Here is a 72,089-nt window from a genome sequence, read left to right as displayed (position 1 = left end):
GAGCAAAGGTCAGTCGAGTCTGAACCACAAAATTCTATGTATAAATCCTTTTAGAACTGATTCTTCTTCTGTCTCTAGTCCCTGTATTACAGTGCTATAAGATTTTGTGTGCAATCCTCTTTAAATCAGTTTTTTCCCTATTAACTTGTTTTATCTATCAATGTAGTTTATATAGCTTGTTTCCCTGAGCTTCCCATGACCTCAATCAGAGAACTTCTCTTTTTGAGCAGAATTATTTTTATCTCAATTGTCATGGTTGATTTTACACACTCTTCACCTCTCCCACATTCATATTTGTCAGGGAATCAGGAGCAGGAGCACTGGGGAGAGAGGATTGGGAGAGCGAAGGGGAAGAATCCGAGGGCAGCGTAGGGGAGTATGACAGTGGCCCGAGAGATTCCATGAGCTTCTCCAGCGAATCAGAAGATTCCCAGAAGGGGGCGCCGATGGTCAGGGCAAGGGGGGTCCCAGGGGGGACGCACCAGAAACAAGGAGCCAGAGGGGAACCCCAAAGCAGCAGTGGAGGATCAGGACCAGTTTCCCCACCAGAGCGTAGTGGGGGGGAGGAGTCACATGTGTCAGGAGCAGTGTCTCCTCCAGAGAGGGAGTCAGGGCTGACCACGCCTCCAACGGAGGGGAGGTCAGTTGCAGCTAGCCCCCCCGATGGGGGAAGCAGTGACAGCAGCAGTGGAACGGTCAGGAGGAAAGCTGCTGGCTGGGCGCGCGCGCCAAGTTCAAATGTGCAGGCGCGCGGAACAGCAGGAGACCCGGATGGGGAACCAGCTCCTAAAGCCCGCCGGAGGGAGGGAGAAGGCTCAGGGGAATCAGCGGGAGAAGAGGCTAGAAAGGGCGGAACCCCGGCGGGCAGGCGGACCCAGAGGAGGAAGGAGCAGCGGAGAAGGTGGAGCAAGGCTAGACTCTTAAATTGGTGTCAAGGGGGAGGAGACTCAGACGGAGCATCAGTGGTCTGAGACTTTGGACGTGGGGCTGCGCGCTGCGGTTCTGGAAGTGAAACTGAACTTCAATAAAGACTTTTATACTTAACAACGAAGCAGCGTTGGTCCTTTGTGAGCTGGGACCTAGGGTAGCTCTGACAATATTATAATGATTTTTCTTTTGAACTAATGATCTTTGGAGCCTAGCATTTTTCAGATGCAGGTACATCTCCATTTCCTTCTTCCATGTGGTTTGCTGTTTTTATGATCACACGCAGTAGATATTCTGTTATTTTAATGCGGTGCTATTAAGCTGCCTCCTGGCTCATCTGGAGATTCAAAATTATTTACTTCTGCCCTTCCCACCTTTTAAAGTACTCCTAGGCAGTTCACTTTTATGATGCCTGCTCTATAAAGACAAACAAGCTTTACAGTACTGTTTCCCTCAACAGCTTCCTAATGGTGAAACTGACCATTTCCCTCTTTTTTATCATTATTTTTTAAAAAAATAATTTATTGATTTTTGCAGATAACAGACAAACCAACAGAAACCCCCAAAAAGAAAAGGAAGGAAATAGAGGCAAGAAGTCCCAAGGTATTTTAAAGAATAGTCCCAATCCAAGGTGTAGACTGTGTAATAGATTCAGATCTTCCTAACCCTTCCCTGCCCATGTTGATTGCCAACCAGCCAAATTATCCCAAATCAGAAGAAGATGCTCTGCATCACAAAGTAGGGGGGGATAGGGAGTCTCAAGACCCAATCAGAGTCCCCTCCTCAATTCCTACTTGGACCCACCAAAAGACAGCTAGCTGAAGCCTACACTATACAGGGAGGGAGGGCAGGCAGATCCTGCAAAGGAAAATGGGGAGAGGAGAACAGCTTGAAGAGAATGCTGATACACCCCCTCTGCTTGGCTCCAGGAACCACATGTCCTCCGGGCCACCTGCAGAATGGGAGAAAACCCCATGTCTCCTTTCCTCTGTGGGGAGGTGTGTCAGGCAAACCAACCCCCGCCTAAGGCAGGAATGGCATCACCTGGCTAACAGCAACCAATTGCAGTCATTAACAGTCAACAGGTTTACCACACCTATTGGCCAATCACCCATTCGCACCACCCTTCTGAGTAATATCCCTCCCCACTCTCTCACTATATATAAGGGTCTGTTGACTTCTGTTTCAGTGTATCTGAAGAAGTGTGCATGCACACGATAGCGCATACCAATAACTAACTTAGTTGGTCTTTAAGGTGCTACTGGAAGGAAATTTTTTTATTCTTTTATTTTATTTTGTTTTGTTTTAACATCCCCATGCTGACCTTGGAGCTCTGAACTTTTTATCATTTGCCATGCAACTCTTGACACACACTGAGCATTTATCTTTCAGAAGATCCTGAACATCTCCTGCAGACATGGGACTCAGATATAACTGAATCAAGAGTACTTTGTTGCTTCTGAAAGTTTGTCCATAGGTTTTTAATGTGCATTTGGCTTTACCATAACAATGTTACAAGCCAAATGTTGATAAGCCTTGGGAGCTACAAGGCATTGACTGATAAAACCATAAGAAGAGCCTGCTTGATATGGCCAGTAGCCATCTAGTCCAATGTTCGGTTCTCACAGTGACCAACCAGATGCCTATAAGAAGGCCATAAGCAGTGCCTGAGCACAACAGCACCCTTCTGTCCCATGATTTTCAGCAACTGGTATTCAGTAGCATCCTGAAGTAGAACATTGCCATCAGGGTTAAAGTCAAAGAATGCTTTGCTGTGAGTGTTCTATCCAGGTCTCCACGACTGTACTGTATATAGCAACTCATTTTCAATGGGGTATACTTCCTGCTATGAGATTGATTTTCTCATGCACACTCTTTCTCTTGGCAGTTTTAAAACCCTGCCACTTTTAAAAAAGTAGTAACTTTTAAATCTTACTCATTCCCCATCTTTGAACTTTGTACACGAGAAATATTTTGCACTCTGGGTCTATTTTTGCAAGCCAGCAAGCTGGTGATCATTCTGTTGAAATTGGCCACTTTTATACTATCCAAAAAGTTGACAGTGCAATTAACTCCACAAGAAGAAATGTGCTTTCCCAGTAAGATTTTATTTTTCTTTGCTCCCAGAAATGGTTTCTGTTTTTATGCTACTTAGCCACTGCTTGTTCCTAAATTAGAAAAGGGGCAGAACAAATTAACGTCACCAAAGAATTTTCTGTGTAACTCACCCATTGTTCCTTTAATAGCCATCATTACTGGTTCAGTGTTTCCAAGGAAAGGACACACTGCTTGTGCCGAGGGAAAATGCATATGATTCTCCCTTTAGAAATTCATCTTTTTGACCTACAGCCGCTCAGAACTGCAATATAGATTGTTTCTATGGCATCACCCAGTCTAGCTTGAAACAAAATGTAAAGATTTGATAGCAGGGAGAGCAAAGAAGCCAATAATGGAAACCTATTGATTTGCAACATTGCTTGTTCCCTACACAGCAAAGTATTTAACTTGTTATGTGGCCTATGCTTCCCCTTCTACGTTATACACAAGAGAAAACACTGCAGAATGCATTTTTTTGTGTCTTGCCACCACACCTAGAATGAAGACTTGGGACTGGAATATGGACTTAACTTGTTATACTAGAAAACTGGTCAACCTAGAAAGTTGCATAGTAGAAGATTCAGAACAGCACAATGCAGAATACAGCACCCTAAGACGTAGTGATGATTGTCAGCTTGGATGGCTGTGAGAATAAAGCTATCAATGGCTACCAGAAGTAAATCTGGTCAATACCAAAAATAATCCAAAAACATGATGCCATTGAATGACCAGTTATTGCAGGTCATTGGCAGGGGAATGTTATTAGGCTTATGTCCTAATTATGAGATTCTGATAGATATCCAGTTGGAGACTGTAGGGAAACAGGAATTGGACTAAATGACCATTTGCCTTGATCCAGCAGGGCTCTTCTTATGTTAAGTATCAGAGTAATGTACAGCAAGTAAAAAGCAACACCTGTCCATTGGCCAATCAGGGATTGGAAACCTGCTCTTGCATAAATAATATATCCCCTGTGTGGATGAAAGTATCAGAATGGAAGTTGAGGCAGAAGTAGCTTTCAGTCACAGAACTGGAAGGGATCCCCAGACTCATCTAGTCCAACCCCATGAACCTCAGCATGCGGTCCCCTATCCAGTTTTATTGCTGCACCACTAGCTCAGCTTATGAATGGCGTCATCAGATTTCCATATCTATGTTCTAATAGAATAATCAATGTACATAGCTTTTTACTTTGTAACAGGTGGATCATCTGTGCTAGGCTTCATTTGGGAGCATGCCTGTTACACATTTTAGTGGGATTTTATTGCTGCCCTCATTCTGGGCATGATAGTATGGGGAAATGCTTACTGCTTCTAAACCTATCATTTTGCTATCTTGAGTATCTAAGCAGGCTCTTTTCAGTCTGATGTATGTGATATTCTGCCAGCATAGCAAGAGTGTTGCTGAATCCCATAGCCCATCAGTAGCCAAAAGTTTCCCTCCAGCTAATGATGGACTGCAGTATCTCCCCCATGCAGGTGAGCTCTCTGTTGGCAAAGCCAGCTGGTCGAACCCTTGCCACTGCTGACCAAAAGCTCACAATCGCTTGTGCCTTTGAGTTCAACAGACATGGAGATCCCATAACACTAAAGGGCAAACACTTTTTCACCAACCTAGATCTGAAATGTTAGTAGATCAGCTATGCATTTCAAGGACAGTTTCTATGCTCAAAATGTCTCCATTTGAACCTGCTGAAATCTTTTATCAACTGTAATCATATACAGTACATACATATTTTTGACACAAAACTGGATGATGATGATGATGATAATTTATTATTTATACCCCGCCATCTGGCTGAGTTTCCCCAGCAACTCTGGGGGGCTCCCAATCAAGTGTTAAAAACAATGCAATGATTGCCTTGTCATTTCCTGGAATTGGTGTGTCTTGCACAAAACAGCTGGCATTTGACATGATTTAAAAATAATTTCACATGCAATTTTAAACTAACTAGCAATGAAAGCTTCAAGGACTATTGGTAGCAATGTCCTTATTCTGTGTTTAATTTGATGTTTTACAAATAGACGTACAGTTTCCTTCTGCATTCACATCCTTATAATATTCACATGCCAAATGTTCTAAAGGAATACAATTCCTATCTGTGCTGTGGTTTTGTGAAGGATCCAGATGTTTAAAAAATAAAGAAGCACATATTGAATATAGGACTTTAATGGAGACACAAAACATTTTATATACATTTTATATTATATATTTTAAAAGAAGTTTGAGGTAAGAACTGGAGCTTCAGATAGCTGTTTAGGAATATATATGTTTCCATATATACAATATATATCAAAAAATCTATAATATATTTTAACACTGCTAGCTCTTGTCAGCAGTTTATCATATAATGATTTTACTGAATGACAAATTTTAAAGGAGGAGGAGGAAGCGGTTCATAGATGTAAATAGATATGGCATTATTGGATCTAACATAGCACATTGGTACAATTTATCAAATGACAACATATTGCTGGGGTTACAAATTTTAGGTAGTAAAACCACAGGTCTGGAAATCTAAACTGGTCCTCTGGGTATTTGCACTGCTTCTTTATAAACTCCAAGGTGTGTGTGTGTGTGGGTGGGTGGGTGGGGGTAATCTTTGCACTCATGAATATATTTCTATGTATCTCCCACAGCTCCTCATTGGTATTTTTCACAACTCCTGGAAATGCTCATGCATTAGAAATAGCCAGTTGAAGTTTCTGAATTTTCTGCATGCACCAACAGTGGAATACCTATATTTCATCAATAGACCTATGTGATTCTGAATTATTTATCTCCGAAACACACTGGTGTGTGAGAAAAACCTATTAGGAGCCATGAAACTCACTTAGATGTTGATGCACAGTAGTAACTAGGTCAACAAACTTCTTTTCCCTTGAGGGTCTCTCTTCTCTTCCCTTTCCACCTTTCTCTCAAGTATATTTTGCCTTATTTTGCTTTTCAAATAATATTTTTCATGCATGCACTTAACCCCCCCCCAAGAAATTCCAGTTAATTTTCTTTCTAAAGAATTTATTGATGAACAAGATAACCACAGCTTTAGACTTTTAATACTGAACATATGAAGATCCTCCTCCCTAGTAGCCTTAACCTTAATATTGCAGACAGAGCTAGCACCTGGATCACATAAAGTTACCAGAATCAATGTGGAGCTGGACTTTCTGGGTTGGATCCAGACCTAGCTGTGCTTAGACTAGAACCATTGAAATCAACAGGGCAAGTTGACCATGACTAACACACACACCATTTATTTCGATAGGTCTACTCTAAGCACAACTAAGTCTGGATCCAACCCAATGATTGATGATAACTTCTGATTTCCAGGCTGGTGGCTTAGCTTTGACCTATAAAGTCCGAAAGTGTTCCTAATGTCAACACACAAACTCTACCTTCCTATGGGATATTGGGGACTTGGCACCATTAGAGGGAGGATGATGGTTGGCATGATGTTGCACTTACAATCCATTTCCCTTTGTGAGGCTTGGTGAATTGGTTTTTCTTAGCCCAATTACAGGAGACAATGGTAAGGTCTGACAGTGATACTTTTTGTGCATTACTTTTGGGGGAGATAAAGATGGCCGCACCAGCCACCAAAAGTACCAAGGTAGAGCAGACTTAAGTATTGGTACCCTGACCCCTGGCAATGGTATGGATTCTGACATTTGCAGAACCACACACCCAGTTGGTGCTAGGCCTGGTTTTGAACTTTTTTAAAAAAAATATCAGACTATTTTCATTGAATTTTACTACACATTTTAATAAAATGCAGACATGCAAGAAATATTTCACTACTATAATTCACATCTCTTATCATGCATTTGGTTTCCTTTAGTCTCTGATAATTAGGAATGTTAATGAATCATGTGCAAGATATTACCAAACAAATATGAAGTCAGAGCTGCCTTTCTCTAGAATACCTTAAAACCAGCAAACGACAACACAACGCACAACATCCATCTGCAAATTATAAAGCCAGATGGTAATATAAATCCCCAAAGAAAATATACAGCTGTCAGTTCTTCATGTTTATATTGAAGAGGTGATTTAATCAACTGGCAGCACAGCTTACTGTATTGCTCTTGTTACCGTAGCATGTAAGCCTCTCATATCATGAGCACTCTTTATTTTGAGTATACACAGAAGATTATCATTATTTCCACTCAGCAGATGTGGCAGGTTTGTGGATTTTAATAGCAGCAGGCAGGAGTGTGATGAGGAAATGCTGATGAATCAATAAAGCAACCCAAGGCACCCATCTTTTTGGCTTTCATCCAGAGTGCAGAACTACTGACGTACCAAATTATCATGCGTTGCTACTGTGATTGCTTTGCATGCTCAGACTCATCACCACACTTGCTTCAGTGCACACACATAGTCCACGCAAAACCATTTGATACCTGACAATGCTGCATTAGAATGCTCCTCAGTGAACCATAACACGGCACTTCTGTATGATGATTATTTTAATGGCTCCCACATCTACTCTACTGGCTAGATAAATACACACACATGTATTTTAAGACAGTGAATATGCTATCACTGTGCCTGTCTCCTTCATCTTAACCTCATATCAGATTGCTTTGCTCCCTTTTCTGGTTGCACTCGAAAACCTCTTCAGAATAGGGAACAAGTGGGTAAAACCAATTTTAGTGCCAATTATTTACTTAAAAGCTTAAAGACCTGTTCTAGGGTTATTCACAATAGGAACTATCCAAAGAAATCAACTGGCTATAAGTACTTCTTAAAAAAAGAATGAAATATGGATGGGATATGAAGATGAAAGCTGTTGCACTTATCAGAGGAAAGACTCTCCTACCTAAAAAGGTCAAGATACCATAGGAACCAGTTTTTGTAAATGAACTTTAAGAAGAAAGCATCCTTTGAGTGCTTGCAGAGCATGTTGATTCAGTTGAAGAAATTGCAGAGTAATGAAGATTATAGAAATTGTATATTAGCCTTCATATATAGGTAAATTGATATTAAAATACTAGACTTCCAACTTCATCCATTGTTATTAATGATTCATTGATTTTTAAACATCTTGCATGCAAACAAACCATTCCCACTTCTTCATTCCCATCACACACACACACACACACACACACACACTGTACTATGCCATACATTCTGGATGTTTCCAGTGTTGTAGAGATGTTTGATAGCCAACAACAGCTCCACTGTCACCCTGTTCATCTGTCCTCCTCAAACCCACCACTCTTCATTGAGCCCCACCACCCTGCTGTCGGAATCAAGCCTTCAGTCAGAGGAATTGGCCACTCTCCAGGTGCCCGGCTTGAATTCCTTGTTGATCTCCCCCGTCAGTGACTCCCGGCAAGACAAGGCGAGATCCCGGCGATCCTCCACAAACGTGAGAAGGACACACCATTCCTCCCCCATGCCATCCCCAGGGAGGGGAGAGAGACAGACAGAAATGTATTTACATGCCTTTATTTCTGTCTTTCCAGCAGTACAGAGAAAACGTGTCTGCACTCTCTTAACACCAACAGCAGAGAGAGAATAACTCCTCCCATGTACTTCCAGTACAGGGTCATGTGCCACTCTGAGCTAACATCTGGTGCTCAGTGCACATAATAGACTGTCCCTTGTTCCCACGGTACAGTCCCAAAACATCAACATCCTGTTTGGCTTTCCAGCCATCTGGAGAACTCAGCAGCATTGCTCCTTTTTCGTAACATCCTCCCCCAAAAGAATCAATGCGTGTTGCGGCAAGCAAAGCGTGATCCAGAGAAGAAAACAAACAGTTGTTATACACATAACACTCCCCTGTTGTTTCAGTTCCACCCTTGGAACTACCCGCCACTGGTTTCCCCAGTGTACCTCTCTGGTTGTCTGGCTTCCAAGGAATGAGTGCATCTGCATTACCTTGGCTAGCAACTCTCTGTTGTGTCTTTGTCTCTGACTTAGACACAGCTCCAACCTGTCCTCGGTTGTGTACAACAGCAACACATGCAACAGCTAAGTTAGCAAACTCTTCTGAGTACCTTTTGGGTGGTTGACCCTTTGTAACTCTCTCAGACCTGCGTAAAAGGTGCTGATCCTCTCTGCTCACTGGTTCAGTCTCAGGACTCTTAGGAGAACCAGTTCCAATTGTAAACAGTGGTTCATCCTTCACCTGTGAAGGTCTATCCATTGTGTGAGATTTCCTCTCAATGACTGTGACAACCGAGCTCTCTGAGCTATCACTGTCGCTCTCAGTACCACTGTAATCTGTAAAATCATCATCATCATCTGAATTGTACTCTGTGGGAAATGTGTGTACTATCACTCTCTCCTGTTCAGGAGCACTCTCTAGAAATTTTGTGAGAATCACCTGACCAGATTCAGACAAAATTACTCTGTAGAGACCCTTTTCATATCCCACAAAAATGCCTCTGGCATTCTTTACTCCACCTGGAGCTTCTGTTCTCACATGAGACCCAAAAACCTTGAAATGGGCAACAGAAGGTTTTCTATGGAACAGTTTCTCAAAAGGAGAACTTCCCAACTCTTTTGAAACCTTTCTCAACCACGTATAACAATACGACATTAGCGACTCGGCCCAGAACTCATGTGGCAGATGTGAACTAAGCAATTGCGCATTCATCCCCTTTTGCAATTCTTTGTTCACCCGTACACAGACACCCCTGTTCCACGCTTCCGCTGAAACAGCAACCTTGTGTCTTATCCCTTTCTTCTGCAGGAACCTCTGAAAATCCTGTAAAAGAAAAATTTGCTTCTCATCTGTGAAAAGACAATCAATGTTAGCACCATGCATATTTTTAACCTTGTCACAAAACTCCTGAAACCTTTCCAAGGCTTCCTGTGGCCTCTGTAACACATAAATCCAGACAAAGTTAGAGAAATGATCCACACACACAAGATAAAATCTTGCTTTGCCTCTAGATGGTTCTAGAGGACCAATTACATCAGCATACACCCGCTGAAATGCTCTGTCGACCCTGGCCATCTTCTTGGCGCTCGTTTTGGTCACACCTGCAAGAGAAATCAAGTTAGACTCAGAATTACATTCCATGTAATCACTTTGCTCAAAGTTCAACAAATACAGTCCATCTTTCTCTCTGGCAGAAAGATACAACTCTCCATCTTTGAAGATCTTGCAGCTCTTATCATCATAGGACAGTTTCAGTCCTTTCTTTGCAATCTGCGAAACACTCAGCAGATTGAACTTCAATTCAGGAACCAAGTAAACATTGTGTATAGTCAGGTTCAGACTCTTAAGATACACAGTTCCAATCCCGGTCGCTTCCAGCTCCTGACCGTTGGCTAGCTTCACAGCGAAGCTTTGCTTCTTAAACGTTGAAAAGAGCGCTTTGTGTAGGGACATATGAACAGAACAGCCCGTATCGATTATAAAAGAGTGTCCAACATCTGGCGTGGTTCCTTTCGCCATCAGGGCCTTTGCAGGTTTCACCGAAGACTTGGTATGACCTTTGCCTGCTGCCTCAGGCTTTGCTGAGCGGCCCTCAGCTCCTTCTGGCTGGCGTGGCTTCTTGCAGTTCCGCTGAAGATGCCCAGCCTGTCCACAATTGTAACATCGGACAACGTTCAAAGCTACAGCATCCTCTCCAGTAGCAACAACAGTGGGGGAATTAGAACTCCGTTCCTCCCTCCCCCTGTCCTTCACTTCCAGTGCAGCAAGGCGGTCGTGTTCATTCAAAACAACGGCAGACACCCTCTCCGCGGACAAATCTTGCGCCGGAAGGGAACCAAGCTGACTGGCAACGGTTTTGTAAGCCCGATTTAGGCTGTTTATCATCATGAAGCAGAACACTTCCTCCTGCAGACGGAAATTGCGTTCCACCATCTGTTGGCGCAGATATTTCATTTCCGTCAGGTGCGCTTGAACATCTCCATCAGGCGCAAGCCTCAGATTGGTCAGCTTCTCAAAATACAGCAACGCTGAAGAACCAGCATCCCTCTGATGTGTTCTACGCAGCGTTTCCCAAATCTCACGCGCGTATTCCAAATCCTGAATATGCACAAGTTGATCATCCGAGACACACAGAATTATAGCCGTCCTGGCCTTCACATTCTGTGAATCCCAACCTCGCGTTGGGGCTTGAGGGATGGGGTTCTCAATCACCCCAAAAATCCTCTGATTCTGCAGCAGGGCCTTCATCTTTACAGACCAAGATGAATAATTGTCATTAGTCAGGGGAGGCGGGTAAGGCAAGGCTCCCCCCTTCTTGGCAACTGTGCATACCTTCCTTGAGACAGGATGTCTTATCTAGCCACAAGAATCCCTGGTATGCAAGCCTTTGCTCTCAGAGCTGTTTTTCCAAATGCAGCTCCTGTGAACCAGAGAAATAAATCAATCTGCGTTCACACTTTCAGCCCGAAATTCAGCATACCTTTTTGGGGCTCCGATGCTTGGAAAACACCCCCTCTCGGTGTCCAGCCGCCTTCTGGCTGCAATGTAGACGTTATCTTCTTTCCTTGGTGCAGAGGATGGCACACGATCCATCAACCTCTCACCTCTCATGCTGATTCCCCTGGATCAGATAACCACCGGCGTCTGCTACCATTTGTCGGAATCAAGCCTTCAGTCAGAGGAATTGGCCACTCTCCAGGTGCCCGGCTTGAATTCCTTGTTGATCTCCCCCGTCAGCGACTCCCGGCAAGACAAGGCGAGATCCCGGCGATCCTCCACAAACGTGAGAAGGACACACCATTCCTCCCCCATGCCATCCCCAGGGAGGGGAGAGAGACAGACAGAAATGTATTTACATGCCTTTATTTCTGTCTTTCCAGCAGTACAGAGAAAACGTGTCTGCACTCTCTCAACACCAACAGCAGAGAGAGAATAACTCCTCCCATGTACTTCCAGTACAGGGTCATGTGCCACTCTGAGCTAACATCTGGTGCTCAGTGCACATAATAGACTGTCCCTTGTTCCCACGGTACAGTCCCAAAACATCAACATCCTGTTTGGCTTTCCAGCCATCTGGAGAACTCAGCAGCATTGCTCCTTTTTCGTAACACCTGCTGCCTTGCCCTACCCCTTTCACACTTTGACAGTCTATCAGAATGGGAGGCAATGGGTAGGTAATGGTGTAATGAACATTACTGTGCCATGCAGTTTACCATTTATTGTAGCTTTCTATGTAGGCACTTGTAAGACAAATAGCGCGCGCGCACACGCACACACACACACACACACACAAAGAGATAAGAAAAGGGATTTGCAGACATGCTGATTAGTGCAATGCTGTCTGAGGGAGAGTGAAGCCAGACCCTGACCACAGCTCCTATGCTGCTGCTGCTGCACCACCACCTTTTCCTCTACTTCAACACTCTACAAAGAAAATTAGTCAGACACACATACGGAAAAACTGCTTTCTAGAATGCACACCTGCAACATCCGACTGTGAGCAGCATTATGCAGCCTGACGTCAGTAGAAAAACCAGAAATGGAACTAGAGAAGTTGCTGTGGTCAGAGAGTAAAAGGTCTGCACTATACGTTTGAAGCACTATGATCCCACTTTGAACAGGTGTGGCTTCTCCCATTGAATTCTGGGAGCTGTAGTTTGTTAAGGGTGTGGAGAGTTGTTGGGAGAACCCCATTCCCCCCACAGCGCTACAATTTCCAGAATGGTTTAGCAATTAATCCCCCTTCCAGGGGAACTCTGGGAACTGTAGTTCTGTGAAGGGGATAAGAGCCTGCTAACAACTCTCAGCACCCTTAACAAACTGCAGCTCCCACAATGCTTTGGGGGAAGCCACGCCTGTTTAAAGTGGCATCATAGTTCCATTCAGAGCAGAAGGGAAGGTGAGTGTCTAATTGTGGCATCCAGAAAACGCGGGTATCTTTAAGGGTGTGTGTTCAAGGGGGTGAGTCAGTGCAAACAGGAACAGAGCAGGAAGAGAAAACAGCCCCTCATACATTGTAGATTCTGAACGAGATATTTATGGAGACTTTCCTAGGCACTATAGAGGATACACTGGATTCTTTAGTCATTTGAACTTTGCCTTTGGAATACGTATACACATTGACTCTGGAGACTTGAAAACAATATAAGCAGGTTTTATGAACTAAGAATATCACCAAATGAAATAAATCTTTCTTGGTGTTTGCAGCAAGAAAATACATGCGACGAGCAGTTGCATTTAAAGTCATACATATCATCTAATATTGATGTGAAATAAAATATGTTACTAGTAATGCCTTCTGTTTCATCAGAAGGCTGTGACATCAGTCATTGATGTTTATGGGATTAAGGAAAAATGTTTTGCGTGTGTGTGTGTGTGTATTTCTGTTTTGATAAAATTAAGGATTTTTGAAATATGTTTGCCATTGCTTGATGTGCAGTTGTAGAATGGTAATGGATATTCATTTACTGTCCCACAATCCGCTACCTAAATAAGTGCATGTATCCCAACATCCTATGTAGCATTGATAGAACTTTAAGAAGGCTATTGTCAAAAAGCTGAAGAAAGTACTGGATGAGATCGCATGGTCAGAAATACTCAAAGACAAGGGATTCAAAGATGGATGGGAGAAATGCTATTGGGTGACAGAGAGGAGGTGGAACTGCTCAACATCTACTTTGCCTCTGTCAGCACCCAAAAGGGAAGCAGTACCCAACCTAGTGATAACAGAATAAACAACACAAGAAGGGAGCTGCAGCCCAAGATTAGGAAAAGAGGTGGTAAGGGAACACCTAGCAACTTTAAATGAATTCAAATCTCCAGGGCCTGATGAGATGCATCAAAGGATATTAAAGGAGCTTGTGGATGTAATTTCAGAGCCTTTGTCTATTATCTTTGAGAATTCTTGGTGAGGTTTCTGCAGATTGGAGGCAGGCAAATGTTGTCCCCATTTTCAAAATTTGGGGAAAATAAGACTAAGGTAACTATCATTGTCCTGGAGAAAAGGGACAAGTGGTGCGCCGCAGGGTTCCAAGGTTCTGTCCTGAGATCGTTGTTGTTGTTCAATGTCTTTATAAATGACTTGGGCAAAGGAATTTAGGGGATGCTCATCAAATTAGCAGATGATACTAAACTGGGAGGGATAGCTAATGCCACAAAAGGCAGAAATGAGATTCAAGATAGCCGCAACAGATTGGAGAACTGGGCCCAAAAGAACAAAACTACTTTCAATAGGGACAAATGTAAGGTACTACACTTAGGCAGGAATAACCAGATACACCAGTATAAAATGGGGCACACCTGGCTTGCCAGTAGTAATGTGAAAAGTATCTAAGGTCTTAATAGACCACAAGCTTAACGTGAGTCAACAGTGTGATGCGGCAGAAAAAAACTGATGCTTTCTAGGCTGCATTAACACAAGTCTAGTGTCCTAATCTAGGGAAGTAATAGGACCAGTCTACTCTGCCTTGGTCAGGCCACAGCTGGAACACTGTGTCCAGTTCTGGGCACCACAATTTAAGAAGGATGTTGACAAGCTGAAACCTGTGCAGAGGAGGGTGAAAGATGATCAAGGGTCTGGAAACCAAGCCTTATGAGAAATGGTTGGGAGTTAGGTATGTGTAACACGAGAAAGATGAGAGTGAGAGGAGATATAATAGCCATCTTCAATATCTAAAGCGCTATCACATGGAAGATGGAGCAAGCTTGTTTTCTCTTGATCTGGAGGGCAGGACCCATACCAATGAATACAAGTTAAAAGAAAGGAGATTCAGGTTAAACATCAGGCAGCACTTAGAGCTGTTAGACGGTAGAACAGACACCCTCGGAAGGTTATGGAGGTTTTTAAGCAGAGGTTGGATGCTTACGTTCAGATTTCTACACTGCAGGGGGTTGGACTAGATGTTTCTTGATGTCTGTTCCAACTCTACAATTCTATGAAATGTCCACCCCACTAAATCAATTTTAGTAAGATGTTGAGTGTTAAAGATTACTGATCCTTTTTTGTATAACCTGTTTTTAAACTTTGCTTTTTTATTGGTATTTTAATAGAATATTTTACACTATTCCAAATAGTGTAGAGGGCTTTTGTTCTAGTAGGTTGTAAACCCATTTTTTTATAGAAATAAATGAAATAAATACTAAGAGGGTCTCCTGAGGATCAAAATGATTGAACAAAGTAAGGTGTTTTCAGAGAAGTTTATATACTCAATGGCAGGTTTTGATCTGAAAAAAATGCAGGTCAAAAAGAAAACATTTGATGTGAAGATCTAGAGCTCTCCTTCCCTTAGTCTTTGCTATTTTTCTGTATTGCAGACAGGTTCAAATCTATATTCATTCCCTGGAAAGATGTTATTTGTTTGTACAGAAAAACAGTTAGATATTACATTAACTTCTGCAAAGGCAGATGACAAAATTAAATAGTATTTCAACATTAAAGCACACCGCTGCCAATTTTAATGAGATTTCAGGGCACAAAAACAGATGAGGAGGAATCGCAGCTTAAATTGACGGAGAGTATAAAGAGTTTCATTATCGGTGCTGTTGCTTTTCATTTGTTTTTTTTTAAATTCATGTGCTTGCTTTGCTGAAGATCCTTTTTCTTGTAAAAAAACCCAAAACCCTTCCCAACTGTCTCCCAATGGGGAAATGTTTGGGTAGTATTAATTGATGTTTTAAAAAATAAAATAAAATAAAGTTTTGAGTTGATAATAACAAAACTAAACCTTAACACATGTCGTTTTACAATGCTGACACAAATATTAGTGCTGTATGATTGGCTGCTTCACATCCACATTTTTGCACATTCTAGTCTCTATATCACATCCCTTGTTTTGTGCCAGGCCCTAAATAAACTCTTCAGGTGAGAATATTTCCAGGGAATGAAAAAAAAGGCCTGTTTTTACATGCATTCATGGTTTAAGATGCACCTATTCAGTGCTATTTTTCTAGAAAAAGAGGTGCCAGAATTCAGTATGAACACCTCCCTCGTTCTCTTATAATGGCAATGGCACCCACCTGAAAGGTGCCAGAACTGAGGTCTGGTGAGTTCCAGCTGAAAAAAGCCCTGTACCTATTTAAGATGTTTTGTGAGTCCCTTTCTCACACACAAAAGGAAAGCACAGTAATTACTACCTCCCTGTCCCCTGAAAGAAGAAAAATTGACCCTGGGCCAAAAAAAATATGAGCTATTCAAGAGACAAATTAAAAGGAAGATCATAACACAGTTGCATTTATTGATATTATTATTATAAAATGTGTTTCTACTCAATGTATGATTTAATATGTTTTCCTTTCTAAACATTTCCTTCTGAATTCTTCCTATCCTGTTTTACATTGGACATCAATTTCTTTACTAAATTGCCGGATTGTAGCATAGATGAAGAAGTGTGCTTCAGACTCATTGAAATATCACTGAATTCATTTAGCACCTTTTAAGTCATGAAATTAATTTATCTTATATAAAAATGGATTTTCGGCCATAGATTTTTAATTATTGTATGCTCTAGTATTGGAGAGCTGTACAGTTTTTATGTTTTTGGTAATTAAAGCTAACAGTAAAAGAGACATAAATCAATAGTTGCAGGAGGATTTTCATTCTTCTTGAAGAATTTTATTATCACAAATGGCAATCTATTTCACTTCTCTTAACATAAAATCTGTGAATCTCCAACACCTTCACAAGAACTGTTTTAAATATGTATGGACAATAAAATGATGGCCATTAGTTACAGAAAACTGATACTTAAAAAAAAAATCATAAACCACCCCACCCCCAAGTAGAGAAATTTAATTGTGCCTATGTCCTCCATGAAATCAATGGCATCGGTTAGCCGCACCTGATTAAATAGGTTACATGTCTTGGAGGCATTGTTTAATATATTAGAGATCAAAAATACATGAATGCCAAACTTCAAATATTTGATTTCTCCTTAAGTGTCTAAATCAGGGTTGGGCAGCCTATGACACTCTAGACATTGTTGGACTTGAACTCTGATCAGTTGCAACCAGCATGACTAAAGGTGTTGGAAGTTACAGTATAGTCTTCCAACAGCTGTGGAACTGTTAATTAAATCGAAGAAAGAGGAGAAAACACGTTCACTTCTCATGCCCCTTTTCAAAACTTACTTTGCAATCTCTGTTAACGGCATGGTACATATCTGTGAATACATCCTTCCAAAAGAGGCTAAGACTTCAATCCTTTCAAGTAAGCAATCCTAGGTTTGCACTGTACATTTCACTGTGGCCCCTAGAAACAATGTTTACTGGCCTTCAAATGCTACTTCAAAAGCTGTTTAGAGGAATGGCTCCCTCCTACTATGTACTTTTAGGTTGTGCATGAGATGTTCATCAAAAGAGAGTCTGCTGCTAATTTAGTACTTCTGTGGGTTTTATTATTATTATTAAAAACAGACTTAGGCGGATTTCAAAGCAAAAATTACTGGTGCTTAGAAAAGCTCGAGAAGCAGAGAAAAATTACTGGTGCTTAGAAAAGCTTGAGAAGGCCAAACAGCAACGGATTCCTCCATGTTTCTTTGCAGAAATTTTAAGATCACTAACATCACTTCCTTTATTTTTCTCTTATCCAGGTGAAACATACCCCAGCTGTTTCAGCTGTTCCTCATAGTTCCTTAGTTTCCAGAGCATGCACAGCACAAGGTAATCCTTCTCTGTTGAACCCAGTAAGGATTTGATTCTAGCCATCCTTCCTGCACCATCACAGACTTGCAGTTTTGAAGTGGATTGAGCGATGCACTTCCTTTGAGGAAGAGACAGGCTGGCTGGTACTCTATTCATACAGTTTGGTGGAGCTGTTCATATTGTAGAGCTAGTTCAGTTGCTCCATGTAGTCCAGTAGCACAAGGACAATTTGGATTAGTCCAGTCCTATTCATAAGTCTTTCAGTAGTCCTAGATCTAATTTACTTTATAATGAAAAACACAATGGGCCACAGGGCACACTGGGAAGAGATCAATACTCATACTAGACATATTGCTCACGAAATATGTTCTGAATCTTTTCAGGTTGTCTCTGATTTGAACTCAGAGGGCCATTCACAGCTTTCCTCTTCAACTTTTAAATGCACAGGGCTACAGTTTCCTCAAAGTCATGCACGTTGTGACAGATCAACAGGAGTCCCGAAGCATCAGTACTGGTGCCTGCACTAAGTCTGGAGTGCACTTTCTCTCCCTCTTTTTAACATTCACTCTTTAGTAGAATTCAAAATGCTATTGAAAGGGAAACAGGTTTGTTCTTGTCTGTCCTTTCTTCCGCTGATCAACTCCCAAATGGCCTTTTCCCCATTAACAAGAAGAAAGGATAGTGTCATATAGTGACAGCAAAGGGGACTAAATCTGCTGGATCTTCTTCAAAGGGAATGAAATCCTGTTCAGTTTCCAATTAATGGTTATTAGAGATGCACCTGTGAAACTCACACTGTTTTTTTAAAGGCAAGCAACCCAATTCCATGTTGCAATTTCTGAACTGTTAGCTGATCCGGCCTCTGTTTCCATGGAACTTACTGCACACTCAAAACACAGTAAATAGTTATTTTATTATGATTACTTGGATAACACATAGTGTGGATTTATAGAATGCTTTAATTTTCTGTGGGCACAATTCACCTAATGAGCCCTGTCTGTGGAAGCCCTGTGCAAGGACTTCTGCTTATATAATGGATCTTTCCCTCCCAACTCTTGTGCCCCCAGAAAGTGGCTGGGGATGTGTTGGGAGAACCCCCAGAATAGCACACAGAGGGAGGAAAGCAGAATTGTTCCATTTGGTCACCTGAAATGCTTGCACAGACAGAACCTGCCCCTGCCCCCCACTTCATTGTGCTACAAATGTATTCTGGGAAAGCCTAGAAAGCTGATTTCATACCCTTCTGGTGAGAAACCCCAAGGGTTCCAAGCACTTACCCAGGGTTTGGTTTCTTTGGAAGAAAGTTCAGTGGAGACTGTGGTGTTATTCGGATATATGGTTCTATTTTCACATACATACAAGCTGATGGAGGGGCTCGCAGTATTAACACCCCAACAGATCTTGCTTCCCCATTAGGTTTCCAGAGAAGCACCAAAGCTTTGCATAGAGCAAACCTGTCTCTATTTCTCCAGCTTCTCTACCTGCTTTCTGTCCAGCTCATACTACACTCCCCTTTGTTTTGTCTACCTGGCAGTTAGGTGAGGTGGGGAGGCCCACCCATTTGCCCAGAGGGCACCATCACTCTTGCAGCCTAGCTCATTCTTTGGGAATGCTAATGAAAGACATTTAAGTGACTGACCAAGTCCATTGCCTTACAATTGCCTAGTTCAGCAATAGAATCCTCTATCAGAGCTTTTAACCCTTACTGAAGGAGCGTCTCCACCCCCAACGTTCTACCCGGACCCTGAGGTCCAGTGCCGAGGGCCTTCTGGTGGTTCCCTCACTGCGAGAAGCCAAGTTACAGGGAACCAGGCAGAGGGCTTTCTCGGTAGTGGCACCCACCCTATGGAACGCCCTCCCACCAGATGTCAAAGAGAACAACTACCACCAGATTTTTAGAAGACATCTGAAGGCAGCCCAGTTTAGGGAAGCTTTTAACGTTTGATGCATTACTGTATTTTAATATTTTGTTGAAAGCTGCCCAGAGTGGCTGGGGAAGTATGTATGTATGTATAAATAAATGAATGAATGAATGAATGAATACTGGATGCAGGACCCCAAGAATTAAGTGGGACTCAGGGCATCATCCAGACTGATCCCCCAAACTTACAACAATATTCATTGCTATGCTTGTTTCCTAGCAGCACCAGGAGTGGGGGAAGAATGAAGTATCCACGATTTCAGTAGTGTGCACATACTGCACATTCACATTTAAACCATAGTTTATTTTAACTATGGGTTAAAGTGGTATGCAAACCAGAGCATAAGGAGTTTCTTAAGTTACCTCCATAGCTCTTCAAAGACTCTCCAATTTTTGTTCATCAGCGCACTGAGAGTACACAGATCATTCACAAAGGTAGACGTTTTTGAGCCCATTTAAAAGTCCAATTTGCACAATCACCTTGTTTCCTTCAGGAGGTACTTTAGAAAATTATTATTTCCTGAATAATGTTTGCTGCTCTTTAGACTTAGTGCTCAAGGACAGATAATTATCTCTGCTATATAAAATTGTGTTTACCTGCCCTGATACCATGGGATAAGGGGAGCTGTACATTTAAATATAACACATTAATCATTATGTCCCACTGAGAAGAGCTCTGTGGCAAGTTATTTTGCAGGCAATTGGGACACACGTTCTTCTCTTCCCCTAGCCGGTCTGATTTTAAGAGTCTCAAGATTTTAAGAACCTAGCATGTATTGGGTCTATTTGTGTGATCACACATTATGTGATAGTCACCAAGAACTGAATGTAGAAAATTACTTGCTGGAAAGAGAATGTGTTTGTATATGAATCTATCTTTAGTTTGCTGGCAGCAAAAAGAAGGATTGAAGGATTTTGGACCTATTAAACGTATGCTCTAACAATGATTTATTACATCTTATCATTCAGCTGCTAAGTTTCTGCCTTGTCCCATTCCACTGCTCCCCTGCCCTTTTGCAGATAAACAAGCTGGAGGCTTGCCTCAGGCAGGCGGGGTGCTTGGATGGTAATGGGATTCAACTGAAGGAAAATGAGCACCAGATGAAAGAAGGCTGCATTACTCGGAGCTGTAAGGTATGTGTTGCTGAATGCTCAGTCTGGGATATAAATCCTTTCCCCAGTCCTATATAATGCCGTCTTGAACCAACCTGCAATGAAAAGTCAAGCACAGAGGTTAGCCTTGCCACTGTGATGGATGGAGATAATAAGAAATGTACATGTACAAGAGAGTCTGGGATTTGAGCATCAGATATGATCACAGTTAAGCGCAGGCCCATAAAATTGGGCTAGATTGATCTATGGGTGCTTTCTAAAGGAACATATTGTGGTACAAAATCAGGATTGAGACTTAGTAGGTCCAGTCCACACCACCGCTGTGTTTCCTAGATGGCCAAAACTACACATGATGCAGAAGATCCATGACTGGAACTCCTGATGCCTTCATTTGGACATAAAAGCAAATCCAGGGAAGCCCTGGCATTGGGGAAGGTGTTTTAACCTCTTTCCCCTGTACTGTTTTCCCAATTCAAGTTTTTCCTCTTCCAGCTACTGTTTATCTAGATGAAAGAAAATACAAGCACAGCATTCTGTACCCATATTTCCCCCTTAGTGAAATACAGAAGCTTTTTGGTGGTGAGGGGGTGGTGGCTCTCACTTGAGAAAGCAACAAGGGAGGAAAGAGTTGATTATCGCACTTCCCCAAGTGGCTTTGCTACAGTCAGAACTGAAACTCACTGCATCTGCTTTCAAGCACAAACAAAAAGGATGTGAGTCAGTTCTGATGGCAGATCTCCCACCCCATTTTATATGCAGTTTGGCCTTTAGAGACCCCAGTATTAGGCAACTAATTTTAACAAGACCCATAAGTTGAAATCTGCAGAGATTCGAGGTCCAGCAACAACAAACTCCATTCCTTGGCGGGTCATGGCTTTGGCTGCTTTCTCTCCTGTGAGAAAAGGCAGCCCAGGAGTGAGAAAAGTTCTATCTCCAACCTATTCAGCTCGCTCTCATGCAATCTGTGCAGTGGCAAGAACCAGTTGAGAAAAGTAAGTGGAGGGCTCTGCTAAAGTCTCTGCTGGTGTTCATGCTAGGAAGGAGATGACTAAAGATCTCTTGACCTGCATCTCAGCTCAAATGGGAAAGGAGATGATTCTGGTGCACAACAAGGGGGAAAGACCCTTGGATAAGCAGCAATGTTGGGGGAAGATTGGGCTTATCTCTATTTAAAATAGAATATAGTCCAGTGGCAGAGAAGCTGCTTTGCACACAGAAGGTCTAAGGTTCAGTTCCCAGAATCACCAGGTAGGGCTTAGAGAGATCCCAGTCTGAAACCCTAGAGAGTTGTTGATAAGTAAGGGTAGACAGATGGATAGATGCACCAGTTGCCCTTAGTATAAGACATCTTTCTATGCTGCTAAGCCACTATGACGCTGTGCTTAAAAACAACTATAAGTGGGTGCATTCTGTCTTTTCTTGGACATGCTCAAGGAAGCCATGGAGGCGTTTGTTTGCAACTAGATAAAGTCTGAGCATTTTGACCACAACTGGATGCCTTCATCTGCCCCAGCTGCAACAAAACATGTCTCTTTTGCATCAGTCTCTACAGCCACAGCAAGCGCTGCAACCTTCCAACAGTTTGACTTCACCCCCAAAGATGCTCTCCTCCATTGTCTCCCGAGACAGACAGATGCCAACAACCAAGCTATAAAGTCTGAGCATTTTGACCATGTCAGGGCACTGAAAACTGACCTGCTAATTGATGTAAGTCTTTTTAAAAAAAACTTGATTAGAAAATGATTAATTAGCAATGGACTCCTGCAAGGGGAGAGGTTTTGGCTATGAGCCTTCTAATTAACCTCTGGAGCCTTTTGGACATGGCGTACAACTATGAAAAGGATCATTTATTTGTGTGTCCTAGACAGGTCAATGCCCTTTTATCAGATTCCCAATGGGTACAGGTGAGACGTCACTCCAGTACTCTGTAGGTGGTACCTTCTATTTAATGTGCCGGAAAATTCCATGGTAAGGAATATTGCAATGGTAGTGTCATATATCTCTCTGAAAGGAGGACACATTAATATCTTCACTTTGCCTTTCAGTGGAGCCAAATAACCTGAACTATTGAGTCATGTCCTTCAACAGAATAAAAACATCTCACAAAGAACGAAGGTTTGTGCTTTCTACTTTGCAAGAACAGTGCTACTAGCAACACAGTCATCTGCTTTCTAAAAATATTTATTTAGAGGGCTGGATTGCAAACAAAAAAACTTCAGTGTCATTGACAAACAACAAAGAACTTGCACTGAGAGTTTTAACATTTAAAAAGACAAATGGCCAAATTAATCTAGTCACTCTCTTTGGGGTATTGTTTTGTGCATAGCAGGCACAGTCAATAATTTTCAACATTGTTTGGTTTGTCATTGGAGCTCTGAAAAATCTGTAAAAACCCACAAGATTGCTTCACTTCATAATGGCTTCTTTTCTGATATTTGACTTTTGAATTCATCTAAGCTATTCATCCGGGCAGGACATTCTTTCAAAGCTCAGGTTTCAGCATATAAATAAAGGGTTTCATTGAAATACAATGTTTGTATGAAGGCATTCCTTAAAATAGCATTGCATTGCACCAAGGAAAAATGGTTTTAGAAAGATGTGAATGAGGATGTGAGTAATAAGGTTTGATGTTTTCTTGTAAGTGTTCGCCCCCACCCCATCCCCTTAAAGATGATGTTTGGCTATCTTTTAGAAGAGATATGTCTGAGTCAATGATAGCTTTATTCATCCAGAGTTTCAATTATATGTGAATGTCCTGTGTAGTGCTGCTCTTGAACATCTCTTAATCCTGGTCATGATCAAAAGGAACACACACCATCATTTTTTTTTTTTTTTTGGGAGAGTATTCCACTCAGTCAGAAATTCGGAAATGTTTTTTTTTCAAATTTCCAAGAACCTGGGGATTTGTGTGTGAGACACTTTTCGAAGGGCATCAGCACAATTGTTTCGTACTGGAGTTCAGATAGATCTTTCATTCATTCGCTCTTCAACTAGAAAGGCTCCCGCAATGGTTTACAGATCAATAAAAATACCCTTGGGGAGTTTTCCATTTAGCACCACACTAGATGTGATATTAAATGTGTATAAGCATTTGATGTGACCTATTTTTGTTTTTTACATAGCAGCTGCCATGGAGGGGGACCATCAGGACTCAAACTCAGGGGCAGGAGGGCTTTAACGCTTGCCCACACTATGGACTGATGCCATTAGCTCTGGGAGGGAACCCTATGCTAGAAACTTCCATCCAGCATGCTTGCAAAAATTGGCTGCTGACTTCCTGGCACCCTTGCATTATTTCTTTAGCTGCTGCCTACAGGTTGTGATACCTTCCTAAATTATCTTTATAAGCATCTAGGTGAAAGAGGAAACCTCCCTAGAAGATGGCTTGAATAACTCCCCCTTGTTTTTTTTACCTCTCCCCAAACACACTGCATTCTGACCAAATTCTGCCAACTCTGCATGGCATAATTAATTTAATTTAAATCCCAGCTTTTCATCTATCAAAGGAATGCATGAAGCAGCATATTCTACCCATATTTATAACTGTAAATATAAGCATAAAGGTCAAGACAAATTCAGAGTGAAAGCTTTGCTCAAGTCAGTCCAGCTTGACCAGACTTTCAGCTATTTAATGCTCAGAGTTGGATACTACAAGGCTCCTCATCCAGGAAGACTGGAGCTCTGAGAAGGAAAACAATTCTGAGGGATGGAGGGAGCATCCAGACTGCCTGAACATTCATAATGATTTGTTCACATGGAAGTTCTATGATATTGCCAGCTAGTGGTTGTTACCCTGCTCTTTCCAGTGTAATTTTTTAATCAAACTGAGTGCAGTTAGGAAAGTGATGGGCTGGTGCAAGCTGGAATGTGTGCAGAGGAGGGAAACCAAGATGATCAAGGGTCTGGAAACCAAGCCTTACAAGAAGCGCTTGAAGGGGCTGGGTATGTTTAGCCTGGAGAAGAGGAGACTGAGATATGGTACCCATCTTCAGATATCTTAAGGGCTGTCACATGGAAGAGGGAGCATGCTTGTTTTCTCCTGCTCTGAAGGGTAGGACTCGAGGCAATGGCTTCAAGTTACAAGAAAGGAGATTCCGACTGAACATTCGAAAACACTTTCTGACAGTAAGAGCTTTTCGGTAGTGGAACAGACTCCCACAAGAAGTGGTGGGCTCTCCTTCCTTGGAGATGTTTAAGCAGAAAGTGAATGGTCATCTGTCATGGATGCTTTAGCTGAGAATCCTGCATTGTAGGGGGTTGGACTAGATGACCCCTGGGTCCCTTCCAACTCTATGATTCTAATTTCTAACTATGTTGGTTCCAAAGTTTCTGAAGTTTGAGCTGGTGAGAAGTGGTCAGCAATTCACAATAGGCACACAGAGAGATTGAAAATGTAAGTAGCTGAAACGTAGAAGCATTTGATAAATTACTGCAATCAACACAGGCTTTCATGAATCAAATACAATGGATAAATACAACTGTTTTATAACAATTTGTTGACCCATACGAATAAAATGAGCTTCTTCTTTTGTCTCTTCCCCACTGATGTTTGTTAAACATAAAAAGAACCTGGTAAAGCATTCACAGGACTATCAGAAAAGAAAGCACAATTGCCAATAAGAAATGTGATTAGATTGCATGCCGTATCCAACTGATTGATTGTTAAATAAATGCACAGCAATTCCACCAATCTTTGGATTGCTTAATATATGTTGTGTCTTCAGCAGATATTTATGCTCTGCTGGTCTTGGAGGTGATGAAAAAGGCTAGGCATGAACTATTGAAAACAACTACTGAATGCAAAACTGCATCAATAGCAATAAGAACTGTTGCACTGTTGACAGTTTTGTGTTGCAGAGAGTGAGATATTGAAACTTTTCGTAAAAGTAAGGCAATGGATATAGATGGGAATCTGCTGTTTCTTGAAAGGGGCCTATTCATGCTGCTAGATATTAACCAAACCAAAGCCAAAATGCTATGTAGAGAGGTTTGCATTAAGTTTGCTCAAGAGGTTTGTCTTTAGAAAATGTAGCAAAGAGAGTGTTCAAGGCTAATGGATGACTTATCCTGGAAACCCAAGCAGTGATCTCTCATGGCAGGAAGATGAAACCTGAGAACTCAGCATCTTAGTTTAGTCATTGGAGCCAGCAGCATTATAAACTCCAGGTGAGCGATCTTGAACAAGCAAGATGCTTGCATAGGATCTCTCTCTGGGAGCAGAGAGAGGAAAGTTACTGAACTGCATTAAGGATTTAAAGAATACAGAATCACATTGTTTGCTTGTTTAAAAGCAATGTATTATTTTTTATTTTGCAACATTTAATTGTAACTGTTTTAAGACTGTTTCCAGTAAAGTTTTGCAGTTGTTTGTTGTGATGGAGAACATTCATTTCTGCTCTGCAGAAAGTGCAGACCAGGGATTCTGCTTGCAACAACTCTAACAGTGCATGCGTAATAGAAAACCAAAGAAAAGTGTTTGTGTGCTTATTTGCTAAAATATTCACTTAAATGTGCATATTTTGGTTGTGCATGTGTTCAGTAAATATCCCCATATTGAGACCTGTGTGACTAAGTTACCAGATTAATCTCCCAATATGTGCTACTGTCACTAGAGATTCTAATTCAGAAGACTCTTAAAATGTGTGAAAACCCATCTACCAAAGAAGCTCGCTCACACCGGTTAAACGTGTACAAGACTGCAGCTCAACTTTTATTATTCCACACAAAATAGAACCATAGAATTCTAGAGTTTGAAGGGACCACAAGGGTCATCTAGTCCAACGCCCTACAGTGCAGGAATCTTTCTCACCAACATGGGGATTGAACTCCTAGCCTGAGATCAAGAGTCTCAGGCTCTACCGACTGAGCCATCCCCTGCCTTCCATGATGCCTCTTTCCTTTAAACATGTGCAGAAAAATCCCCTCTGAAATGAAACACGTAATGGACTAAATGCCTGACATACAGAGACAGCAGCACAGGGGATCTACTGCTAGGTTATGAGCACCAGGCTCATGAAAATCCTAGCTCCAAAAGGGTGAAGTAGCAGCCATTATTTTTACCTTGACCTTGTTTATCTCCTTTGACCACAGCAGCATCCTTTGTCTTTTGAAAAGCACATTACTTAGCACCATAACGCATTGACCTAAATACAACTCTCGATGAAAACGCAGGAGACCTTTTGCTGGCAAGCGACAGAAGTGTGTGGAAGCAGTAGATAACTTCCCCTCAGTTTATTAGGAAGAGGTCAAACCTTAATTGCTACTTCCAGTGCTGTGTTAATGTAATGTATAGGACTGCACTGCTGGCCATTCTTAAAGGCCTTCCTGGCATCTGAGAACTATGACTGCACAGAGCCAAGAATCGAAGGAGGCTAACATATGGCTTTAGCATCAGCTCCATTTTCCTCAGCTTCCGATTTGTTATTTTGTTTCTATGATAAATAATTCATCCCAATAAAGATAGAACTGCCAAGGGCCTTATCTGGCTTTCCCATCATATGGAGCAAAGTGGTCTCAGAGTACATCAATGAGGCAAATAATTGAAGTGGAGGGAATTTAAGTACCATACTTATTCTGAGCACCAGCAAAAATTCTGCTTTGGGAACTTACAATAATTGCAGTTAGAAGAGCATGAAGTCCTTGGTTGACTATCCAGTACTACTGGTTTCTATGGGAATTGAATGCAGAGTAATTGTTATTACTTAGTAGCCATTCAGTTATACCATTGATCCTGAAAGAACATAATTTTTCATCAAAAAACCCCTTAAGCTCTTAAGATGCCTAGCCTTTTTGTTCTTCTCCAGCCCGTTCTTAAGAGGTTCTTTTAAATAAAGCTCACTTTTGAAAATGTGCCACAAACATGAGCTTAAGAACTTTTAAAAATTTGACCTGGTAATGAACATGGGACTTTTAGTTTTGTCAGAAATATGACAGAGACCTGTGTCAGATGAAGTACAAAACAGATCCCTTTCTTTGTGTAAATGTTTACAGTTTTATACGGTTAATTCATAGGAAAGCACCAATACTGCATCAGTCATTTAGAGTAGTGGTCTCCAACCGGTGGTCCGCGGACTGCAGGGGTGTATGTAAACCACCCAGGGGGTTTGTGGCACCAGTTACATAACAAAAACTACCACAGAGATACCAACCTTTTCAAAAGTAGGGGGTCCACGGATTGGCTTTTGAAAAGCAGGGGGTCTGCAGTATTTACCTAATCGGGAGCAGCTGCTCTGGAGGATGTGATTGACACATCACATTGAGGGTCCTATTTTGGATGTCATGTGTGTCAGAGCTGTGGGCGTCTCTCCTCACCACAGATGCCACGGGAGCCTCTTGACGTTTTTATAGTCTTTATTTACAATATTTACAATGGGTCATTAGCACACCGTTCATCCATCAGAGTCACTCAGTTCAGATCTCTGCTGAGGCCTGCATTTGCCTTTCCAACAGCTCATAAAATGGCGAAGTTTCTCACCCTGTCGTTCCACCCTCTTCTTTACCACACGCCTCTTGAGGCGGCCGTAAACCTCCCCCCAGATTCTGAGCCTGAGCTTAACCCAATCTCTCTCTCTTCGTTGCCTCTCTCCCCCTCGGGCACCTCGTCCACATCTTCCGCTCCCAGGCTTCCCCCTCCCTCTGGGGAACATGAGACCTCTGGTTCATCCCTGACAATGTGCCTGTTTTCGTTGGGTAGGAATTCAGTGTAGTTCTAAGTGGGGTATGCGTGCTAGATCTGCTTGAGCAATGGGACTTCCTCCACTCTCTTCCCCCATGAGTCCCCACACAGTCCCTAAACCTATTATGGGGCTTTCCCCAACCCCTCAGAGAAAATTTAGAGGGCACAAGTAGCACATGGGAGGAGGGGATAGAGGAAAATCCTGCTGTGCAAGTGGAAGAATGGTTTTTAAAAATTGTAGAATTTTTCAGCATAACCATAGTTTGAAAAAGGAATGTGTTTAGTTTAATAATGGGGTCAGCAACATGGTGCCCTTGAAAATGCCCCGTGATTTGTGCTGTGCAGTCTATCAATGTAAGCTTTAATTTCTGCGTAAAATAATGCTAGTTAGAGGTTCTGTTTTGATACGACTGGCTTTTACTCAGACCTAGAGATGGGGAAGAAATTTGATTCAGTTCACACTTTGAGGTCATTATACTCAAATCTCACTTTCAGAAATGATAGGAAAACCAAAACACATCCTTCCTTCAAAATGGGTCTTTCTCTGAATTTTGCAATGCAGTTCTCCAGCCAAAATGTACAAAAATGTCTATAGATACTGTGGTAAAGTATCCATATAAATGCACATATTGGTGGAAATAACATACCAAAATACATTATTTATGGGGAAATTGCCTTGCAAAGATGTGTATATTAGGCAAAATGTAATACAGCATATGCAGATTAGAAGAAATGCACATTAAAATGGTGAATTTTCATGAGGGCTTCTTATTTTTAGGTGCAAAGTAATGCGGAAATGTGGAGAACTGAATCTAAGATTAGAAAAATGAGCAACTGAAAAGAATGTCTCTTTCTGTCTATTGTGGGAATGATGAGAAGGAGGGAAGCAACCCAATGGCAGTTTCTCAAAATTCCAAATGTACCCAAGGCACCACTCCCCTAAGTTTGATGATCCTTGGTTTAATCCATGACTCATGAGGCCCATAATAATTTTAGTATATGTGTGTTTGTGTGTGTATTTCTTTTGATTTTTGCTTAAAACTCTGTAGACTGTGGCAAATTTTAATCCTCACCCCCCCCAACAAATAAACCATTAAATATTCATTAACTCGAGCACTTAATTTCTCCTGTCTCATTATAGAAAAAGAGAAAAACAAGCAACTGATTTCTCTGAGGAAATTCAAGTAAACATTATTTTAATGTATGGATGACAATGAAATGGGGTATGTAAAATTAGAAAGACGAGCAATTAAATCCGAGAGCAAACTTAATGAATATTTGGTAGTGGCCAGACATTGCCTCCTAGTGCCAAGATAAAACCAGATGAAATTTTGCTAGATTAGATGTTATTTGCAACATTGGAGTCGTTGGATTCCAACACAGCAACCAGCAAGTAACATCCTTGAAAACTGACCTTTTAAGGAACCTGACTAGTGATGTCATGAGAAATCAAGTCGTGTCTGTGAGTAGAATCAGGACAAGAAGCATAGCCCATGTTGATCAGACTGCCCTCTGTGCCCTTGATTTTGCTCCTATACTCTTCAACACTTAATGTGCCATTCCTTGGTCACACACTGACAGAACACCTCAGAAGTTTGCCTGAACTGGGCTAGAGAAGGCACACAGTGGCAGAGCAGATTGGTTGTTTGCAGCTAGCTAGTATACATTCTCTGTCTGCCTCACAGTAGATTATTGTTCTTCCTTGGTGACAGAAAACAAAATACATTTCCTGAGGCTGTTCTTTTACTGACAGGCACTTGCTTGCACTATGTGCAGACACTTGAGCTTCTGACTGAGAATGCAAGATGTAGATTTATAGGATGTGTAAAAGAGAGAAGGTTTCGGCTGGATTCCAGCTTCACTGTGAACATTATTTTTTATTGTTGTTATAAAAGGAATATTATAAAATGTTAGCAACATGAGGACCTATGCTATTTTGATGGAAGTAACATTGACTGGAAAAGTAGATGTGACATCCCTAAACCTTTTGGAAGAGGAGATTTCAAGGGTACCATTTGGGCTGGGTTTTATTTTAATCGCTTCTTCTTCTCTGTGCTGCACCATTTCATTTTCCCCTTTCAGCTTGACCTAGTTGACATCTGCAGCAGACACTTTATCAAAGACCAGATCACAAGAGACACACAAAATGGTGCCAGAAAGTCTGAGCCAATATCACATCTTTCTCTGTGGCAACACAGATGGAAGGCCTGGCATAAGTTCATATGAAACAGAGGGTTTGAAACACTCTATGGGAAATTTGCCAGAGTCTCAATCTTGTGTTGGACAGTGCAGTAAATGTTCTCAGAGTTTAGTGTTTATGTGCCCTGACATATTGCTCATCTGACAAGCATCCCTGCATAAAGCCTACAGGTTTCAGAATATGTTAGTCTCTGGAACCTAAATATTGCATTCATTACCATAATCATGATGCAATTCATACATTTTGGAACCCAAATATCATTACCATTACCATAATCATTGGTAATTCCTACATAAACCTGCTTTAAAACAGCCATATGCTAACAGTTCTGTATTCCAAAATTGTGGAGGCTAGTTATGGCTCTCTCGGGAAGCAGACAGAGGTGAGGCATACAGTGCCAGATCTGCATTTTTTGCTGAAGGGGGCATAACTCAGCACTGCCACCCCACTCTCCCTGACTGTGAACTATGAAAGATGAATTCTTTAAAGTGCTGACTGGTGCCTTTCAAAGTTCCTCCAAATACTAATTGCCACCCCACCCCCTAAGTACTGACAAAACATCTTCTGGAAGCACCTTGCCTCAAGGTAGATGGATGGATGGTGGATTTTTCCCTTAAATGCAATGACATGGTTGAAATCACATCTAGCTTGGCATTTCAATGAGGGCTGGACTCTTCAATGATCCAATTCAATAAAAGGCTTCATAAAACAAGTTTATACTCTGGATATACTTTAAAATAGTCTTATTATACCACATGTTCCATGCTGATCCCTGGCATGGAAACCAGCCCTGGTAAGACAGCTCAAATTAAGTTCTGGTGTGTGTGTATGTGTGTGTGTGTGTGTGTGTGTGTGATAGAGAAGCCTTCACCCACCTGGTGTCTTTGGAATCTTTTGGACAAATCCCATCAGCCCCATCCACCACAATGGAGCTTGAGTTGGATCTGTGGTCTGAAACATCCAGAGGGCACCAAGTTGATGAAAGCTGTGGTAGAGGGTGGTTTTCTCTTTCAATTAAAATTGGCAAAATTATATATAGGCCTAGTCCTGAGGGAACCGGGTGGGAGGGAGATGGGTTAAGTAGAAATGTGCAGTGTGGGTCTTATTTTCTCTGTGTGTAGCCCTCTCCAACATGCAATGAGGTGCACATGAAAAGGAGATCACATTTACTTTAAGCACCGCACATCTTTAAACATGGAACAAAAATGTCCAGTGGTGCTTTAAGTGGAATTGTGTTACCAAAGCCAGATGTGGTATACATCTTTCCCTAAAAGAGGGGGGGGATGGCCTAAAGGGTATGCGCAAGGAGTCAAGGTCATCCCACATCCCAGTAATGATACTTAATCAATATAAACGGAGATTTTCTTAATGGTTAACAGCTTGATATATTTCTCCTTTTCCGGCAACCCAAAGTAACCCATACTCTTAATCATGTCCCAAAGATGCCTAAGGGGGAGAGTTGGTCTTTTGCAGGGGGAAAAGCACTTTTCAAAGTACCAAATGCTTGAGAATGGAAGAAATTGTTTCAGAGTCATTATCAATAGCTCACTCTTAAAAAGTTTATTCAGTGATCATTGCAGAGAGAATCTCACGGGGCAGCTGGGTCCGGCATGACCTAATGCTTTCTGAGATAAGTACTGCTACTGGAAACCAATCAGAAACACATCAGAGGGCAATTACAGTGCTTTGCTGGCACCTGATATAATGTGTTTTCAAGGCAATAGAGCTTAACAAAAGGGACAACTATATTCTGCACTGATATGTTGATCAAGATTTTAAGGTAAAAAGTATGAAGGTGACTTAAGCCTGGTCTTACTACATCTCGTGTGTGTGTGTGTGTGTGTGTGTGTGTGTGTGTAGGATCGAGTATGTGTGTACAGGATGGAGTGTGCATGCATTTCCTTTATTCTGTTATATCATGCACCTTTATGTAACTATCTCCAGAACACCTAGAAGCCAGTGCATCAGATTTGTTATGCTGCCAGTCGCCACCGTTGCCAAATGTGATGCAAACCCAGTTGTGCATCTTGATATTGAGGAAATATGGTGTGTGATAATGACAGAAGGGAAGATTCTCATATATTGGTGCGCTAAAGATTTCTCACCTACATTGGCTTAACCTGGGACTGGAGAAGCATCAAAGGCAATAGCAGCTTGGACTTTCTGATTGGCTGTCATTGTCATCTGGCACAGGAAGCCAGTATGCAGGTCATTGCAATCATGATTGATGGGGAACAGAACCTTTGGCACAGTCACTTTGGAAATCCTAGTGGGGGAGTTCCTGGTGATTATGTACCAGGAATAGGAGTGCAAGCACAAGTGGTTGCCTAGCAACCACATCCACTATGCTTCTTATGCTTTTCACCCTCTGAAACTGGCAAAAGAGCTGGATCCCTCATATTCACTGAAATAATTTGAGGACCACCTTTTAAAAGTGCATATTTTGGAGGTGAAAGTGAAAAGAGAGTGTGTGGGTGTTCTGGAGTAGCTGCGCATCAGCAATGGTGACTTGAAGCTCTTGGCAGTATGCCAGCACCAAGTACCCAAATTGATGTCCAGGAATTAAGGGACTTGTTCCATTCCACTATTGAACTCCTGATATCCTGCTGTACATTTTGCAAAAAAATCTGTTAAACAGACTTTGATCTTAAGAGCAATCTCCGAGGTCAACATGCAGCATTATAGATTCTTTCTATACATTTGCCAAAGGTTGTGCATTTTTGTGTTTTCTTACATTTTGATGAATTGTATTTTGTTCCCCTGTTTTAATTGGATTCCCACACAAAAAAAAAACACCATAAGGGTTGGTTTCGCATCATGCTGTACACATGTTTGTTCAAGTAGTTTCACACACGGTCCATTGAAACATCACACATGGACTGAACTGCTCAAGAATATAGATCACAGATTGGTTGTACAGATGCACATGTGTCCCTGTGCAGGATTGGGTGTTGTGTTGTGTTCTACACCAATTGTCCTAGACTGCAATTCCAAATGAATTTACTAGAGTGTAACAAAATGGGACTTCAAAGTAAACCATGAATTGTGCAGCTAGAGAAGGCTCTGTAAGGCTGTAACAACTGGACTGCAATCCTATATACACTCACATGGAAGTAAATCTAGGGATTATATTTTGTTGTTGTTGTGTAGTCGTTTAATCGTGTCCGACTCTTCGTGACCCCATGGACCAGAGCACGCCAGGCACTCCTGTCTTCCACTGCCTCCCGCAGTTTGGTCAAACTCATGTTGGTAGCTTCGAGAACACTATCCAACCATCTTGTCCTCTGTCATCCCCTTTTCCTTGTGCCCTCCATCTTTCCCAACATCAGGTTCTTTCCCAGGGAGTCTTTTCTTCTCATGAGGTGGCCAAAGTATTGGAGTCTCAGCTTCAGGATCTGTCCTTCCAGTGAGCACTCGGCTGATTTCCTTAAAAATGGATAGGTTTGATCTTATTGTAGTCCATGGGACTCTCAAGAGTCTCCTCCAGCACCATAATTCAAAAGCATCAATTCTTCGACAATCAGCTTTCTTTATGGTCCAGCTCTCACTTCCATACATCACTACTGGGAAAACCATAGCTTTAACTATATGGACCTTTGTTGGCAAGATGATGTCTCTGCTTTTTAAGATGCTGGTGTCTTTTAATTTTGTGGCTGCTGTCACCATCTGCAATGATCATGGAGCCCAAGAAAGTAAAATCTCTCACTGCCTCCATTTCTTCCCCTTCTATTTGCCAGGAGGTGATGGGACCAGTGGCCATGATCTTCGTTTTTTTGATGTTGAGCTTCAAACCATATTTTTCGTTCTCCTCTTTCACCCTCATTAAAAGGTTATATACATACATGCAAAAATTCTTTTCAATAGGAGTCACACTGTACCATGCTGGAAGCTGTTTTTGAGACTTGTAGAGGAGCAGCTTAGAATGTGGTGCAAAGAAATATTAGCCCCCAAAATGAAAGTCATTGGGAAAGTATGCTCATTTCCAACTATTAAGGTTAGTGTTAGTTCAAGGTTCATTTCCAGATGATTTCCGTTGCTTCAAAGTTAAATACAGGAAAGACCTTTTAAATCAACCAGGCCATCTGCCTCCCAAAGCAGATATTCCCTAATGTAAAATTACACTTTGTCCAGTGCATGTTTAATTGTTCTGAGTGATGACACTTTTACTTCTTCCCCTGGAAGATGCTCACACAAATGCTTAATAGAACACAAGGTCACTACATTTGGATATGTGGCCTTCATTTTCATTTTCTTATTATTATCAAATTACTCCAGTGATATACTGAGGACCAGAAGACTCATTCTAACACCCCCCCTAAAAACCCCCACAGTCCTTTGGCCGTTTTTGACTAGAATACTAGTGTTGTCATCTGCATACTTCTGGTGAGCTACCATATTGACAACGCCAGGGCTCTTTAACAGCCCAAATTCTGTATCTGCATAGACAGCACCCATTGCCTCCTGCAATCCAAGTATGGGGGACATGTCCTTAGTCCTATGGTTGACTGGGACTAGTATGTGAGCCAAAACAGGTGAGAAATCCACATGGCTTTCTTTCTGTGATTAGCACAGTAGTGTTTTGGGAGTAAAGATGGTTCACTTTTCTCAAAGACATGTACAATACTCTAATTTGTAGTCAGCAGCCCACACTCAGCTTTGGGGGACCTAGATCAGCCTGCTAGAGATGGGGAAGAGATTTGAAGTCAAATCTATCAAATGCACACTTTCTGAAATAATGTGAGAACCAAAGTGCAGCCATTCTTCAAAATCTAGACATCCAAATTTTGTGATGCCGTTCTTCAACCAGACAATATTTACAAAAATGGATTATATTAGAAAAAAATTGCTTGCAAAAATATGTACATTAGTTGAAAATGTGTTTATTAGGAGAAAATGCTTCAGATTTTCATGAGGATTTTTTTTTTTTAACCAATACTGGATAGCTTAGTTGGTTAGAGTTTGGTGCTGATAATGCCAAAGTCACAGGTTCAATCACCATACGGGACAGCTGCATATTCCCACAGGAGGTTGAACTAGATGATCCTAATAGATTCTATGATTCTATTGAGACTGACCCAGAAACTCCAGCGGGTGCAGAATGCCGCGGCGAGACTCCTTATGGGGTCTTCGCTGCGAGATCACATTCATCCGGTACTATACCAGCTGCACTGGCTCCCGGTGGAGTACAGGATCAGGTTTAAGGTGCTGGTTTTAACCTTTAAAGCCCTATACGGCCTAGGACCCTCGTACCTACGGGACCGCCTCTCCTGGTGTGCCCCACAGAGGAACCTACGGTCTGCAAATAAAAACATTCTGAAGGTCCCAGGCCACAGAGAAGTTAGGCTGGCCTCAACTAGAGCCAGGGCTTTCTCGGCGCGGCTCCAATCTGGTGGAACGCTTTGTCACAAGAGACTAGGGCCCTGCGGGACCTGACATCTTTCCGCAGGGCCTGCAAGACAGAGTTGTTCCACCAGGCCTTTGGTCAGGGCGCAGCCTGACTCCCTCCTCTGGCAACCTACACAGAATTTTGCTTAACTGTTGCCATCAATTTGATTTTAATTAATTTTTATAATGAAATGTTTTTAAAATGTTGGATTATTTTATTGTTTGATTGTTGTTAGCCGCCCTGAGCCCGGCTTCGGCTGGGGAGGGCGGGATATAAATAAAATTTATTATTATTATTATTATTATTATTATTATTATTATGAATCACAGCTTGCTTCAGAAAGGTGCAGAACTGAATTTAAAATTCTTGGAGAAACTAGAAACTGAGAGAACTAGAACTGGCAGATCCATCCCTAATCCATCCCTAATTCTTCTCTTAAATCCAGTTCCTTCATGTCAGTTGAGTGACTGCATTGATCAATATGTCAAAGTTGACAGCACTTACCATCTGTTTGGTGGGAGAATCCTGGCTCATCCTGCTATTATGCAAGGACATCTCAAGATCAGCATCTGAGTCCATCCACATTTTCTGGCTCTGTATTGTGTGATCCACAGGTCAGGAAACTCAGTCATAGTAAAACACAGTTGTATTTTCCACTTTAGTATCAATGGTCAAGTATGAATTCAAGTTCTTGCCAAATAATTCATTATTTCCTCTTCTAGAGTTATTATTACCTTAAATTACTTCATGGTTCATCTTCAAAATGTGAAGTGTTGCTTTTCTTAATGCTTCATCTCTGTTCTAGAAATCTATAAGGATTAACATGAATATTTCCATTGTAGTGAAATAAGTTTATGACAAATAACAGAAGTGCCATCCTTATTCAAACAAGGTAGAGGTTAGCTATGTTCTGAATTATTCTCATTATCTTAATTTTTACTTGATTATTCATTAGGTAGTTGTACTTCTTCAAAAGACAAGGAAGAAATGTAATGGTACTTTTGATTTTATTATATAAATGATTGCAGAGGTCCGCTTCTATTGACACCAGAATGAACACACAAATCCTCCTCCTTTCTAGTCATGCATACAATTTATCACTTTTAAATGTCACCACATACTGTATATAAAACACATTCTCTTTGTGAGACTGTAAATGTATATGGGGTGGAACTGTAACATTTCAAAAATGTTTTGCAGCTGGGTTTTTGCTGAAGTCAGTAAAATCATATGGTTTTTAGCACTAAGTTTCCTTGCTTTGAAATTTGGATGGGGGATCTTAGTGACTTGGCCACAAATATTTAGTAGGGGTTGTAATGTTTTTTTGCAATAATGGAACTTGCCCTTGAGCTGAGCCCTGTTCACTTGCTTGTAGTCATTCACAAACTCTGCAATTTGATCAGGTTCATGCAAGTGTTGGTAATAGCTAATGGAACAAATTTCTTTGCTCTTGAAAAAAATAAGCAACTGACCAGCAACTTATTGAACCGTACCATTATAATTGTGTCACCCATTTCTATGTCAAGTCCGTGGTGCTGCTAAAATGTGTATTCCATTGAACTCTTTTTAGCTGAGGTGATGATAGTCACCACTAACATTGTTATGTTTCTATTCTTGTCTCCTGATCTTATGTGTGGGCGAGGGTGGAGGGGAGATGTATTGCTTAATCTGAGGTAGCGCGCTCTCGCTCTCTCGCTCGCGCGCTCTCTCTGCAAAGGTCTTACAGAGACACACACACTTTGCCATGAAGTACAAAATGTTGTTGCTTTCACTAATGGCTGACATAAAAAAAAAAATACAATTTATGTATTTTACCAGGTTAGTCAGTTATCCATTCTATTCAGCAGTAAGTCCCATTTAAATTAGTTGTGCTTATTCTCAGGTAAGTCAGGTTAGAAATCCAGTCTTACTGCATTTTTTTAACAAGCTACTGCTAAGTATTACAGAAAAAATCAACCGCCTCTCTTCTCTGCTCCTCTTTACTATTTTATAGCGTGCCTTGATACCAAATTAAGAAATAAAATTTACAATAATAATTTAAAAGATAGGGGACTGTGTCCTTGTTGGTGTTACGCAATGATGAAAACAAAGACTCCGCAAGACAAACAAATTACAACACCCCTAGATGAATACCTTGTGATTGTAGGAAACAATTTACAGTAAAACTTCAAATAGTGAAATCCATTGCATAAAGAGTTCTTGCAATGGAACCTGGAAAATCAAAATCAATTATGCATTTTTTAAAAATGTGAAGGACTGAGCTGACATGCATTTTATGAGCTGTAGACTCATAAAGAAGAAACTAATGGGTACATGAATGTGAACCCCATCTCTAATACTTAGACATTTGTAGTTGTTTGCTTTACTTTTAGAAAAAGTTCATGAATTGGAAAGTAACGATCTGTTTACACTTGTTCAGTAATGCACAAGAGTATGGGATTTTGCCTTGATTGATAATTTGATCAGTCCATCTGACTGATGAACACAATCCATGATAGATGGTTTGCATTTATTTCTTATATATCAACTATAATTATTTGGTATAATGTTTCTCAAGTTGCGTGTTGAGGTTCCCATGCCACCCCCCAAAATAAATCACACATCACACATCAATTTTTGTTTAGGTTTTTGGCATAATTTTGGCCACAACTTTATTCAAATACAAAAAATGTGAGTGGTTGCTTAGGCATTGGTTATGACTATCTGTCCTTGCCCAGGGACAGAACTGACTTCCGGATTCCAGCGGAAGCCAGCGTGGGAAACAAATATTGGGTGAGAAATGAAGCTGGGCATCAGTCCCTCACTTCTCACCCGCATGTTCCTGTGGGGCTTGCACGGCCCAAGTCCGATGCCAGGGACAAGGACGAAAAGAATGGCAAGCCCCTGGATTCCTTTAACGGAATTCCCTTTTCACACCACCATTGGAGGGGTAGGCACTTACCCCTCCACACCAATTTTAACCAATGCCTAACCGCCAACCTTACAAGTTGTGACGATTTGCTACGCAGTAGGCAAAAACCAAATGGCACCAGCCAATCAGCCAGATGGCAAAATTCCTACCAGGCCCCTGCACCAAGGCAGACAACCCCATGACAGGCATAGCAAGGTCAAGCAAACACCCCTCCCCCATTACAGGGAGGGTGGGCGGGTGATCCGGTGCAAACAGCCAAGAGGACCACCAGAGTTGGGCGTCCAGCATTTAAAACCTCTGACCCCACCTCCAAATTTGGCAACATTCAATTCTCCCCAATAACTCAATTTAACCATTTTGCTGACTGGGTCCTGCTCCAAAATCTGCCCAGCAACAATAGGGTGGCCTGTATCCCCAACCACAACACGTGCTCTCTTCTAAGGAGAACACGCTTTAACAGAAAACATTTGGGAAGGACTTGAAAACACTTTGTGTTTTTTTTTATTTGTGGGGTCCCCCCCAATGCACCGCTCCATTGAAAAGTTCTCATCTAACTTCTGGACACAAAGAACCAACTTAACAATATAAATATGCAACTCATACTGGAAAAATGAGTTTTTCTCTCCCATAGACAGCATTGAACCAACTACGTGTCCGGACAGCTTTTCTGCAATATTATTTGCTCTCTCTGGAAACAGCTGCTATTAATCACAGACTAACTTCTGGGTGGCTGTTCCGCAAGATAAAAACCAATGCAGCTTTCACGGAGTGGTCTGTAGCTATCAAAAAGCTAGAATCAGCTCCAAACAGCTTTATGTTTATCACATTAGTTAAATGTGTGCTGCATGTATTACCCACTGGAAAAAAACCCAGACCTAATATTAGCAAGCATGAGACTGAATTACGTACAGTAACTTCTCGGAACATACGCTTAAACAGATGGGTTGAGCTCATTGAAATTCTGTGTTTTAGGAATACATGCTTGAGTGCCTCTTAACACCATCTAAAAATACATGTGATGCCTGTGTGTAAGCAAGTGCTTGACAGACCAAGCAGATGCTGTTCACTGGAGTCTGTTAACCTGTTTGCTTAACCTTTCTATTTAATTGGAAGAAATGTTTTGCTTAAAAAAAACACCCCACCACCGCCCCATCTTGGTTAGGTTAAGTATTGTCAATGAACCTTTCATTCAAATCAAGGGCAACCAAACATGCTTTTGCCTCTACCTGCTTGCCTTAAACCTTGCCATAGCTTGTATTTCATTCATTTATGCTTTTGTTCTGTAATTGCTGGCTGACTGTTCTCATGGAGTTTAGTATTAATATTCCTGGCTGCCTGATCCATGAAATATTGCCAGAACCAAAGGCAGCAAAAATACAATTATCATGCACCATTGAAGAGGATCCACATGCAGAAATGGCCCATGTTATTTGATGCCTGAGGTAGGAAACCCAAATGGTAACCCCAGGGCAATAATAATAATAATAATAATAATAATAATAATAATAATAATAATAATAATAATAAAAAACAACTAAGTAACTTCAACAATTCACTTGACCTATTTTGCTGGTATTAGTATATTTTTAATTTAATACAACTTTTGTGCATATCTTTTTTCATTTATGACAATTCCACTTCGGTGAGGGAATCATTCAGCCCAACCCCACACATTCCTTGTGAACCTACTACCAAATTCGGTGATTGGTTGCTGCTGTAATAGTATAACATAGGATCAGGTTGTTGGATATTGCTTAGAAATCATGCAGACAGTCATGTAAAAACTGATGTAAGATCAAATCAATTCAGCATTTTGTAGCTAAAAAACCCCAAACACCACACCCTCCAGCTTAGGTCACAGGTTACATGCCAACTGATTATCTGCAGGCACAAAGTAATGTGAAAAGAACAGATCCAGTTCACATCCCGAGGTACCACTGAATATACTTTCAATTCAGGATAACACTTCATGCATTTGATGAAATGGACTGTACTCCATGAAACTTATGCCACAATAAACTTGTTACTCTTCAAAGTGTCACCAATACTCACTGTTATTATTTTTCATAGGCTTTTGAAATGCATCTAGAAGTTTGAAGCATAATAAGGAATTCAAGTCAAAATAATGTCAATAGGTTTCATAAGGGGTTGGTGAGCAACATGATTTCTGAGGCCTGCTCGGCCATGCTTTCTTAATGGCCATAGTTGACACAGGCTTCTTCCAAGAGAAGAGATGATAACTACATATGAGATGATAACTACATATGTACTTGGAGTTCTTGTTTCCTGGCTCAGATATTCTTCTTCTTTTTAAAACTTGTATTGATAAATGCAATACTTACAAATACAAACCAGAACACTAAACAAACTTATTATACATAGATACATACACCTCTCAACTTAGATTACAGAAAAAGGAAACAAACATACAAACTAACAGACATAAATCTTGACTTCCCTCCACCTCTGTGTGGCTTCCTTTATTTCTTTTCTTCTTTTTGCTGTGTTATCAATATTATTTTTCACTATCTCATCTTATACCTATTTCTTCTTAATTTTTACTCTATAAGTTTCATCCATTGCATATTGATATATTAATATCAGAACAATGTTTTTTGATGTATTCCTTCACACAAGTCCACTCCTCTATCAGTTTTTGGTGTGATTGGCCTCTTACCACTGCTGTAAGTCTTGCTGATTCTATATATTCACAAAATCTTATTTGCCATTCTCTTATTGAGGGAGTTTTTTCTCCCTTCCAATTTTTTTGCTATAATCATTCTGGCCGCAGCGGTTGAATATAAGAAAACTTTTTTCCTAGCTGCAGGAATGTCAGTCGATATAATTCCCAAGAGGTAAGCCTCTGGGGGTTTTTTACATGATATTTTAAGCATTTTTTAAAGCTACTCTTGAATGTCACTCCAAAATTGTTTAATATAAACACACTCCCACCACATATGATACATGGTTCCTATCTCTGTTTTGCATCTCCAGCACAAAGTAGATTTTGATTTATAAATTTTCGCCAATTTGACTGGGGTTAAATACCATTGATATATCATTTTCATTATATTTTTTCTGATTGTGATGCAGGCTGTGAATTTGATATCATATTTCCGTAATTTCTCCCTTTGGTCTAATCGAATCATGTGGCCTATATCTCTAGCCCACTTAATCATAACTTCCTTCACCTCTTCATCTTTTAATTCCCATTCTAATAATAGATTATACATTTTAGATAATATTTTTTAAGGATTTTTTAATAACTCTGTTTGTAGTTTTGATTCTTCTTTGCCAAATCCAGTAAGTTCCTTTGCCTTTTAATTCTCAGTATGCACTTTCTCACTCTTAAGTCCTTTTATAGAGCTTTCTGGTCACAGCTTTATTCACCAAACACAGTGGACCTCCTTTAGCCTTATTTCGTCACTCCATCTTTGTTATTTTCCCGTAAGAATTCCACTCTCCCTTTCAATTAATTTTTGTTATTTCAACTTCAGAAATACAGGAGTGCGTTTGTACCCACCATCTGCCATATGGAGTAACCTGGTGCTTTTCTCCTTGGGGTCTCGGGGCGTTTCACGGTCAGGCTTGCGTCCTTCTTGCGCTGAGAGCCCTCTGACTTCCTCCACTTAAACTGTGCTGGAACGACAGAGGATCCCTTTCTTCACTGCTTGGTGTCTTTTTCGGTCTGAGACCTCCTCTCAGACCTTTCTAGGGGTTCACGTCGCCCTTACTCCCCCTTATTTTACCCGTTCACCGTGACTGGGAATGCTCCACCGAGGCAGAGCGAATTCCCTGACCCACCACTTGAGAGCACCACGCCGGAAGCCGCCTGGCTCAGATATTCAAAGCTTATAATATTCACCTCAAAATAAACTAGGAAAAACAGTGTTGTTTTTGTTGTCATCCCCCGTTCAAATTTATACTAAATGGAGTTCTCCTTGTTGCTGGTGGTAATGTAGCTATGATCACATTGGTTGTGCGCAAGTGATGCGGATCATTGGGATAATAGAATCCCTGCTTATGTAACGTTTGGCCAACCTAGTTGCACACATATAGAATATTTCCATTGCATAGCGATGACCACTTACCGGTACTGAAATACAAATATTTTTAGAAGAAGTGCTGAAATGGAGAGTAACACAAAAGGCACCAAGAGGGTCATAACAATCTCCACCAGCCTGCTGTAATGTCAAGCAGACTCAAACTAAATTAAGCAACTGTTCAATTTATTTGTATTAAGACTCAAGTTCTGTCTCTTTGAAACAACTACACAGGAATCCTGAAAAGCAATATGTGCTTCTTTTCACTTGCTTTACAGTGCTTCGGTCATATATCAGTTGAAAATTAGACACCAAGCAACACATTTCCTTTTTTCATTACAGTGCTGGATATAAAAATAGTGAATAGGGCAAAGGACTGATGTTAAGAGGCATTGGCTGTGTGCATATTGTGGCATAAATACTATAATGCTAGCCATTCATTAACAATGTTAATTAAATGCCTTCAAATAACCTGATTTATAATGAACAAGAATATTGAAGTATTTCTGCCCTTGCTAATTTCAGCTTGTTGCATGCTATATTATTGTATATAATTAGGCAACAGCAAGAAATTGTAACCTGAAATGCTTATTACTGGAAAAAGCACAACTGATGCTATTTATATCAACTGATGTCAGTTATATCAGGAAAGAACTTGTTGAAAAAATGGTGTTAATTAAATTTTTGCTTGATTGTGAGTGTGGTCATGATACCTATCATATATTTTGCAGGGTTTGCTTAACAAGTATCAACAACTGTATGCTATATTTGGATCAAGAATGATTGACAGTCAATTTTTTTCCAACAGTTTTACTCTGAACTTCTATAGCTGTTTCACAGTGTGCCCAAATCCACATCAAATCCGTCCACACTTCTGTAGGGTTAATCTCAGATCCTTTAAATAAACTAAGTTTTCACACTGCTGTGAATTCCCATTTCTAAGTTTAGGAACATTCTTATTCCTTTTATATTCCACCAACCCCAGAGACATCTCAAGAAAAGCTCATGGTTTTTTTAAAGAATTTTTTTGTTGTGCCTTGGGAACACCTGTTGGTAAGGCTTTGGGGAGCCAAATGAAGACCCAAGCAGTTCTCATTCCCCCCCTATCACTGTTGTTGGATGGTAGATTTGCAGAAATGTGAAAGGGAAGGGAACAGCTTGGAAATTTTTGACTTTCCTTACAAGGGTGGCGTGGTTGGCGCTGTGGGTTAAACCACTGAGCCTAGGACTTGCCGATCTGAAGGTCGGCAGTTCGAATCCCTGCGACGGGGTGAGCTCCCGTTGCTCGGTCCCAGCTCCTGCCAACCTAGCAGTTCAAAAGCATGTCAAAGTGCAAGTAGATAAATACGTACCGCTCCAGTGGGAAGGTAAACGGCGTTTCCGTGCACTGCTCTGGTTCGCCAGAAGCGGCTTAGTCATGCTGGCCACATGACCTGGAAGCTGTACTCGGCCAATAAAGCGAGATGAGCGCTGCAACCCCAGAGTCGGCCACGACTGGACCTGGTAAAGGGACTGGTCAGGGGTCCCTTTACCTTTACAAGCCTACCCAAACTTCGATTATTATTTTTTTACAAGTCCTCTCACCTTCTTACCAAAAAATGCATGCAGCAATGGGGAATCAGTAAAGAAAAGTACTCTTGAGAAAGATGGAGAAAAGAAGCAGATAGGCTAGTTAGGCTGTTCACATAAACATTGCCACGAAAGAGGAAACCCACCAGCCAAAAATAGGACATAGATCTGCATAAAGCATGCATATGCAAATTTGTAAATATGGGTGCAAATTTAGAAATAATTATTATAATTCAAATATTATAATTACAATGCATCTCCCCATAGTAGGAAAGACTGAGGCTAGGTGCTCCTTGTTGTTCCACTGTAAATACTGGAGAGGAACTTTCTGCCTTCCCTTCTTACAGTCTTCTTCAGGGACCAAACAGATTGTCAAATAAATTACAGCCCTCTGTAAAAGAGGACACTTGGTCACTCCAGTGCCAGACCAGCTAATTCTCTTCTCTCTTTCTGCCAAAATAACTCAATAGTTTGCTCTTTCTGTGGGTATGGGCAATACCCAGTTTTCTCTCACCTAAGCTGCATCCATAATAGCAGCAGCTTTGTTGAACACTGTGGGATTTGCATGAACAGTATTGTGCTGTTAATCTGAATGTTTAAATAATCTGTGACTAACTGAGACACAGTCTTATTATTGAAATGTTTTTATTACACCAACATTTGATTCCCCGCCCAGAGTAATTGTACAGCACCATGCTACCTTAAGGCACACACCTTGTTGGTTTGAGTTTCCACCATTTTCTCTTTATTCCAACATGGCAGCTAGTGTATATGGAATTGCTTGTCATCTGTGTGACCCAGCTGCTAAGCATTGGCGTACACTTTTTTTTTTGTGGGGCAGGGGAGAATGCACCATCTGGATAATCATAATTCTTGCTCATTTCCTGGCAAGCTAGTTAATTGTTGGGTGTTATTCAGGATGGACCTATTTATAAGGATAATTGAGGGTCAAGCTATTGATTTCTTCTCCTGTGTACCTTGGATGCCACATTTGTTGATGAATTTTTGTTTATGACTGGTTGGCCTTAGAAAGATTTAAAAGACAGAAGATATACAGCATTTTCCCCCCTTCTTATTGAAATAAAATGTTAGCTTTTTATTTTCCTTAAGGCAACAAATATTGATGCTAAAATAACTTTTGCCTGAATAATAGCCTTATTTATAAATCAATTTTATTGGAATATTTAAATTTAAGTAAGTTTAGTTCCATCCTTGACAATTTGACCTCACTGAATTAAGAAGAGTAAACTGGCTAAGGTCTGAGTGCTGTGGCTTAATTATTTTGTCAGTCCACCATTACTATGGTAATGAATTATTTTCATACCTAATGGGCCAATCCAAAACTTTGCTGCATCAGCAAAAAAAGTGCTTAGAATGGGATGCACTGATTGCTGTGCCAGCTAATTTCATATTGCATGACTTATTGCAGTATTGCAGCTGTATTGTTCTGGATTTGTAAACAGAGACATTGCAGCACCTGTTTAAAACTCGGGTGAAACATATTTATATTCAGTGAGTTCAGCTAGTTTAAAAAGGTGTGAACTCCAAATGCTGAACTAAACTATTGTAACAAGCCACTGCGGATCCATGCAGCAGTGGTGTAGCGTGGGTTGCCAGTGGCTGGGGCCATGCAGAGGGGAGTGGGTGGGAGGAAGGGAAATGGATGGAGTATGTATGTGCATTCAGTTGCCTAATGGCATCCACGTCACCCAGGAGACCACAGCTGCTGAGATAAGAAAGAAGAGTTGTTCCATTTTCTGGAGAGGTCACTTACTGGTTCATATGGGGAAGCCATTTTCAATGGAGTCCAGCAACAGAAGCACACAACTGTATTGAGGCAGCACAGGGGATTGACATTTTGTGCCCCCTTACAATTTTGCGCTCAGGGCAACCACCCTGGGGGGGGGCATGCTATGCCACTGCCCTGCAAAGGGAGGGGGGAATTAGAGACTCTGGGGCCATTTGGTTAAGATGATATTTTTTTAAAGAGTCTAGCAGAGCAATCTCATAGATATAGTTTCAGAACCAACTCCCATTAAGTTCAATGCTGCAGTCCTATGCTCATTTACTGATTTATGCATATGATTGCTCTATAAGAAAATGCTTGATAAAGGTTATAAAGTTATGAATAACATTTGACTGAGGAGACGGGCTAATTTATTCTCTCTGTTTAAGATTCATTCATTTTTAAGGATGATGATGATGATGATGATTTAATGAAATAGAAAGGTAAAATTAGAACTAAGAAACAGTTTTGGAAAATTGTTATGACATGTGGGATAAAGCTACCAGGAATGAAAACACTGAAGTCCCCTGATGCTTTTCTGGCTGGTGGATGGAGACAGGTTGGCCTTCCTTTTGCAATGATGTGTTGGATGCTTGGTCTTCTGGTGGCAGAAGCTAGAATGCCCTTCTCTCAATCTCTGCATTTCCAGAGTTTAAGATGCTGGCCTGGACTCTGTGTCCCTTACATACTGACAGTTCTGAAGAAGTGACACACAGAGGGGGTTTTTATGTGCCAGACTTTTGGATGCCTTGCAATGATTTTCTCACCCCCTGAAGCTACCAAATTACTCATTCTCACCTGCTGAATCTTAGCCATGTGAATTATAAAGCACAGTGACTTACACTCAGCTTCTCTGTGGGATAGATCCTCTCCAGTCACAAAAGAAGTTTGACTGCAGCAGGAGAGATATATTAAAGTTACTTCTTTTGCATTTCCAGCCAGTAAATACAGTGATGCATGGAGGAAAATGAAGTGTAATTGGTGTTAGAAAACTAGTTGCCATCATAACATGCAAGGCTACCTGGATTGCTAATTTTATGTCTTTCAGTATTTTATGTCTATAGTGATGAGTAATTATCCATTTAACAACAATTCGTCTTCAAAGCTGTTACAGCACATAATTAAAATCAACTTTTTTTTTAACAGTCCCATCACATATAAAAGGAATGAAATTGGAATTTTCTCCTCCTGTGAAATTTATACTGGACACCCAGCACTTTAATATAATGCCTATTCCCTGGTGGGGATGGTATTCAATAAATTTGTTCCATTAGCACAATAATTTTTGGCTGTGAAATGGAGCTTCTCCTCCCTGCATGAGACCTGTACACACACACAAACCCTAAATCTAGTCTGAGTTTTCTACCAGCCCTCTAGAAAGGTTTATGAGGGTTCAAGACACAGGTGGAGAGAGGAGAGTGGTGGAGCTCTGTTGTGTGAAATCCTTGCATTAATGGAAGGAGGGCATTGAGTATAACCCCACTGCATTATGGGATGCAAGTCAAATGAAATAGTGGGCACAGAATAGGTTGTAGAAAAAGAAGGTTGGTAATAGCTAGGGATGTGGGAGAAATTTGATTTTCTTTATATTTTAATGCAAAATGACAAAATTTGCACTTCTTCAACCAACATGCAAACCAAACTGTTGCTATCATTTGAAATTCGCTCGTCTCTAACCTATGCATATTTTGGGGGAAAGGGCACAAGAATAAAAATGCATATATTAATAAAAATAGCATACATAATGCATTATTTTAGGGGAAATTGCTTGAAGAATGTGTATATTAGAATGCTATACAAAAATGTGTTTATTTTATTTAATAAAAATTTTATACAGCTTGACTTTAGAATGCTTTACAAAAGGAAGAAAGTACATAATAAATTTGCACTGAAGTGCTGCTGATTTCTTTTTTAAAAAAATCCTAAATTGCTCTGGAAGTGTGGGATTTAAAATGTGATTTTAAAGTTGAGCAGACACAGAGGCCATGCCTTGCTTCCCCTATATCCCTTCCAATCTTGATTGACACACCTGGGTGTGCTCCAGCTGAACAGCTGTGTCTCTCCACTTGACGAGGCACATGATCCTCACCTGCCCTGAACTTAATCCAACTGAGTGACAACAAAGCTCCTCCCAGACCTAACAAGCCCTATGGTCTCCACCTGGTCAACTAGTAAGCTGGGATGTGTTCCCTTGCCTGCCCCAGGCTCCTGGAGTGCACTTCTCACTGTTCCAGGTGCCTCAGAGCCTGCTGTGTTTGCAGAGACTGATACATGTCTGATTCTGGTGATGTGTCCTCTTCCCCTGGCTCCTGTGATCTGTCAGCTGCCCCTTCAACATCCTCTGATGCCCTGTGAGTACGTCCTAAGTCCCCAACCTTGCCTTCCCCATCTTTAGCTTGTAGCAATAGTGGCTACACCCTTTGCCGGGATCCTCTTCCCTTTCCTTGGTGTTATGCAAGTTTGTGACATTTGGGGACCCTTCTGCTCCTTCTGCTAAGTGGGGCCCTCAGTGTCTGCCCCCCAATTCCTGCACTGGAGGCATCATTGAATGCAGCTAAAAGGAGAAGAAAAAAGCAAATAGATCTGTAGACTGAAATGAACTTTTTATGGCAGGGACTGACTATTAATCCAACTACTGATAGGCAAAGGCCATGGAAACAGAAATGATTCAGGGTTGGGTCCTTTGCATTTGGAGTGTTGTTGTTTATTCATAGGCATAGGTCTTAATAAATTGTGTTAGCCAATATTTCTTTATTTTATAGCTTGAAAATAGTTATCTTCTTTTAACCAGAATGATTACCCATCTGCTCCTCTTCATCCATGGTTGGGAACTGTGTCCATTAGACTAAAGAAAAATTATGATCCAAATTTCTTCCCACCTCCAAAGTGTATGTAGACTGTTCTGTGCACATAACAGCTTAATGTTTCACAGAACATTCCCTCAACAGAATTTAGTATTGCTGGTGTGTCTAAATATTACTGCTGAGAGGCACAAAGTAACAAACATTTACACAAAACAACCCACGTACTGTTAATTGCACCATTGCCACTTTATAAACCACCTCGGGGAGTGCTGTATTCTATAAACACCATATCTGCAATGATCTTAAGTAACAAACTGTTTTACTTGGAAAGAACTGGGGGAGATGCAGTGCAAAGGCATCCTTACCTTGTTAATTGTACTGTAGCTACTTTAAAGTCTGCCTCAGAGAGTGTCCATTACTTTAAATACCACTACTGCAATGATTCAAGCTTTTTCTTTTCAGCTATACTCAATTGTCACTTTAAAACTTTATTTCAAAATCTTTATTTGGACTATATGCATAAAATATTTTTTTAGTTTTTTTAAACAATAATATTCAATAAATAATGTACAGCAGGGACATAAGCTCTTATGCTAGGGATTGTTTCAATATAGTATTGCTCTGGTCTATCTTGGCAGCTGCATAATAGTCCCTTAACCCCGCCCCCCCGTTCCGCTTAGGAAATGTTAAAAAGTGTTCTGTTAGAGCATTTTAAAAAGACTTTTAAGTATAAAATTGATCAATTCTTAACTGTTATGGGCATGAAATCCTATGCTTACTAGGTCTCACTGAGTTTGATAAAGTTTATTTCCTGATAACTGTGTCCAGGACTGTAGTCTAAGAGTGCTAAAATAAAACTGTTATACAAATGACTGCTGGTCAGGACAAAACCACCAATAAAAGACCAGGTAGAAACAGCACATGTTATCAACAGTCTATTTGTCAAAATATTTAACAACAGTCCTATTGAGATTTGAAGCTGTTGATCTCCATTAGCTACATCACTGCAATTATTCCAATAAACAACTGTCGAGGGTGCCTTCAGGCCCAAATTCAGCTCTTTGTAAGCTATGAATTATTCCTCTGTGGTCTTTAATGGCAAGGCATTGTTCAGGCTTCCGGCAACAATACAGTAATAGATGCTAACTAGGGCTCAGTATACACTCTTGTGACTTCAGCAGCTTCTGTTGTACCTCTAAACTAATCTCACCTAAGCCACACATAACTCAAAAAACCAAGCTTGATGTTTTGTTGGCTTTTATTGATGAAATTCATCCATAATTAAATTTGCCATCAATATGAGAACCACAGAGGAGTGAAGGAAGGGAAAGTTTGAGCTGCTTAAAGAGATCAGCAGTTTTTGCTTCATAGTTAGTACCATCTCTTGTGTAAAAGCCACTATAATGGAGGGGTAGGACACATGGAGATTTAGCATGGTTTTGTGTGAGGCCCATTCATTTTAATGGAATTTGCTCAGGAGAATTTTAGGTAAGGTGTGCTCAGTGTTTGTTAGGGACTAGCTCAAAGGCGTACTTTCTAACTAGGTTAAAACTTTAGGCCTCTAAACACTTTCATTGTGAGAAATATTTACGGAGCAAGGAGGAAAGCATTTAGTTTCAAATATGAAACATAACGAGTCCTGGATTGCAAGCATTGCCAAGTAAACTTAGATGTTGCTGACAGCAAAACAAATGATTGAAGTGTCCCTCTAATATAGAAGTTCTCAAATGTTTTTCTCTGGGCCACACTTTCAGAATAAAAATTTGCTCATGCTACGCTGAAGTTGTGCTATATGTTATTAATCAAGCACTGCTAGTTATTTCTTTTTGTTTTTCAATATATTTCTTATCAATAAAAACAAAAACAACCAACTACTAGCAGTGCTTGATTTATAACATATAGTACAACCTTTATAATAAGATAATGGGACACCCAGAAAGTATAAAACAATGCAGCTACATAAGAACACGAATTATTCCCAAAATATAATTATAAACAAGCCTCTTACACATGTATCTTAAGCATGTATACAAACTTAATGAGAGGTGTGAGCTTGCTTTTGCCAGGTAATCTCATTCACCGTATATTAGATCTGATTTGAGACAAACAAGCTCTCATCAGGAGGAGCCAGTGTGGTGTATTGGTTAAGAGCGGTAGGCTCGTAATCTGGTGAACCGAGTTTGTGTCTCCGCTCCTCCACATGCAGCTGCTGGGTGACCTTGGGCTAGTCACACTTCTTTGAAGTCTCTCAGCCCCACTCACCTCACAAAGTGTTTGTTGTGGGGGAGGAAGGGAAAGGAGAATGTTAGCCGCTTTGAGACTCCTTCGGGTAGTGATAAAGCAGGATATCAAATCCAAACTCCTCCTCCTCCTCCTCCTCCTCCTCCTCCTCCTCCTCCTCCTCCTCTTCTTCTTCTTCTTCTTCTTCTTCTTCTTCTTCTTCTTCACCTCCTCATCAACACAAATAAGTCTTTCTCTTTTCTGATCTTTCATAGTTGTCAGATTTGAAAATCCCTGTTCACAACAATATGTTGGGGAGAACTGTAGAAGAATAACCAGTGCTCTTGAAGAGAGGTGTGGATGCTGTTTCTAGTTGTAGATCTGTCTATCTATTGATACTCTACTATGCTGAAATGTTTAAATGTTTCTTTGACTGTCCTTGTCCCACCAAACTTGCCATCTTCTCCTGCTGAACGAATGTGGTGTGCCACACCCTTTGAGAACCACTGCTCTAACAGAATGCAAAAAACTATTTGCATATGGGTTCCCACTGTGCAGCATCCATTGTTGATTTATGCAGTAAGTGAACAGTAAATTAGGGTTTGGCTAGGATAAACTGTCACTTTTAGTTGTTTGTGCTACAATACTTGAAGGAGCACCAGACAGACTTACTTTCTGTTGCAATAATCATGAAATATATCCATAACTACACCATGTTGAACCAGTAAGGAATTTTTGTGACATTTTAACATTTGGTAGAGTTGATGTGAAAAATCCTGTCTCCACATTTAGTGAATTATATATCTGGCAGTATAATAGAGTATTTTAAGGCAGTCAATTTCAAATGACTAATTTAGCCAACATGATTTTTGAATTCTGTAATGGGTCTTCTCCCAAACGTTGACAACTGTGTTGTTGATGACCAGGGTTGCTTCCAGAAAAGCTCTGTTGAGAATTTCATCCTGATTTGTCTAAACTCCCCTCAAACTTTGTGCAAATTCCACTGTTCATTGAGCATTAACTTTGATTTGTTTATGGGGAAATCTTTTTTTTTAAAAAAATAATTTTTTATTGATTTTCCAACATATATTAAGACACAATACAACTAACAACACATAAACAAACAAACATATAAACACGTATAATTTCATAACCTCTTTTTCTTGAGCCTTGTTTCAACGACTTCCCCATACCTCCCTTTTCTGCATCCCTGTTTTAAACTTTTCCAGCAACCCCTAATTTCAATTACTTATAAGTCACTTTCTTTAATCCTTTTTCTCACCCAGTTATTTGTCACTGCAATTCTGTTTTACATTACCCATGACATTTTAGCACTCATTAATTTTGATTTGTTTATGGGGAAATCATACAATGTTGCATCAAGCCTTTTTAAATCACATACCTTTTCATTTTTCCATCATTTTCCTTGCTGCAAAGGGTCCTCTCTTTTGTTGGAAGCTTTTTTTAAATGCTAGAGCACTAAATCCACTTGAGTTAGGAAACCTGAATTTGCCACTATGCACTTGAAATGCTCCTGCAAAATAGTGATAGTCTTAAAGTGTCCCTCGTTGAAGTAGGGGAGTCAGGGCTGGTCCAGGGCATTTTGGCCCCTGAGGAGACCTCAAAATGGCGCTTCCCTCCCCACCAGGGAAAAAGTGGGGAGGGAAGCTCTATATCAGGAACAAGAGGGGAAGAAAGATTGACATCAGGAACCGCTGCACCAGTGAATCCTGCCACCTGAGACAGTCTTCTCCCCTTACCCCATGGGGTGGGCCAGCCCTGAGAAGATTAGACTGAAGACCTGTGTTGATGGTCGAGGGGGCTTAGGGAGGTGGTGCATAGGTTTTTCTTCACTACCCTCCATCGGCAGAGAGAAACACCAGCACTGGTGTATGTGGGGTTGTATTGCAGTTGAAACCTCTGGCTTCACCTAGTGGGTAGTAAGCTGCTATTGATGGTTCTATTACCAGCGGTAGAGCATAAAGTGTTTTTGGACAGTGTGTCAGGGACCTTGGGTCTGCTGGATCCTACCTGGGAATAAGCCTCACAGAACTCAGACATGAGGACTCAAGCATATTGATTGTAATTCATAGCTGAATGCCACCTTCTACAGTTCCCTCTCACCGCCTCATCATCACACAATCCCCTGATTTATAGTGGACCTGAGAAGGCTGAAATGCAAAGGGAAACAGGGAAAACAATATGTGCTCCATCTGAATTCACTGCTCATCTGTATTTGTTTGAGGCTTCTGCCATGAATACACAGTGCTTGTGAGGATGTGCCTGAAGATGACTGGGCATTGAAAGCTTATTCATCCTGTAAATCATTCTTCTTCAACATTGTGTTTTGCATTACAACTTCAATCAGTCTCAGTGAAAGAGTCATAGTGAAAACATCTGGAGGGCACCAAGTTGGGAAAGGTTGCTGTAAATGAAAGCAACCAGGAGAAGTGGGAGCCTTTGCTGACTGAGGTGGTCAGTGCATGACTGTTGGTTTCAAGTGCACTCCTCCTCAGAAAAGGTACCAAGGGATGCATATTCCCAAAATCAATTATCCAGTTCTAGCATTCACCTTTTGTCATTATAAAAGCTAAGCAGTAGAAGCAATTTCATTAAATATGACTATCATTGTTGGCTATTTATATCAAACTATTTTTTGATGTTCCTTTAAATATATTGACTCCATCGTCTGTTGATTAGTCAGTTTTATTAGCATGTAAAATAGCATGGAAACTCTCCACTTACTAAGCTTGCTAGGATTTATTTTAAAATAGTAATGTATTATTATGTAGCTGCAATCTCCCTTAAACATAACATGCTTTAAACATTTTATAAATTGGAAACTAATCAGGGGGAAATGTTATAGCCGTTACTCTCGCTAGAAAAGAAAATGGAAACCAATTTAAATAACGTGAGAAGATTCACTTACCCATAAAAAATGGGCTCTTTCATTTGTAACAGTACACATATAATTGTCATTAGGTTGTAGTTTGCTACTCTGGTGCTACATTTTAACAGTCGGTGGGTCATGTTCATCCTTTGAAATGAAATTAATAGATCAAGCATGATATGATGTAAAAAAATCCACACTATAAGAATTAAACTCACCATGCCACATCATTCTGATTTGTTTAGTTGGAATGCAGGAGACAGATACCACTAAAATCAAAAAGTTTTAGCAGTATGACATCAAGTACCCTTTATACAGTGAAGACACAAATTCTTCCAACCAACTTTAACTCATTTCAACACAGCATTAGGTATATTTAGCGTGAAACAAACACAACCACTGTGATGTTCAAAATACAATAGCAGATATGGTCAATGTTTATTTTGAAATAAATATCTGAAATAAGTATCTGACTCATTGATCCTATCATACTATCAGGGTCATAGAAACAGTGAGTATATACCACATATCTAGCCTAATCAATTAGACATGTAAAGAGAAATACATGTCTAAACTTTCTGTAAAGCACTTTGACTCAAATAATATTATTTCACTGCATGTCTCCTCAAACAATATGGATGCATTTCCCCTAATGTTTAAAATTAAACCAAACTTCCTCTAGTTTGCTTATTCCCCTACATTCAGTAGACGGCGTAAGCAATAATCCCTTATTTTCCTTCAAGCATCATTTTAATAGTTGAAAACAGTCAACATGAAGAACAGACTAATAAACTGATTTGCATTTTTCAGTTCCTTTAGTGTGCTCAAATTGTCCTAAGAATGCTTCACTATGTGTTCAGACTACGGACAGCGAAACTCCTTAGCTTCTGATACAGGAACAGCCCAGATGGGCCTACTGTGTTATTTTTCTGCTTGCTGTGTGAAAATAATCTTATAGCTCCTATATGGGTCTATCAAAGTTAGCCTTAGCTAGCTCTTTAGTTGCACAGAATCCCCGACTGTTTTGCTGTTTAATATTTCCTATGGGCACAGCTTTTTTCCAGCACCTCTCAGGTGGGCGCCATTGCCATTCTAAAAGAACAGGAGAGGTGTTCATGGTGAATTCCGGCACCTCTTTTTCTAGAAAAATAGCACTGCTTATGGGACAGTTTACTAAACTATTAGATAATTATAAATGCTATTAGACTGCCCACTATTTGGGTAACTTTGATAGGAGAGGCGGTGCAGCCTATGAGATTATGAGCAGTATCAATTTTTCCTTGGATAGAAGGGGTGGGGTTGTCATGTATCCTGGAAACCATAAAGGTCTGTGCAGGATAAGACTCTGGAGATGCTTCTACATTTATCTTCAGAAATGTGGAGAAACAGAAGAGGAAATCACACTTCCTTGGTTCCTCTGCAGTTTACCAATATTAGTCAGACAATCCTTTATCTTTTGACCCTACCTTCTTCACCACTCTGTTGGCAAATAAACATTAATGGAGGAGGGGAGGGCAAAGATAAACATGGATTTTGGCTTATATAATATTTGTTCTGGAGAATATTCAAACAAACAGTAGGAGGGATTGGCATAAATACAGTGACTGCTTTTAACAAGTTCCAGAGACTGCATTTATAGTTAGTGGTTTCCAGGATCAATAGCTTCTGGCATTCAAATCAATACAACTTAACAATAAACTGCAGTACTGAACATCACACGGTGTAATTTGGCTCTCCCATCTGATGACAGAAACCATTATAGCAGATGAAAGAACACTTTTAACAGAAGGACCCTGGAACTAGCAGTGATTAGCAAATTTCACATTAAACTAAGACTAAACTGTTGGGAGTTTTCATTTTTTTAAAAAACCACATTCAAATTTCTTTGTGTTCTCAGCTTGTCAGCAAAAGAATGCTCTCAAAAACATTGTGTGGTGCATAACTTATGGCAGATGTATCCATGTAATTACAGAAGAAAAGAATACAGTGGCGGGAAAAAGACTGACTTCAATAAGCCCTTCTGGAAGTCAGCATTCCCAATCAAGTCAGAACTGCATTTCGTATGGTGACATGGGGAGCTATAATAATTCAAAGCATTTGGATTTTATTGTATAACTGTTCAGTATTGGGGAAAGATTATTTTTAAATGTCAGTGGTTAATTCACGTTCTGACGTTCTGAGGGGAGTACTGTTCTTACTTTGGAAAATGGTGTTCTAAAGTTGAGGCCATATCTACATCCCTCGTTGCATCAGCACAAGGATTTCTGCTTCCACAACAAGAACTTTCCCTCTCTTCTCCCTGCGGTGCAGCCTCGCTTTCCCCGAACCTGCTAGATCTGCAAGAACAAATTTAGGCAACACATGGCCGGGCTGGGCAGGGAAGGGCCTTGGCTGATGGGATGGTTGCTTTGTGCTATGTGTACTAGCCTTAAAATTGGTTACTTCTTTCAGAACAGAAGACAGATTTTCCTTCAATGATGTATTGCCTAGGAAAGGCCTATAAGTCTTTGGGTGAGTGACAGGTTTATATCAAGCACTCAGGCCCAAGGCTTAAGTGACTCAGTAGATTACAGGTCCAAGGCTGGCTTTAGTGGGTTGCAGTGTCACTGAAACTTTGAAATTCCACGATGTATTTGGCACACTCCTACACACCTGTATTCTGAACCAGGTGCCTAAAGTTTATTTCCAGTTCTGTCTGTAATCTATTTCAAATAAATATTCCTGCCCAGCTACAACTCCTCTCTTGAATGCCTTCCCTCATAAACATTTACTCAGCTGACTGTTGGCTATGGCTGCTATAACATTAGCAGGATAGGAATAAGGTCTCAGTCCATCTCTTCCTCCAGGTGCTGGCTAGAGTGGTCCGGAGGGACACATTTGACCTCTAGGCTTGAGGATCCCCACCCATGCACTACAACTATCATAACAGGAGTTCTTGGTAGCCTCCCTCAGGAACAATTTTCTCAGACTGAGACGCCACCTGCACTATACATTTAAAGCACTCTTATACCACTTTACGAAGTCATGGTTTTCCCCAAAGAATTCTGGGAACTGTAGTTTGTTAGGGGTGTTCAGAGTTGTTGGGAGTCCCCTGATCCCCTCACAGAGCTACAATTCCCCTGGTGGTTTAACAATCCATCCTTCTAATATTTGGTTTTATTTTAATGTATCATTAAAGAATAGGTCATGCAAGGCCTGACACTCTTGGTATGATATATCCGGTGCCAGGACGACTGCATTCTAGGTATATTTCAAAAAAGGAAACAATCTTTACTTGTTCTCTGGAGTCGTTAGGACAAAGCTGATTGCTCAATGGAGCATATGAGGAATCACCTGCTGTTTCCAAATTAAGTCAGTGACATGGCTCTGTGCCATCTTTCCCTAAGTCCCAGCAATGACAGTTAATGGGGGTTGAAGCAAACCATCATTAACTCAGTAGTAAAGAACTCAGAGTACAAATATAATTTGACTTCAGGAAAATGATCCATACTGGATCTTAATCCCCAAAGCCTGAGACTCTCATCCTTATTAAGGCAAAGCTGCAACCACATTCTGGTGCAAAGTGCAGGTTGTGCACTCGTTCTGTGGATTGCTGGGCCTGTGTTTCTTACAATTCAGCTACGAATATCTTTATGGGTATGGTGTTGCCTTGATTGTCTAGAAGCCAATGATTGTGGATTGCAGTGGATTCTCACTTGCCATAGATTTCTTCCAAATATAAATTTATGGCAAAAAACAACCACCATGCAGTTACCCTAACGCAAAATTGGGTTCAGGAATGGCAGCTAAAGTTTCCAGAACTTTTATTACTTGATATGATGCAATTGAACAATTATGTAAATAGGCTGTATAAGTTATTAGCAGTGCTTTTTTTCTGGGGGTACCGGCAACTTTTTTTCCTAGAAGAAAAGCACTGGTTATTAGTATGGTTCCTGAATATGCTGTTTTTGTGAAGCCTCCTTGTGCTCCACTCTGTTCTCCCTTTCTTCCAACCCAGGCAGGGCTGTCTTTAGCATATGCGGCACTGGGGTGCAGAAAACTGCCCAGTGCCCCCAATTTGGGGGGAGGCCAAAGTTGTTGAGCTTTTTTAGGGGGGCAGCTCAGAGTTGTTGAGCTTTTAGGGGGCACACAACTCTCTCCCATGCCGCTGCAGGAGGAGAGCATTTCCTGCAGAGGCTTGGGAGGGAAGCTGCATGCCTTGGGTGTGCTGGCCGGGCCTCTTGACGGCCCGCCAATCCCAAGCATGCAGGAGGGCAGAGCTGGCCAACTGCCTCAGCGCCCGATATGACAGGCTCTGCTCCACTCGGGAGCTGTTGGCTGGCCTAGCTCTGCAATCCCAAAACTCCAAATCTCAGCCCCAGACTCTCAGCCTGGCGCCCCTGAGAGCCTGGCACCCGGGTGCCCAGCAGCCCTAGCACCTATGGGTAAGCTGGCCCTGCACCCAGGGCAACCCTGCCCTCTGCCTGCCCCTCCGACCCGGCCCGTCACATGGGGCTTGTCCTTGGCAGGGACAGTCTCTCCTCCTCCTCTGCTCTCTAGCGGCTACAACCAGCTGCCCAAGGGAGGAGGGCGCAGCAGTGACCATGGAGAAGCCACGGAGAGACAACAGGATTCTCCCTTGCCTCTGCTGCTCAGGAGAAGTGCCAGCTCACCCTCCTTTCCAAGTTTGGTGGCAGCAGCACTGGCAGGGGAAATAGGAACATCCCAGGATCAAATCAGAAGCCGGGATGGATTTGTAATTCCCTGGAAGATCAGGACACTTGGAGGGTATGGATCCTAAGTTAGTGGGTGAAAGGAGGAATTCAGACATGTAGCCCTCCATGCACAGATGGACTACAACTCCCCAGGGGTGCCAACTTGAATAAAATATTGTGGGGGCCCATGTAAGCCCTACCCCGCATAATGGATCACATGACACAGTGCGCACACACCATTTGAATGGGAATGCCCATCAACTGACGGAGGCAGGTGGGGGTTGGAACATCGAGGGCCACAGGTTTCCCATGTTTGAGTTAAAGGAACCCTATTGCTAGGTTAGGATTGAGGAGCATTATTTATAGCCCTAAAGCTTGCTTGTCTGTGATTTGTCTGTAAATAAGCAATAAGTGCTGTACATAATAGATGAATATTAGCTTCAGTATGGAGCTTTCTTTCAGTCAGGAGTAGAAATTTGTCGCTTCTGAAATGCTGTTTTTAGGGCAGAGAAGAACAGGAATTGACATAATGGGTATCATAATAATCTGGCTTTTAAGACAACACCATATATTAGTTATTCATTCATTGATTCATGAATGACACATACGTTGGTGAGGAGACATTTCAACAAACAATGAATCATATCCTTTTATTCCCCCAACTTTTTGCCTTCAGATATAATTAGTTATTCTTTTTGACTTTTCAGAATAGTATAGTTCTGTATCTGCTTATTATTCACCTCACTTTCTTGGATGTGTAGATTTCTGTTTAGTTTCTATTTGCTTCTTCATATTTATAGGCAATAAACATTTCACCAATCAAGGAGATATACAGTATCTGTTCTACTGATGCATTTGGAGACTGGAGCAGCTGAGAGAACATGGGAAATCAACCCTATTTCAGCTTCCATTTCCACATTTTGATGGTGGGAGGCATTATAGGTGGTATTGGTCATGGCAGTATGCCAGTTCCTGCTACTTTGACCCCAAGACCTGGCATGAATTGAAAGGTGGGAGTGAGATGAAAGAGCACCCCTCTATCTCCCCTGCTATGCTGGTCGTGCCAGTGAGATGATGAGCAGAACAGATTCTCCCTCCCCTTCTCTTTGCTTGGTTCCTGTAATTGTCTTAGGTGAAAGTTTAGATGTGCAGATAAATCTTTCCCAGCTTCCCCTCCTGCAGATGCTACTTTGATAAGCATGCTTAGTAACAGCAGCTACAGGACAGGAGGGATGTGTGTGGTGCTGGGTATTGTGCCTAATATTTGAATGTTGTCTTACCTTGAACTCCACTAGAACAAACTGTGATTGCACAGCATATGTCTGTGAATCTTTGGGATGCATTCTGGACTGTGTTTCCTATTTACACAGGAAATCTCTAGGCTGTTACTAGCTTAGTGAATAATAGGATTTAAGGCTGCAATCTGGTGTGCACTTGTGAATCCCCACTGGCACCAGGTCTGCCTTTTGCTACTTGGTCCATTTCTGTCTTCTGGAAGGGCAGCAAGGGAGACTCAAGAGAAGGAATTATGCTCAGGGTGAAGAGTGGCTAGACCTCTTCCTGCTCCCCCACACCTCTGATAGGTTCTAACAGTGCCTGTCCATCACTTTGATGGGTTGTTGACCAAAAAATGAGCCCAAAAGCATGACTAAAGTACCAGCTTTTGATCATAGGAATGTAAAATAAAATATGGTGCCAGGATGTGGCTTGGCTCAAGGGATTTTTCTGCTGAAGGCAAAGGATAGGAAAATAATGTTCCATCCCCAACCCATGTCCATTATGTCTATCCCTATTTACCAAGAAGTATATCAGTCCATGCACAGTCTAGAACTGCCTTCTGCCAGCAGCACACAGCAAATCAACTGTCGTGATGCCGTATACCCTCCTTATCAGATAGCTGGAATAAATCAATGAATTTCTATTAACTGGAAATTGCCGGTTGAAGCTTGCAAGGTTATAATGCACACAATCCCATACTGTAATTCAATGCCTGTGTGTGCTAACATAGATCCACAGTACATTCATGTTTTTCAAAAGACTATTGCAAATAGCAGTAGCGTGTCAGCGGCAACTGTGTATTGACAAAAGACATGAGTAAATACCAGAACTGATTCTATCTGAAGTTTCAAGTATTGCAGCACAAGCTTGCAGTGTGGTATCTAAAACAGGGTCCTATGCTGGGCAGAGCTGGTGGGTCCAGAAATTCCTAAAACCTCCCTCTGTCTTTACCAATATTATGCTGTTGCTAGAAGACTTTCTTACAGTCCCTGAAGCTGATCTTCTTACCATCTGGCTCAAACATGGCTGAGGAGTCTTTTGGGATGAGAGAGAACCCTGACTTCATCCTGAAAATTCTCTTTGCATCATTGATCCTCTGTTACGTAGAGCTTGTCCACCTGATATGCTGACCCTTTTGAGCCATGCCAGAGTCTTCTGTCTACTTACTTATTCTGACACTATTAAAATTTGAAACAATAGTTTCTACTACACAAGTAGATGAAAACTATTTCCCGTGTTTATAATCATGTGGGGAATGCATTGGTGCATTCTCTCCTAGGAAATATGGTTCTGGGCACCTGCTGTTAATTCAGCTGCTCCCAAATTCCTCTTCCCAAACAAACACACCCTGGAACCAGAAAGAGCGCTGTAGAACTGAATGGGAAGAACAAATTTGCATTTCTTTCTTTCTTTTTTTGCAAGAAACAAATTGGAAAATTAGTCTAAATGAGTATGATTCTTATCACCAAAATTTAAGAAACAGCTCTGGTTGGTTGGGTAGTGTTGGTGCATGATTTCAAGCAATCAAGAATGTTGGCTAAAATAAGGTCTTATTATTTTTTTTAAAAGTTGTCCACAAAGCTTTAGGTGCTTTGTCTCTGAATACTAGCCAATGAAATGTTCAAAATCTTGTTTCAGTTTCAAGCTAGAGAGGAATGCTTGGGGGGAAGTGTTTCCTGATTGCTACAGTCAAGCATTAAGTGCTGGACAAAGTATTTACAAACTTCAGTGACATCACAAATTTAGATGGCAGAAGCAATTAGTAGAACTCATCCCAAACCGTGTCTTCAGAGATCTCTCAACCAAAAATACAGGTGTACATGACAACATACACAATTAAATAATCAATCACACTTTTCAGAATCTTTAGAGTAGCAGTAATCCACAATTATAGAAGGCCTTATTCATAGCAATAGAAACAGACTACTTTTCCCTCTGGAGAGTTAATCTGACAGCTGGAGCTTTGGATTTTTATTGCACAACACACTGTGATGTATTCATCATTCTTAGTTCTGCCTGGTGAGTTCTCGATCCCCGAGTGGTGAAGTGGAAGAACGAATAAGCTTGTAGCCCACCTCTGCACTCTCTTTAAACAGACCAAATTTCCCATGCCGTGTCCTGAATTATTAAAATACTGACTTTGGTGTCGGTATTAAAGTGTTGCAAGTGGTGGTATGTGTGCTGCAAAGCTAGAGCTGCAAAATGCCTTCACTCTGCAAACACTTTAGAAAAGTTGCTTGATTTCATTTGGGAGTTTCATCTAACTCTTTCAGCCTTTTTAGGAAAGTTACTACATTTTCACAGACTGATCTTGTACGTTCTCTGCTGATGTTGTACCACAAAAAGCAGCCCAGTGCCAGCATAGTGACTCTTCTCTAAGCACTGGCACCATCAGCAGAGCAATCATCACACTTTGGTGTTGTGGAAAAACAGGACGGCATCCAGAGACTAGATTAAGGTTACCAGACGTCCCAGGGACAGTCCCTGGATTTACACATCAGTCCCCATACAAGATCCATTGAAGTTGAAAAGTGTCTCCGGATTCATTGACAAAAATCTGGTAACCTTAGACTAGATGAACAGAAGAATGAGAAGACGACATAGTATGAGTGGAGGTGAAGTCAGGGATGATGGGCATTGTAGTCCAACAAGATCTGGAGGGCACCACAGTGACTGCCCCTGGCCTAAGGGATGATCTGCACCAAAGCATGACAAATGTGATGCGATGCTCTATGTAGCCTAATCAGTGTACAACAATATGGTTCTCAGCATGACAGTGAATCTTTGTGCAGCTTTTGCATGGCACAATCCTGTGCTGAGTTGGTTCTTTGCTCAGGTATATGCTTCAGATTCAGCTGTGTGTGTATCCAGATTTTCCCCCAGAAGACTTTTTCATACTCTGTTTGTTGCTAAGGAGTATTGGCTATGTACATTGAGGCTTATATCGGAGGGATCAGGATTGTGACAGACCAAGCTCACTGTTCTCACTGAGCTATTAAACCTGTGTCTCTTGAATGATCTATTTCACACTACAGGTTGGACTTGGCTGCAGGGCAAGTCCTATAATTAGGAAGAGTGAAGATGGCAGATGCTGAGGGATGAGGAGCAGTGGGAAGGTGTGAGAGGGCATTGTTGTGTGTGTGGCCTGCCCTAAGCTAGCCTGCCATTCTCAGGCATAGTAGAGGACGGTGCTATGTTTATAGTGTTGAAATAAGATTCAGCTGCCAAGCTGTTTTTTTTCCTACATGGAATGGGGAGGAGAACCATCTTATTCTTTGCCTCAGACAGAAAAAATGTATTGGGCTGGTCCTGCACGACTGATTGCTGCTCCATATATAACAATCCCTGTACATAAACCTGGATGAGAGGGCAATGTGCTCTAGTCCAGCTTTCTTCCAAGTTTGCTATGTAGAAGGAGTTGTTTGTATAGATAAACATTCAATTATGGAAGCCTAGAGCTACAGTTTGAAGTGGAACACCCAGGTACAGATTTTACTATCTCAGTGAGAAGTGGGCTCAGATGAGGTGGTGTCTAGATCCCTTAAAGTGAGTGCCCCAATACAGTAACTAATTCACAAAGCTGTTAAATTATTCCTGCGTTTTATTGCTTAAAGATTCACTGAATTACAACTTTGGATCTTACAGAAGGTTGATTTTTATGGGGGGAATGCTACTCTGAAATTACTTTGGGATAGCAGATGCAATTAACATGCTGAATTTCCTAAAACTGGATAATTATAAGGAAGCAATTTTGCCCTTGGTTGGAATAACCAGTGATTTTGATGTTCAGGAGGGAACATCAAACACTCATGCTTCAACACTGGGCTGTTTTCCTATGACTTCCTTTTGTGCTAGACAACACCAAATAAGAAGATTTCTGCCTTAAAACAACCCCAGTTTTGGCCAAGCTATTTACTCACATAAACACGACTGGAGACATCCCCTTGGGGTGGCTCACCAGCATAGTTGTGCCAATCCCCCCAAAAGGAGACCTACCAGATCCCCATAACTATAGACCCATTAGTCTCCTAGATGTGGCTTCCAAATTATACTCACGATATCTACGAAATAAAATTCTGGAATGGGACAGCAAACAAGCCATCATCCACAAAGGACAAGCAGATTTAAGAAGGGCAGGTGCACCCCAGACCAAGTATTTGTTTTGTACCACTTAATCTGTAAATTCACCAGAAGCCCACATAAGATTCTCTATGCTACATTTGTTGACTCCTCGCCCTTTGATTTAATAGACAGGGAACAAGTGAACAGCTGTAGAACAAACTGGTACTTTCAAATATCAATAAAAGACTTCTCTGGCTCATCCAACAACTGCATCGAGGAACCTTCAAGGGCCTTCAAGGTGCCCTCTCACAGGCAATTCCAATTAACAGAGGTGTCAAGCAAGGATGTATACTGGCATCCTTCCTATTTAATTATGATATAAATAATCTCATTCCTGATATGGCATCCCCATTCTTTTTTACCCCCACCCTCGGGAATTGTAAAATGCCAATTCTTCTCTACGCTGATGACTTAGTTTTGTTATCCCAGAATAAAATCGGGGATGCTGGTTAAATTTGGACAGCTGTGTAAAAAACAGCATCTAAATATCGACTATGATAAAACCAAGGTATTTGACAAGAGGACTACCAACTCTAGGCGGTCACACCCTTGAGCAAGTACCCAGATTTAAATATCTAGGATTACTTATTGATGGGAAGTCATCATGGAAACCCCATCCGGAAGCATTTAAGCTAATATCAGTTAATATCAGTTAATCAACCCAGCTATTAAGATCTTTGTCTCTTTGTCTCTAAAATCATGACCCAAATGCTCTAGGGGCTGAGATTTGGGGAACTGGTGTCAAATCTGAAATAGTGATCTGACAAAACAAATTTCTGAGGCAGATTTTGGGCCTTCCCTGTGGGACACCGGCAGCCCACCTCAGAGCCGAGTTGGGCCTTCCCTTGCTAGGAGCCAGAATTGATCTAGCCCATCTAGATATTGGCACAGGCTAAATGTCTTCGAGGATCATACTCTTACTAAGCTCTGCTGGTTAGAGCAACTAAGGACAGGTGGCTGGGCACAAAAGTGCCAAGATAAGCTTAGGGTTTATAATCTCCAAATGGAGAACAACTTAGCCCTTAGCCCACGTGACCTTAGAAATTGGATTTCTGATCAGGATGCCAACCAAGACAGAGCATCCATCATTGCTTCCCGCTACTCTACTTGGTACCCCAAATTAAGACCAATCACTCAAGGCCCTGTTACCTTTAGACCCTGACCTTCCCACAACTATGCAGAGCCTTTGTAGAACTAAGATTTCAACAGATGCCCTTGGCATATTTAGAGGAATTCCTCATACAGATCGCAAATGTATACATAGATGCAATCAGGTAGAGAACATCACACAGTACCTGCTGACATGCCCCCTGTATAAAATGCCCAGACGAAAATTTATATTGCCATTTCTTGATTGGCTTCCAGGTCAATCCACACAGGAAGTAACGGTTGGAACTCTTAGCAGATAAACATCTATATAATACACACCAGGTAGCCAAATTTGCACTGGCAGCCAAGAAGCTCCATTCCAACTATGTGAATGCACTCCAGTCTTAAGTCTTAATGTTATAAATTTCTTTTTAAGTTGTAAACTGCTACAGGTTACGTGTATGATTTTAGGTGAAAGTTTTATTTTATTCTCTGTGGTCCATTGTAAAGGCCTTTGGCTATATACAAGAAAAATTGATTGAAATTGCCTTAAAACTAAATGAGGCCCACCCTCCATGAATGCCAATGGAGTCCTTGTGATACAGCACTGAAGCTCCTCTCTACGCTGATGCTGCCCTAGTAAAAAGTACACATCTTGCATGCACATTAAAGTGCTTTTTCAGTGACGGCTTCTGCCAGAGAAATGACAAAGATGTGTTTATAAATATACTAAATTGATATTTAGAAGTCACAGTAGCATGCCCAGTTCTGTTTCTTCATGACACTTGTCTAAGGCCTCTCTCATTTTCTCTTTCATGGCCATTTGTCATATGATGAAGACCTTCCTTTTAAGGAAGACTCTTGCATATGCATCTTGGTTTCGAGCTGACCATTAATTATTGAAGAGCTGTTATGTAGTGATTTTCTGCTGTTTGTGGAATATACTGTTACTGGATATATTTTATATTAATGCTGCTTTAATTAGATTTTTTATTGTCACCTTGAAACATTAATTCTTGCTATTTCTAAACATTCCTGCCGCAAGAATGGAGATTACGAAAAAAAGTATATAAAAAAAGTACTGGTAATTCATCCTCTGAGTCAATGTCAGATTATGATAGTGGGAAAACTGACACATAGCTGTGCGATTTGGGGGGCTTCCAGGGGTCAGCAACGTTTTGGGAGCTAGTGTGTTATACCAATTCAAGTGTTGGGCTTGACCCAGGAGGCCACGGTTCGAATCTCTGCTCAGCTTAATGAATGGGTGACCTTGGGCCAGTCACTATACCTGAGACTAACCTCACTCACAGGTTTGTTGTGAAGATAAAATGGAGAGGAGGAGAATTGTGTGCACTGCCTTGAGTTCCTGGAGTGGGGGGAGGTATATGAATGTAATAAAGAATGAAAAATAGAATCTTGAGAAAGTGGTGTGCACACCAGTCATCTAAAAGAGCAGAAAAAGAGAGCACACCACAAAATGTGGCCATGCCCCCCCATCAGTCACCCCATTCAATGGCAAAAGAGCATGTCAGCATGTTTAAGGGGATGAATTCAATGTAGGAGAGGCCAAGCCAGGGCAAACAGGACCAGAGTAGAAAGAGCAAGCAATATCTCCTGTGCTGTGCATTTTTAGGGGATGTTTACTGAGACCTTTTGTGGGTACCATAGAGATACGGGTGGGCATACAGGCACCCATGGACAGCACATTGGCAACTTCTGGATTAGAGGAATAACAGTGGAGGACATATTTTTAGATATATGGTTTCCCTTCATGTCATATATAAATGGAATCAACCACACTCCACTAGACTGGCATATTTACTTAATAGAAGAAACTGCATGTGAAGAATCAATTGAATGAATAACTAGTATATCAAACATTCTGAGAATGAGAGTGGATTGCGGGTCTTATAATTAATACAATTAATACTTAAGTTTGTATTTTCATTGTCATCATAGTATTGGTTGCTTATTTGTGCTTCTACATAATGTAACACAGTGGACAGTGTAATTGAAAAGCGGAAAATTCAGACCCTGGCCACTGCTTCAATTATTTTATTTTATTATTTTTATTTTTCTTCTTTTCTTAAAAACAAAACAAAGCATTTTATCATCAGGGACAACCAACTGGGTATTTACATGGTTACAGATGCTCAGTTATTATTTTTGCGTACACACCCACCCCTTTGCTACCAGAAAATGGTCTCATTCCCATGCAGATGTGTTTACCATCAGGGCAGCAGAAGTAAACTCCTTTTATTTCTGTTGTAATTATGATGGTATGATTTGAATTCATTTAAAATGCAAAAACTGAACATGCTCAGACTACTTCTTTTTTAAAAAAAAAATTGGGGTGAGCAAACTGTTTTTGTTCATTTTGTTTTGTCCTAACATATCAGAAATATAGAAGCAGTGATAAAGCACAGATGGTGGGGAAGGGAAGGAAAGAAATGTCTGTTGTGTACTTCACAACTGAAGTAATGCACAATGCCTGTCTAAAGGGAGGGCTGTAAGACTACCAAGTCCGGACCTAAAATGAACTAGCTGTGTCACTTCTTCCTGTTACATTCTAGCTTCTCTGAAAGAATAACAGTCTACCCTGGGGGGCATGTGCTGCTTCTGTCTGTTTACTACTTCATCAGAAGTTTACTTCAGCACTTTAGCAGGAAAATAATTATTGGTAAATGCTAGACACACTGAAATGAACAGAAGTAGTTTATTCCCTGCTACAGCGTGGGCAGCAGAAAAAAGAAACATCTCAGAGCTAACTAGCAGTAGTTTAATAAAGACTGACATTTGACAGCCATAATAACCCCAACTCAGCAATTCATCAGGTGATCTATTTAAGATGCCTGACATCTTAGATTTCTAAATCTCTAGAGTTTGCCTCTGCCTTTTGGCCTTAGTAACTGGTCATTTTCCAAGAAGATTTATACAATGCCCACCTTTTGTTTCTTCTATTGTCCCTGCAGATGATTTACTCAGTATTAAACCAACGCCAAACTTTTGGGCTTTATTTTATTTTTCACTATGCTCCTCAGCTACTATCCAGGGGCAGAGGAAGGGTGGCTGGGGCGGCTGCCCCGGGTGTCACCACTGAGGGGGGTGACAAAATGCCAGGCGGCACTCACTGTGGGACCTGCAGTGTGCCCGAGCCACGTGTCTCTCCTAGGAGTGACTCAGTGGCTTGGGCACCCACAGGCTCCGCGCTGCCCCAAGCGGTCCACCCGCTGCCTCCCCCTCAGCTGTAGGACGGCTGAGTGGGAGGAGGCAGGCAGACTTTTCAGCGGCCCCACAGAGCGTCCTGCCCCAGCTCGCCCTGCCCTGCGGGCAGCTGGCCCTACCACCATGGGCGGCTGGCCCCACCCCTGGGCTCAGGGCATGTGCACTGCCCCAGGCACCTGATCAGCTTGCTCCACCACTGCTACTATCACCAATATTTGTCTTCCTGTCTCAATCAATAGCCTTAATCCTACTGCAGCTTAGGACAGTGTATGTTAAAAGTGGGTTGGTTCTTGCTGTTTACTTTCCCTCAAGATGTGAATCTGAAGGGTCTATGAGACACATCGATACCCAAGGCCTGTCGGAATTCAAGCCTTAGTCAGAGGAATTGGCCACTCTCCAGGTGCCCGGCTTGAGTTCCTTGTTGATCTCCCCCGTCAGTGGCTCCTGGCAAGACAAGGCGAGATCTCTATCGACGATCCTCCTCAAACGTGAGAAGAACACACCATCCCTCCCCTGCCATCCCCAGGGAGGGGAGAGAGACAGACAGAAATGTATTTACATGCCTTTATTTCTGTCTTTCCAGCAGTACAGAGAAAACGTGTCTGCACTCTCTTTACATCAACAGCAGAGAGAGAATAAACCCTCCCATGTACTTCCAGTACAGGTCAGATGACACTCTGAGCTAACATCCGGTGCTCAGTGGTGTGAATAGACTGTTCCTTTGTTCCCACGGTACAGTCCCAAAACATCAACATCCTGTTTGGCTTTCCAGCCATCTGGAGCACTCTTCTGCAGCATTGCTCCTTTTTTGTAACAAGGCCTACATGACATAGGCACACTCCTGAGCCATTCACATAAGGAGGGAGGAAAATGAGGTCACACCATAATGCGAATATCCATGCACATTGTCATTAACAAAGTGCAGTATTTTGTGGAGGAAATATTAAACTTGGTCCTAAGAATTCTAGAAATGAGCCTCTTCCCAGCCATGAACTTGGTGGGTGCCTGTGGATATGCCATTCACTCTAAACTGCAGAACTACTTGAATAAAATAGAAATAACAACTAAGGAGGACACAATCAGAAAGACTTAGAAAAAGCAAGTTGCTTCTTTATTCCTCTACCCTTTCTTACCACTCTTGTCTCCTCCTCCCCTCTGTTCCTCTCTGCTTCTATCTACTAGGGTCCTCTATGAACAGGGGCGTAGCATAGGGGGCTGTAGCCCTGGGTACATTTTTTGAGGGGACGCAACCAGTTGCCCCACAACAGGCTCCCACTGCTCCACTCCTGGGTCAGGGTTGACTCAGGGCTGGAAGCAGCAGAGAGGAGAGGCAGCGGCTGCTTTGCCGCCCCTCTCCTTTACTGGGCTCCAGCAGCTGAGTGCACCCCCCACCCAGCTTGACTGGAAGGGCGTGTGCCTCCCCTGCTGCGTCCTCCTCATTTTGCCCTTCTAGCCCACACAGGAAAAGCAAGATGAGGAGGACTCAAGAGGCAGGCATGCTTCTAATCAGCCCGATCAGGCTGAGAAGGGAGTGCCTCTCCTGCTGCGTCCTCACACACCCAGGCGCGCCCATGACTTTCCGTGAATTTGTTCTCTTTTCTTTTTCACAGGAGAGATTGCATCAGAGATTCAGTGACTGTCAAGCCAGTTTCTTGGGGGGAGAGAAGAGTTTTCACTTTTTATTATACTATTTCAACTACATTTGCTTCCACATTTCATTAACTGTTAGCATAAATTGCAAACCTGCTCGGCAGTACAGCATACAAATTGGACAAGATAAGTCCTCTGAGACTCTCAGCACATTGTACCTTCAGCATCAGTTATGCATTTCTTTGAACCTTGCTATGCAGTAGTTTGCTATGCAGTGAAACAAAGGAGTAATGACTGTGATCATTCAAAGAACAAAAGGATTTTGTTTAATTCACAGGGACTAACCACATGGTTAGTCTCAACAGATGAAATAAAACAGGGGATTCCCCTTGCAACGCAGCTAGGGATGGGATAATCTGTCTGTCTTGGTTTCTTTGATTTCTCATTTTTTCCAGCTTTAGTTCAATGTCAAATTAATTCTGTATATTTCCACTTCAAGTTGTTGTTTTCTTGGTGTGTGTTATTTTACATACACACAAAATAGTAAACCCATATAAAATAGCTATACCAACAGAACAATGCTGTGACATTCTCAGAGGATATTTGAGCCTAAAATGGCCCCCATCTCTTATTGCACTGTAGACTACATGAGCCCAACGCATCTCAGCAACAATGCAGGACAAGCACTGTACATCTCTCTGATTTTCTTCAACAAGTTTAGTAACATCAGACATCTCTAGTGACTTGCACACATGAAGGTTGGAAGGGAAAATATAAAAAAGAGAAAATGGAAAATCCCAGAATGAGCAAGCTTTCCCTACTCCTAATATTTTGATCAATTAAACCCTGAACGTGTAAGCTTAGCCTGTCCAACAGAGAATAAATTCTTAGCTATTTATCACCGGTCTATAACATTCAGTATTCTACCTCTAACTGCAGAATTCCCTGATGCCCCCTCCCTGTGTAAGCCTGTGTGTGAGAGAAATACATAATTGAAGAACTTCACCAAAATATACAAGATCTGTTCTAACTGGCCTGTTCAATCAGTTCAAACTGAGATTCTAAGAATGTACTAAGTCATTTCAAAACATTTCCTACAGCCAGTTTAGCATTAGCTTTTTTTTTAAAAAAAAAACCAACTCATTTCATCTTCAGCATTTATTAAAATGCATGTCAGAAGAAGATCAGAAATGATAAAAGTGTATTAGGGGAGCTCTAGATATGAACTGTGGTTGGGGTATGATCTGTGAGTTAGCCTGTTGGGCTGATTAAACATTCATGGTGGCATGTGACTGTTATGAATATGATCCTTCATCTTTGATGATTTGGTTTCAATCAATTCAACAATCACTCTGCTCTACCACAAATTTGCCCGTGGAGTGAGAGACTAATTGAACATCTCTGAATCAAAGGCACATGCTTTATTTGAGAGCTGCTGATATAAATATTGAGGTTAATCAAATAAGTTCACTTGCGTATAAATATCTTCCCTTGTGGGTTATCTTTTGTATACATCTTTCCAAACACTGCTGCCTTGGCCAGAGGTGTCACATCCACAACATAGATTTTAAACACTCTTTTACCGTTTTAACAGCCATGACATCCCCCAAAGAATCCTGGGAACCATCTTTAGTTATGGGCATGGCTTCACAGAGCTACAGTTCTCAGGATCTTTAATAAAAATGACAGTTCCCAAGATTCTCCATGACTGTGAAAGTGGTATAATAGCACATTTTATGTTTAGTAATTTTATCATCATCATTACATCATCATTTGTTAAAGTTATTTGCCACCGTTCATCTAAAGATCAAAAGGTTGTTTACAATATAAAACCATAATAACAAAAAAATAATACCCCCCCCCCCAGTTTAAAAGGCCGTTGTTGTTGGCATCTGTCTGTCTCAGGAGACAATGGAGGAGTGTGCCTTTGGGGGTGAAATCAAACTATTGGAAGGTTGCAGCACTTGCTGCGGCTGTAGAGATTGATATCGGAGAGATGTGCTTTGTTGCAAC

General features: G+C 41.2%; 1 long non-coding RNA gene across 2 annotated transcripts; it reads left to right on the top strand.

Annotated features, from left to right (window-relative positions):
• Window positions 1–20,147: 20,147 nt before the first annotated feature.
• On the top strand, window positions 20,148–47,446 carry LOC310766662. Of its 2 annotated transcripts, XR_014550320.1 has the most exons (5): window positions 20,148–20,214; window positions 20,502–20,615; window positions 22,138–22,301; window positions 22,640–22,709; window positions 47,311–47,446. It is a non-coding gene; the product is annotated as an uncharacterized lncRNA (long non-coding RNA). The 2 variants fall into 2 exon arrangements; XR_014550321.1 differs by lacking the exon at window positions 20,148–20,214 and having other exon boundaries at window positions 20,326–20,615.
• The last annotated feature ends 24,643 nt before the right edge of the window (window positions 47,447–72,089 follow it).

Source organism: Podarcis filfolensis (assembly GCF_964270895.1).
Source record: "Podarcis filfolensis genome assembly, chromosome: 7".
NCBI classification, from domain to species: domain Eukaryota; kingdom Metazoa; phylum Chordata; class Lepidosauria; order Squamata; family Lacertidae; genus Podarcis; species Podarcis filfolensis.
The sequence above is the reverse complement of the archived record's forward strand: the minus strand, read 5'-3'. Positions and strand labels throughout refer to the sequence as shown.